The sequence below is a fragment of the Cervus elaphus genome, chromosome 4, assembly GCF_910594005.1.
Source record: "Cervus elaphus chromosome 4, mCerEla1.1, whole genome shotgun sequence".
NCBI classification, from domain to species: Eukaryota; Metazoa; Chordata; class Mammalia; order Artiodactyla; family Cervidae; genus Cervus; species Cervus elaphus.
This window is the reverse complement of record NC_057818.1, coordinates 49,345,168-49,416,106: the sequence shown is the minus strand read 5'-3', so window position 1 is coordinate 49,416,106 and position 70,939 is coordinate 49,345,168. Positions and strand designations below refer to the sequence as shown.

The 70,939-nt window shown below is 46.5% G+C and overlaps 3 protein-coding genes and 2 pseudogenes across 3 annotated transcripts; 3 read left to right on the top strand and 2 right to left on the bottom strand.

Moving 5' to 3' along the window:
- Window positions 1-32,292: 32,292 nt before the first annotated feature.
- Window positions 32,293-33,871, top strand: LOC122692007 (EP300-interacting inhibitor of differentiation 2). The gene has a single exon (XM_043899151.1). It carries the CDS (start codon window positions 32,460-32,462, stop codon window positions 33,117-33,119), a length of 660 nt encoding a protein of 219 aa, XP_043755086.1. The 5' UTR covers window positions 32,293-32,459; the 3' UTR covers window positions 33,120-33,871.
- A 5,525-nt stretch (window positions 33,872-39,396) lies between these two features.
- LOC122693014 lies at window positions 39,397-39,520 on the top strand (annotated as a pseudogene).
- A 9,891-nt stretch (window positions 39,521-49,411) lies between these two features.
- LOC122692005 lies at window positions 49,412-50,050 on the top strand (annotated as a pseudogene).
- A 3,113-nt stretch (window positions 50,051-53,163) lies between these two features.
- SELENOV (selenoprotein V) lies at window positions 53,164-57,874 on the bottom strand. Its single transcript, XM_043899145.1, has 6 exons — window positions 57,021-57,874; window positions 55,539-55,563; window positions 55,354-55,407; window positions 55,161-55,235; window positions 54,966-55,065; window positions 53,164-53,269 (listed from the first exon to the last, which is right to left on the bottom strand). Exons 1-5 carry the CDS (start codon window positions 57,872-57,874, stop codon window positions 54,976-54,978), a joined length of 1,098 nt encoding a protein of 365 aa, XP_043755080.1. The 3' UTR covers window positions 53,164-53,269; window positions 54,966-54,975.
- Window positions 57,875-61,122: 3,248 nt separating this feature from the next.
- DLL3 (delta like canonical Notch ligand 3) lies at window positions 61,123-70,631 on the bottom strand. Its single transcript, XM_043897831.1, has 9 exons — window positions 70,487-70,631; window positions 70,077-70,358; window positions 68,846-68,903; window positions 67,680-67,922; window positions 66,584-66,801; window positions 65,493-65,715; window positions 63,185-63,764; window positions 62,864-62,948; window positions 61,123-62,377 (listed from the first exon to the last, which is right to left on the bottom strand). Exons 1-9 carry the CDS (start codon window positions 70,553-70,555, stop codon window positions 62,372-62,374), a joined length of 1,764 nt encoding a protein of 587 aa, XP_043753766.1. The 5' UTR covers window positions 70,556-70,631; the 3' UTR covers window positions 61,123-62,371.
- Between the last annotated feature and the right edge of the window lie 308 nt (window positions 70,632-70,939).

Here is a 70,939-nt window from a genome sequence, read left to right as displayed (position 1 = left end):
TAATCCAAAGAAGTTATCACCAAGATCTTTTAGAAAGTGGAATATACAACCTCATTAATGGTAATGTTATTCTCCAAATACACTGTCCTTCTCTTATATTACTGTGGTGGGCTCTGCTAGTCTTTCATAAAGTCCTTGTCATTTTTGTCATAGAGATAAGCACACTTCCCAGCCTCCCTTGCAGTTAAGTATTTCTATGGCTGACTTGTAGCCAATGGAATATAAGTCGTGGCACATGCCCAAGCTTGTCCCACAAAAACCTCCTATGCAGGCACCATTTTCCCTTCTTCTTCAAGCTGACTGGAAGCAAATCTCCAAGGTGACCTGGGAACCCATGTGTGGGAACGGCAGGACTGAGACCAGCCTGGCTCCCTGAATGACAGCACAGAGCACTCCAATTAAAAGGCAGAGACTAGTAAAAATTATTTTTTATGATTCAAATATATGGTGGCTCAGATGGTAAAGAATCTGGCTGCAATGCACGAGACCCCGGTTCAATCCCTGGATCAGGAAGATCCCCTGGAGAAGGGAATGGCTACCCACTCCAGTATTCTTGCCTGAAGGATTCCATGGAGAGAGGGGCCTGGCGGGCCACAGTCCCTGGGGTCGAAAAGAGTCAGACACAACTGAGCGACTAACACTTTCATTTATATGCTATCTACAAGACACAAATCAGATTCAAAAACACAAATAGACTAAAAGTAAAAATATGGGAAGAGATCTACCAAGCAAACAGTAAACAAAAGAAAGCTAGAGTGGCTATGTGAACACTTTAAAATTAGACTTTAAGATAAAAATTATTACTACAGACAAAAAAAAAATTTTTTTTACTAGAGACAAAGAATGACATATTAAAAGAGATAATTTCATCAAGAAGATATAATAAACATATAAGCACCTAACAACAGAGCCCCTAAATACATGAAGCAAAAAACAGAATCAAATGGATAAACAAACAGTTCGACAATAATAGTTGGAAATTTCAGTACTCCACTTTCAATAATGGACAGAACAATTAGGCAGAAAGCCAAGGACACAGAAGACTTGCACAACTAGTCCTATCAGAAATCTATCATTCACCCAACAAAAGAATGCAGATTCTTCTTAAGTGTACATGAATCATTCTCCAGGGTAGACCATCAGTTCAGTTCAGTCACTCAGTCGTGTCTGACTCTTTGCTACCACATGGACTGCAGCATGCCAGGCCTCTCTGTCCATCACCAACTCCCAGAGTTTACTCAAACATATGTCCATTGAGTCCATTGAGTTGGATGGTGATTCCATCCAACCATCTCAACTTCTGTCGTCCCCTTCTCCTCCCACCTTCAATCTTGCCCAGCATCAGGGTCTTTTCATACAAGTCAGTTCTTCACATCAGGTGGCCAAAGAATTGGAGTTTCAGCTTCAACATCAGTCCTTCCGATGAATATTCAGGACTGATTTCCTTTAGGATGGACTAGTTGGATCTCCTTGCAGTCCAAGGGACTCTCAAGAATCTTCTCCAACACCACAGTTCAAAAGCATCAATTCTCCAGCACTCAGCTTGCTTTATAGTCCAACTCTCACATCCATACATGACCACTGGAAAAACCATAGCCTTGACTAGACAGACCTTTGTTGTCAAAGTAATGTCTCTGCTTTTTAATATGCTGTCTAGGTTGGTCGTAACTTTTCTCCCAAGGAGTAAGCATCTTTTAATTTCATGGCTGCAGTTACCATCTGCACTGATTTTGGAGCCCCAAAAAATAAAGTCTGACACTTTTTCCACTGTTTCCCCATCTACTTGCCATGAAGTGATGGGACCAGATGCCATGATCTTAGTTATCTGAATGTTGAACTTTAAGCCAACTTTTTCACTCTCCTCTTTCACTTTCATCAAGAGGCTCTTTAGTTCTTCTTCGCTTTCTACCATAAGGGTGGTGTCATCTGCATATCTGAGGTTATTGATATTGCTCCCAGCAATCTTGATTCCAGCTTGTGCTTCATCCAATCCGGCATTTCTCATGACATACTCTGCATATAAGTTAAATAAGCAGGATGACAACATACAGCCTTGACATACTCCTTTCCCGATTTGGAACCAGTCTGTTGTTCCATGTCCAGTTCTAACTGTTGCTTCTTGATCTGCATACAGATTTCTCAGGAGGCAAGTCAGATGGTCTGGTATTCCCATCTCTTTAAGAATTTTCCAGTTTGTTGTGATCCACACAAAGGCTTTGGCGTAGTCAATAAAGCAGAAGTAGATGTTTTTCTGGAACTCTCTTGCTTTTTCGATGATCCAATGGATGTTGGCAATTTGATCTCTGGTTCCTCTGCCTTTTTCAAATCCAACTTGAACATCTAGAAATTCAAGTGTTTTAAGTTGTTTCAAATTAGTTTATTTAGGGTTTCCATTTTCACTCCTCAATAAAGCAAGAAAGAAAGCGAAGTCACTCAGTCATGTCCAACTCTTTGCAACCCCATGGAGTGTAGGCTGCCAGGATCCTCTGTCCATGCGATTTTCCAGGCAAGAATACTGGAGTGGGTTGCCATTTCCTTCTTCAGGAGATCTTCCCAACCCAGGGACTGAACCTAGGTCTCCCGCATTGTAGGCAGACACTTTACCATCTGAGCCACCAGGGTGCTTCTTCACTAGTTCATCTAGTTCTGAAGGGTTACTGAATGTCATCAGCCAACCATCTTCATAACAAGATTTGTTGACAAGTCCTGGATTTTCTGCTAGAGTTTTATTAATTTCAGTTACTTCTCCTGATGAAGAATAGAGTTCACTAGGAGCTTTCACACTTTCCAAGCACCAGACTCCTCCTGTTAGTTCAATTTTGTCCCAACTTCAGGCAGACTACAGTAAACATCACCCAAAGCTTCCTGTGCAAAATTGCTGATTCCCACTGTTTCAACACCGTTTTCTGTTGTAACCCATTCGTGTTTTTCTGTGAATTTCCGCACCGACAGCAGAGCGAGGCCGGTGCGTAGCGCCCAGACAGCACCCGCCCGCAGTCCCCAGGGCCGAGGCGAGCAGGGCGCGTTGGGTGCCGAGATGGCACGCAGGCTGCCGACCGCGGCCCGCACGCTCCGCACCGCTCTCAGCGCTGTGTTCACGGGTGTGCAGAGGGTCTCTGCGCTGCACTAACAGCACCTAGGCCCGCGGGGGCGGGGCGGCCCCGCCAATTCAACATTTTTTAAAGGACTGAAATCGTACACAGTATGTTGAGTACAACGGAACTAAATTAAAATCAATAATGGAAAAAATTTGGGAAATTCACAAACGTGTGGAAATTAAACAATACTCTCCTGAAGAATCAACTGGTCAAAGAAAAAAATCACAAGAGAAATTTAAAATATTTTGAGATAAATGAAAACAAAAATACACAACTTATGAGGTGCAGCACAAGCACTGTTTGCAGGGAAATTTAGAGTTGTAAATATATTAACAAAAAAGAAAATTTTCAAATAAATAATTTAACCTTCCACTTTAAGAAACTAGAAGAGCAAACTAAATCCAAAACAAGCAGAAAGAAATCATAAAGATTAAAACAGAAATGAAACAGAGAGGCGAAACAGACAAAATCAAGAATCAAAAGTTGGTTCCCTGAGAAGATTAATAAAACTGACAACCGTTAGGGAGACTGACCAAGAAAAAAGAGAGAAAGCTCAAATTATTTGCAATTGTCAAAGAAACTATTTTTAGTGTCTATTAGAACTTATAAACATTCAGCAAAGTTACTGGACAAGACAATATGGGAACCATTGGCATTCTTATACACCAGCCTAAGAGTCCCACTGCAATAAAGAGCCCATTCACAACAGGAAACAAATGCTTAACATTTCTAAAATTCAAAAACAATAAAAGGCATGCGAAGTTTAAGATGCAAAATGTATCATGCACATAAACCTTATATAACAAATTAGAGCAATTAAAATGAAATTTTTAAAAAGTCATGTTCCCACCAAGCTTCAAAAATAAAAACATTTGTATCTGTGAGATGAGCTCGAACCTGGGACCCTTTGCTGCAGTGGTTGCACCTGGACAAGGGCCTCCCAGAGCAATAAAATATAAAGAAACTATAAGGAACTAAAGATAACTGCGTGCTGCAGAGTTGAGGCAAATTATGTGCAAGATACAATGCCGGGGTCCAGCCTTGGCAGGATCCAGGGGGTACCCTCAGGATGAATGGCGTCGGCGAGAGAGAGAGAAAGAGAGAGAGAGAAGACACGTGAGACCAGCCTTGATAGGGCCAAGTCTGTGTTTTACTTTTTGACAACCGGTTTTATACCCTTTCACAGAACGTTTTCAAGGTACAAGATGCTTACTCATGATTACACAGGATTAGTATTACATCATTTTGTTTTTTAGGAAAAGCAGGATGTTTTTTGCTTTCTAATTCTATAGTAATTCTTAGCACATGATCTTCTGGCCTTGGGGCCATTAACATTTTATGCAGGTCAGGTGAATGTAAACCTGTTTTCCGTTTTTATGGTGACCTTAACTGAAAGGTAGCAGTCTCATAGGGAAATAGTACAGAGTAGAATTATATCCTTGTTAATACAAAAATTAATCCTTCTGCAAAAGCTGTCAGTTGCGTTTATCTAAGAAGCTTACCACATACTGACTCTACGACTTTGGTGAGGCAGCTTCTGCCTAGCACTCCTGGCTGACAATTAACAACCATCTCATTGTTAACCACACTAGGGCTAAGTCCTTATTTCTCTAGATCTTTAACTATATTAACAATGGTTTCTATAACACAACCTTAGCACATTAAAAGCAAAAACACAGCAAGCAAAACACAGCAAGCAAATCTCAACCCAATAACCACCTATAGAATAATTTTTCTTATGTTTTCTAATAGGACTCCTTTACCCCTTAAAAAGGCTCTATGTCTATTAGGGCTTTTATATAATCAGGTTCTTTATGCTATTTTATGACTAGGATATTATAAGCAATCATGCATATTAGTACTAAGGGCATAAAAGCATTTGGCTAACTACCAGCAAAGCAGTTTAAATTAAAACACTCCTTTCACCCTGGATAATATAAAATACCACCACCTGGGAAACTTATTGATTAAAGTTCTAAATTGATTCCTGTGTCACAGAAATTAGGGAGTAGTCCATTGAGGCAGGCATCAGAAAGACAGATATCATCTTTAACGTGAGCACTGGGGGCAGCTTTTCGAAATCCCTGAAAACCTGATCTGCCTTGCCTGTCAGGCTTTCTCCTCGTGACCTTGTCATGGGTGGGATCCCGTGAGCTGGCCTTTTCGAAACCCCTGAAAACCTGATCCGCTTTGCCCGTCAGGTTTTCTCCCTCATGGCCTTGTCATGGGTAGGGTCTCGTGTGTTGGCTCCCGGCAATATAAAAAGATCAAAAACCCAAACAGCACCACCAAGGGGATGGGCAGATCGACTAAGCCATCCCTCCATCCACCCCTGCCCCTACCCTCACCCTCACTCCCATATAGGAAACCAGCTCATCACTCCTTCAGAGAGCAGAGCAAGGGAACCTGTTACTTGTTTTCACTCACTCCTACAGCAGCAGGAGTCCCAGTAAAGCCTCACCTGAATGTCCCTGGCCTCTGATCAATGTCCATTGGTTAAAGAGGCTAAGAACCCTGGTTGGTAACACCTGTGAATCTCCCTAGTCGTCCCTCCCCGCTGTTCCGACTTGCTCACTGCCTCAAGTAAACTCCATTTTGAATTTCTTTCACATTTGTTTTTAGCTAGTTTTACGAGCTACATCTAAAAACAACTAGAAGGAAAAAAAAACTGTAAAACTTATGTAACTTAAAGAAAACTGACACATACATCACATTAATACAGGAGAAAAATTTTAAAGATTTAGTTCTTTAAATTTAAACTAAAATTTAAAACTAGATTTTAAAGATTCCAGTTCTTCCCTAATTTAATCTAAGAATTTATGAATTCTTTTATGAAGCAAAATCCCAATAGGCTTTTAGAGAAATTCTCAACTGACTCAAAACTTCACAGACACTGTAAAGTCCGCGGAGAACTGAGACAATCTCGAAGGACTAGCAGGGAGGATTCAGCCTCATGCACTGTCAATAAATCACATATTAAAGTGTTTGATATAGTAAGAAAATATGCACTGGTGCAGATAAGCAGATCAGTTAATACGAAAGAACAGTGATGGGACTTAGCTGGCGATCCAGTGGTTAAGAATCCTCACTTCCACTGCAGAGGCCACGGATTCCATCCGTGGTCAGAAAACTAGGATACAGTGGGAAGGGAGGGAGGACAGTCCAAATACAGACCCAAGCAGAGAGGTGGCATTACAAGAGTGTCTGGAAGACAGTTCCCCTATCAGTTAGAAGCGGTCTGGGATGAAAGTTTGGGGAGTTACAAGTGTAGGGTAGGCAGGGAAGCCTGCCAAAGCCTTAGATTTAAGACGAAGGGCAAGGGGTCGGTGGTGTGGAGAAAGAAATGTGAAGGTGGTGGGAGGCTGGGAGAAAGAAGATGAAAGAGCGGAAGAAGGAGAAAGGTGAAGTGGACGTGGGGAATGGAAGGAGAAGACAGCAGGGGAAGAGACCAAGGAGAGGGGAGAGAGGGGAAAGGGGGGGGGGGGGGAAGCAGGTGGGAAACGCAAAGAGGAGCAAAAGTATACGAGGTAACAGCAGACACGGCAGGGCCGTTTCATATGTTTCCAACACCAAAAGTCGCAGTTTTCCAAAACAAAATAGGGTCTGAGACACTGATACTGTGTGTCTTACCAAGAATTACTCGACTAAGATTCAAAGTGTGAAGCAGCCGTTCTCATTTGTTGGGTACTAAGACCAACTTCAGCCACACGGAAACAGCATAATAAACGTTCTCTCAGGCACGGTTTCCACACCCGTGAGTGTGTGGCGCGTGCGCATATACGCTCACGTGCGCGCATGCGCAGAGTAATACGTATGCGCATGCGCTCACGTGGTCACACGCACTATAGCGGTGTCTTGTTGTTCCGCTGTTTCTGAGAAATGTGCAGTTGACCCTGCAGGTTCGAGATGCCCAAGCTGCCTACAGGCAGCAGTGTCCTGCCGACCCCGACATGGAGAAAAGCGACCGCAATGTCCTGCAGGTGGAGATAGGCTTCGAGAGGTCACCAGGAAGGCCTGCGGAGCCCCGCAGGGATGCTGAATGACAGTCAAGGATGGAGAAGGGCTCTGACCACAAGAGGACACGGGTCTCTGAGAAGTGCGCTGGCAGGAGAACGGCCCCCGGACCAGCTGCCTTCCCACCAGCAAGCCCAAGGGCTTCGGGCCTGACTTGAAGCAAGTGCAGCCTCTGTTTGGGGAATGGGTGCCCAGCACCCCGGGCAGCCGGTTAAGAGGGTATGGCAAACCCAGCTGGGCGTTTATGGATGCTGCTGCTGCTGCGGCTAAGTCGCTTCAGTCGTGTCCGACTCTGTGCGACCCCATAGACGGAAGCCCTCCAGGCTCCCCCATCCCCGGGAGTCTCCAGACAAGAACACTGGAGTGGGTTGCCATTTCCTTCTCCAATGCATGAAAATGAAAAGTCAAAGGGAAGTCGCTCAGTCGTGTCCGACCCTTAGCGACCCCATGGATTGCAGCCTACCAGGCTCCTCCGTCCCTGGGATTCTCCAGGCCAGAGTACTGGAGTGGGGTGCCATTGCCTTCTCCGTTTATGGATATGTGTACAGCAAAGGAAACAGCCCACGATGGCCTCTGGCAAACACGTTCCCAACGTCTTATCTGGAGATCATGAAAGATCTCTTTCCATCTGTGGTTCTCAGTTGCCTGGCTGCAGAACTCGACGATGATAGGCTGAAAGACATGCGATATCCTGCACATCAAAAGAGAAGGCTGCCTTCAGAGAACCCTGCCCTTCTTTTTTGGATTCATTTAAGAGAGTCTTTTGCCAGTCCTACAACTGAAACATTTTTATTGGGGCATGTGGTGTGGAGTGCAGCGGACTGTAAATAGGGGGAAAGAAAGCAGTTCTTTCAGTTTGGAGAAAATGGAAGAGTATCATCAGGAAACAACAGAAAAGAGGTAGTATTAATGTTGGATCTTCTGAAGCCAGTTTTTAGAAAAATCTTTAGAAAAATCTTGATTGATGCAGACTCTTTTGTCTGCATTGTGGAAAGTATCTTTTATCTTTGCCTCACTACAAAGATTGGTTTTACAAGAATAAAGCTTGACTCAGCAACTTGAAAATAGCAAAGCCCATGGATATTAAGCAAGTTGAGAAAAGAAAGAACCCTAAGATCCAAGTTTCTAAATTTAACACCTGGAAGGAAAATTGGTGTCCCCGAGTCTTTACTGGGGCTCCGTGGTTCACTGCCCACATGATTTTTATTAGATCTGTTCCTCTGCTAAATTAACAGAATTTCCTAACCTTGCTTGGTTCAAGAACTGAGCCAATCTGATCAAGATGCATTATTCTTTTAGTGTTCTACTGATACTATTTACGAATAGTCTGTTTAGGATTTTTCCATCAATATTCATAAGTGAGATTGCTATATGTGCTGTTGTGTAGTCTTTCTTAGCTTTTAAAATAGGTATACTCACTTTATACAAAGAATTTAAAAGCTCCATTAATTTGTGTGTGTGTATGCTCTGAAATACTTTAAAATGCATTGGGGAGGTAAATGATGTTATTGGTTCCAACAAAAGCAGAGACCTCCCACCCATTGATACCATGCTTTGCCATTTGACTTAACCTGGCCAGTGAAATGTGAGCCGTAGTGATGAGTGTCACTTCTGGACAGAAATTTGGAGAGCATAGTTCCATCATTTCTATGTTTCTATGTGTAGTTCCATCATTTCTATGTTCCATCTTGCCACAGGAATGGCATGTCCCAAGAAGGCAAGGTTTCTTCAGGCTGAATCTTGAATTGAGGAAGATACATGGAACAGAATCACTACCAACCCAGAGCAGATTGCAAGTAAAAAATAAATTCTGGGGACATCTGGTACAGGAAGATTCCACATGCCCTGGGGCAACTAAGCCCATAGGTCACAACTAGTGAGCCCGAGCGCATAGAGCTAGTGCTCTGCAACAGGAAAAGCCACTGCAGTGAGATGCCCGTGCACCGCCATGGAGAGTAGCCCCCACTCACCACAACTAGAGAAAGCCCACGCATAGCAATGAAGACCCAGTGCAACCAAAAAAAAATGTTTTTAAATAATCACAATAAACTCTGTTGTCATCAACCATTGAGATTTGGGTGATTTTTATTACCAAAGCAAATTACCACTTATTCCTGGTTCACAGGAGGAAGTGTGGGCTGGAGCACTTAGGCCAGCCAGCCTCGCTCCCAGGAGCAGTAGCCTCCGGTCATTTGGAGCCACATAAAACTTTCTTAGACTAAGGATGGAAAAAAATGGGGTACTTGTGGGAATTCCGTGGTGGTCCAGTGCTAAGACTCCATACTCCCAATGCAGAGACCCTGAGTTTGATCCCCAGTCAGGGAGCTAGATCCCACATGCCTCAACTAAGCGTTTGCATGCTGCACCTAAAGATCCTGCATGCCGAAACAAAGACCTGGCACAACCAAATAAATACTTCTTAGTGGAATGTCTGTCATGATCCAGCGTTGCAGCGTGGTTCCTGAGAAAGCCTTCAATCATGGAGAGACGAGGCTCTGAGATGGGGTTGGTGTGGAGGGGTGGCTTGAAGAATCCCCATCAGATGCCCCCCCCTTTTTTTTCCATTTATTTTTATTCGTTGGAGGCTAATTACTTTACCAGACGCCCCCTTAGAAAGGCTTCTCCTCAGCACTGCAAAACACAGGCAGGATCTTACTCAGACAATGCCTGCCAGCCTGGTGAGACGGGGGCTGGGGCTGGAACCCTCTCCCTATCCCTCCCCTTTCTCTGGGGGCCTTTAACCACAGCTCCAAGGAGAAGAGAGAAGATAAACGTGTGCCCCATTGTATGCCTCTTATTAATATATTGTCTTGTGACTGACCTGGGTATGGGCTGATGGTTGTTCCCTCTGCCTGAGTCAGAGGGAGGTGGGTTGGCGTGAATGTGCTTGTAGCCTCTCGTCCCTTCCACCTCAGCCTGGGTCAAACCAGATGCCCTTCACCCTCTGTTCCCTGTGGGAACATTCCAGCCTTCAGGAGAAAAGTGAGCAGCCTCATTCCCAGCACCAACATCTACTGCTCCCACACAACTGAGGGGGACTGAAGGTGGACAGCTGGCACCCAATTGATGGGCCAGATTAATAGTAATAAATACCCAACATTTTCATTGAGCTTAATAAGTTCTGTGCTGTTACAAGGACATGACATGAGTTAACAGACTTATTCCTACAACACCCCTATGGTAGGTACTGTGAATATTATGTCAGTTTCACAGCGGAGGAACCTGAGTCACGGAGCTATTAAGTCACCTGCAGGTGGTTACACAAATTAGCCACACCAACTCTCCAGCATAGTCACAGTGGGAAGGAGGAGCTGTACCCCAGCAGAAAGCCTGCACTTTGTAATTAGGAGAGAGGCATGGGTGAGAGAAAAGATTATCAGAACCACTTAAGTGGCACATTCAGACTTTTTTCTGCTTTCTCCACACCCTGGTGAATTCCTGCTCTCCAGATGCTTCATCATCACTTTTTATCCCCCACCTTGAGCTGAGTTTCATGAGTCCTCAAATAGGGGAGGGGCAGGAAGGGAAGGGAGAGTCCACAGATGCGCAGTCATTTGAGCAGGTCTTCCTGAGCTTGGAGTCATCACATAGCTAGGAGCTGTGGGATAGGGAGGCTGTGAGAACTGGGTGAGCTGTATCTGTCCCCAGGGCTGCCGTAGCTACCACAGACTGGGCAGATTATACAATAAGAAATTTATTTTCTCATATCTCTGGAGGCTGAAGCCCAAGATTAAGGGTGGTTCAATGGTAAGGAATGTGCCTACCAATGCAGGAGACACGGGTTCAATCCCTGGGTCAGGAAGATCCCCGGAGAAAGAAATGGCAACCCACCCCAGTATTCTTGTCTGGGAAATCCCATGGATAGAGGAGCCTGGCAAGCTACAGTTTATGGGGTTGAAAAGGAGTCAGACATGACTGAGTGACTAAACAATAATAACATAAGTACATAGTACATCCCTGGGACAGAGAAGGGTTTAAGTAACACACAGACCCATACACACACACATACCCTTTGTCATTACATGTAGCAACAGAAACCATCCACAGGGAGGTGCATCCAACCTGGGCTGGTGATCTGTTTCACCCTAGATAATATACATGTTTCGATGCTGTTCTCTTGAAACATCCCACCCTCACCTTCTCCCACAGAGTCCAAAAGTCTGTTCTGTACATCTGTGTCTCTTTTTCTGTTTTGCATATAGGGTTATCATTACCATCTTTCTAAATTCCATATATATGTGTTAGTATGCTGTAATGGTCTTTATCTTTCTGGCTTACTTCACTCCGTATAATGGGCTCCAGTTTCATCCATCTCATTAGAACTGATTTAAATGAATTCTTTTTAATGGCTGAGTAATATTCCATGGTGTATATGTACCACAGCTTCCTTATCCATTCATCTGCTGATGGGCATCTAGGTTGCTTCCATGTCCTGGCTATTATAAACAGTGCTGCGATGAACATTGGGGTGCACGTGTCTCTTTCAGATCTGGTTTCCTCGGTGTGTATGCCCAGAAGTGGTATTGCTGGGTCATATGGCAGTTCTATTTCCAGTTTTTAAAGAAATCTCCACACTGTTTTCCATAGTGGCTGTACTAGTTTGCATTCCCACCAACAGTGTAAGAGGGTTCCCTTTTCTCCACACCCTCTCCAGCATTTATTGCTTATAGACTTTTGGATAGCAGCCATCCTGACTGGCGTGTAATGGTACCTCATTGTGGTTTTGATTTGCATTTCTCTGATAATGAGTGATGTTGAACATCTTTTCATGTGTTTGTTAGCCATCTGTATGTCTTCTTTGGAGAAATGTCTGTTTAGTTCTTTGGCCCATTTTTTGATTGGGTCATTTATTTTTCTGGAGTTGAGCTTCAGGAGTTGCTTGTATATTTTTGAGATTAATCCTTTGTCTGTTGCTTCATTTGCTATTATTTTCTCCCAATCTGAGGGCTGTCTTTTCACCTTACTTATAGTTTCCTTTGTTGTGCAAAAGCTTTTAAGTTTCATTAGGTCCCATTTGTTTATTTTTGCTTTTGTTTCTAATATTCTGGGATGTGGGTCATAGAGGATCCTGCTGTGATTTATGTCAGAGAGTGTTTTGCCTATGTTCTCCTCTAGGAGTTTTATAGTTTCTGGTCTTACATTTAGATCTTTAATCCATTTTGAGTTTATTTTTGTGTATGGTGTTAGAAAGTGTTCTAGTTTCATTCTTTTACAGGTGGTTGACCAGTTTTCCCAGCACCACTTGTTAAAGAGGTTGTCTTTTTTCCATTGTATATCCTTGCCTCCTTTGTTGAAGATAAGGTGTCCATAGGTTCGTGGATTTATCTCTGGGCTTTCTATTCTGTTCCATTGATCTATATTTCTGTCTTTGTGCCAGTACCATACTGTCTTGATGACTGTGGCTTTGTAGTAGAGTCTGAAGCCAGGCAGGTTGATGCCTCCAGTTCCATTCTTCTTTCTCAAGATTACTTTGGCTATTCGAGGCTTTTTGTATTTCCATACAAATTGTGAAATTATTTGTTCTAGTTCTGTGAAAAATACCGTTGGTAGCTTGATAGGGATTGCATTGAATCTATAGATTGCTTTGGGTAGTATAGCCATTTTGACAATATTGATTCTTCCAATCCATGAACATGGTATATTTCTCCATCTGTTTGTGTCCTCTTTGATTTCTTTCATCAGTGTTTTATAGTTTTCTATGTATAGGTCTTCTGTTTCTTTAGGTAGATATACTCCTAAGTATTTTATTCTTTTTGTTGCAATGGTGAATGGTATTGTTGCCTTAATTTCTCTGTTTTCTCCTTGTTAGTGTATAGGAATGCAAGGGATTTCTGTGTGTTAATTTTATATCCTGCAACTTTACTATATTCGTTGATTAGCTCTAGTAATTTTCTGGTAGAGTCTTTAGGGTTTTCTATGTAGAGGATCATGTCAACTGCAAACAGAGAGAGTTTCACTTCTTTTCCTATCTGGATTCCTTTTACTTCTTTTTCTGCTCTGATTGCTGTGGCCAACACTTCCAAAACTATGTTGAATAGTAGTGGTGAGAGTGGGCACCCTTGTCTTGTTCCTGATTTTAGGGGAAATGCTTTCAATTTTTCACCATTGAGGGTGATGCTTGCTGTGGGTTTGTCATATATAGCTTTTACTATGTTGAGGTATGTTCCTTCTATTCCTGCTTTCCGGAGAGTTTTAATCATAAATGGATGTTGAATTTTGTAAAAGGCTTTTTCTGCATCTATTGAGATAATCATATGGTTTTTATCTTTCAATTTGTTAATGTGGTGTATTACATTGATTGATTTGCAGATATTAAAGAATCCTTGCATTCCTGGGATAAAGCCCACTTGGTCATGGTGTATGATTTTTTTAATATGTTGTTGGATTCTGTTTGCTAGAATTTTGTTAAGGATTTTTGCATCTATGTTCATCAGTGATATTGGCCTGTAGTTTTCTTTTTTTGTGGCATCTTTGTCTGGTTTTGGAATTAGGGTGATGGTGGCCTCATAGAATGAGTTTGGAAGTTTACCTTCTTCTGCAATTTTCTGGAAGAGTTTGAGTAAGATAGGTGTTAGCTCTTCTCTAAATTTTTGGTAGAATTCAGCTGTGAAGCCATCTGGTCCTGGGCTTTTGTTTGCTGGAAGATTTCTGATTACAGTTTCGATTTCCTTGCTTGTGATGGGTCTGTTAAGATATTCTATTTCTTCTTGGTTCAGTTGGAAAGTTATACTTTTCTAAGAACTTGTCCATTTCTTCCAAGTTGTCCATTTTATTGGCATAGAGCTGCTGGTAGTAGTCTCTTATGATCCTTTGTATTTCAGTGTTGTCTGTTGTGATCTCTCCATTTTCATTTCTAATTTTGTTAATTTGGTTCTTCTCCCTTTGTTTCTTTTTTTTTTTAATTTTTTCTCTGCTTCCCCCTTTTCCTCCCTTCCTTTGTTTCTTAATGAGTCTTGCTAATGGTTTGTCAATTTTGTTTATTTTTTCAAAAAACCAGCTTTAGCTTTGTTGATTTTTGCTATGGTCTCTTTAGTTTCTTTTGCATTTATTTCTGCCCTAATTTTTAAGATTTCTTTCCTTCTACTAACCCTGGGGTTCTTCATTTCTTCCTTCTCTAGTTGCTTTAGGTGTAGAGTTAGGTTATTTATTTGACTTTTTTCTTGTTTCTTGAGGTAGGCCTGTAATGCTATGAATCTTCCCCTTAGCACTGCGTTTACAGTGTCCCATAGGTTTTGGGTTGTTGTGTTTTCATTTTCATTCATTTCTATGCATATTTTGATTTCTTTTTTTATTTCTTCTGTGATTTGTTGGTTATTCAGAAGCGTGTTGTTTAGCCTCCATATGTTTGAATTTTTAATAATTTTTTTCCTGTAATTGAGATCTAATCTTACTGCACTGTGGTCAGAAAAGATGACTGGAATGATTTCAGTTTTTTTTTGAATTTACCAAGACTAAATTTATGGCCCAGGATGTGATCTATTCTGGAGAAGGTTCCGTGTGCACTTGAGAAAAAGGTGAAGTTGATTGTTTTGGGGTGAAACGTCCTATAGATGTCAATTAGGTCTAGCTGGTCCATTGTGTCATTTAAAGTTTGTGTTTCCTTGTTAATTTTCTGTTAGTTGATCTATCCATAGTTGTGAGTGGGGTATTAAAGTCTCCCACTATTATTGTGTTACTATTAATTTCCTCTTTCATACTCGTTAGCGTTTGCCTTACATATTGCGGTGCTCCTAAGTTGGGTGCATATATATTTATAATTTTTATATCTTCTTGGATTGATCCTTTGATCATTATGTAGTGTCCTTGTCTCTTTTCACAGCCTTTATTTGAAAGTCTATTTTATCTCATATGAGTATTGCGACTCCTGCTTTCTTTTGGTCTCTGTTTGCGTGAAATATTTTTTCCCAGCCCTTCACTTTTAGTCTGTTTGTGTCCCTTGTTTTGAGGTGGGTCTCTTGTAGACAGCATATATAGGGGTCTTGTTTTTGTATTGATTCAGCCAGTCTTTGTCTTTTGGTTGGGGCATTCAGCCCATTTACATTTAAGGTAATTATTGATAGGTATGGTCCCGTTGCCATTTACTTTGTTGTTTTGGGTTCATGTTTATACAACCTTTCTGTGTTTCCTGTCTAGAGAAGATCCTTTAGCATTTGTTGAAGGGCTGGTTTGGTGGTGCTGAATTCTCTCAGCTTTTGCTTGTCTGTAAAGCTTTTGAGTTCTCTTTCATATCTGAATGAGATCCTTGCTGGGTACAGTAATCTAGGTTGTAGGTTATTCTCTTTCATTACTCTAAGTATGTCCTGCCATTCCCTTCTGGCCTGAAGGGTTTCTATTGATAGATCAGCTGTTATCCTTATGGGAATCCCTTTGTGTGTTATTTGTTGTTTCTCCCTTGCTGCTTTTAATATTTGTTCTTTGTGTTTGATCTTTGTTAATTTGATTAATATGTGTCTTGGGGTGTTTTGCCTTGGGTTTATCCTGTTTGGGACTCTCTGGGTTTCTTGGACTTGGGTGGCTATTTCCTTCCTCATTTTAGGGAAGTTTTCAGCTATTATCTCCTCAAGTATCTTCTCATGGCCTTTGTTTTTGTCTTCTTTTTCTGGGACTCCTATGATTCGAATGTTGGGGCATTTCACATTGTCCCAGAGGTCCCTGAGGTTGTCCTCATTTCTTTTGATTCTTTTTTCTTTTTTCCTCTCTGCTTCATTTATTTCCACCATTTTATCTTCTACCTCACTTATCCTATCTTCTGTGTCTGTTACTCTACTCATGGTTCCCTCCAGAGTGTTTTTGATCTCATTTATTGCATTATTCATTTTTAATGGACTCTTTTTTACTTCTAGGTCCTAGTTAAACATTTCTTGCATCTTCTCAATCTCTGTCTCCAGGCTATTTATCTGTAACTCCATTTTGTTTTCAAGATTTTGGATCATTTTTATTATCATTATTCTAAATTCTTTTTCAGGTAGATTCCCTATCTCCTCCTCTTTTGTTTGACTTGGTGGGCATTTTTTATGTTCCTTTACCTGTTGGGTATTTCTTTGCCTTTTCATCTTGTTTAGATTGCTGTGTCTGGAGTGGGCTTTCTGCATTCTGGTGGTCTGTGGTTCCTTTTTATTGTGGAGGTTTCACCCAGTGGGTGGGGTTGGACGATTGGTTTGTCAAGGTTTCCTAGTTAGGGAAGCTTGTGTCAGTGTTCTGGTGCATGGAATTGGATTTCTTCTCTCTGGAGTGCAATGGAGTGTCCAGTAATGAGTTTTGAGATGGGTCTATGTGTTAGGTGTGACTTTGGGCAGTCTGTATGTTGACACTCAGGTCTATGTTCCTGCGTTGCTAAAGAATTTGCGTGGTATGTCTTGTTCTGGAGCTTATTGGCTCTTGGGTGGTGGTTGATTTCGGTGTAGGTATGGAGGCTTTTGGATGGTCTCTTATTACTTAATGTTCCATGTAGTCAGGAGTTTTCTGGTGTTCTCAGGTTTTGGGCTTAAGTCTCCTGCCCCTGGATTTCAGTTTTATTCTTCCAGTAGTCTCAAGACTTCTCCAACAATACAGCACTGATAATAAAACTTCTAGGTTAATGGTGAAAAGATTCTCCACCGTGAGGGACACCCAGAGAGGTTCAGAGAGTTACATGAAAAAGAGGAGAGGGAGGAGGGAGATAGAGATGAGCAGGAGGAGAAAAAGGGGGACTCAAGAGGAGAGAGACAGATCTATGCAGTTGTCTGTTCCCAAAGTGTTCTCCGTAGCCCAGACACCCACAAAGATTCACAGAATTGGATTGGGAAAAGAAGGGGAAAGGAGGAAATAGAGGTGTTCTGAGGTAGAAAACGGAGAGTCAATAGTGGGAGAGAGTAATCAACACACTCCTGAATAGAAATGGGAACTGAATATTGGATTCTTAAATGTCCAAAATTTATATCACATACTGAAAAACAAAGATTAAAAATCTATCATAGAGGTTAGACTCTTTAAAATACAATATTTAAAAACAAAAACAAACACACACACAAAAATTTAGAAATATATATATGAAGTTCGGTTTAAAAATAGGGCTTCTCTTTTTTTTTTTTTGCAAGATTATAGTGAAATGAAAATGAAAATTATGGAATAATAGAGGAGTATTAGAGGACTTTAAAAGGAAATAAGAGAGAAAAACAAGAAAAAGAAAAAAAAATTTTTCCCTAATTAAAAAAATCATAAATATATATATATATGAAAATGAAAGTTAAGGAGTAATGGGGGAGCAATAGGGAATTTTAAAAGAAAATAAGAGAAAAAATAAAAAAGGAAAGAAAAAAATTTTTTAATTAAAAAAAATATATATATATATACATATATAATATCTCTAGGAATTTCTCTGGAGCTGTTGCGGTCAGTGTGGGTTCAGTTCAGTTTCAGATAGCTCCTCATTCCAGCTTACACTTCTCAATATCTATAGGCCCCTTCCGGTGTAGTTGGTGTTACCTACAGGGATTTTAATCTGTTGCACCGGTCCTTTCTGCAGCGGTTCCCTTTGTTTATTTGGCTTCTGTTTGCCATCTCTTCGGTGTCTAATTTCCGCCCTGACACAGGCGGGCGGAGGTGGTCTCTTGTTCAGGTTCGCTATTTCAGTCCTGCTGTGGGGAGGGAGGGGCGCTGCAGGCAGATACTGCTGTGTGTGGGTAGCACTCACAGTGTTCCGGCCACACTGGGTTTGCCCCTGCTCACGGGTGTCTGTGCTTTCCCCGTCTACACTGCTCAGGCTCCCGGCTGCTCTATAGGGAGCGGGCCCTGCGTTGCATGCGGTTCCAGTTTTCGGGTACTCCACAAAAGCGCGGACTCGGTTGTGCCTGCGTTTTGTGCCTTCCCCGGCCTGAGCGGCTCAGGCAGCCAGGAGCTTGATGGGCGCACTCTCCCCGGGTGCGGCGCGCCCTCTCCCCTCCGCGGCCCCAGCCTCAGTTTCTGCGCGCAGGTAGGGTGCCAGCGGCTTGTGTTTGTTCTCAGGAGCTGGCCTCTAGCCACGACCCTCCCAGCGGATGTTGACCATCCAGAATCTCAGGAAGTCTTTGGTTAGAAACTGGAGGCCTGTTTGCAGTGCGCCTCCTACCTCTGGCAGGGATGGGCCGTCCGCCGCAGGCTAGCTCTTCTCTGGAGTTTCTCAGTCCCTTTGTTTTGCGAAGGGCCGGCAGTGTGTTCCGGCCGGTTAATTTTCTCTCTTGCTACCCCACAGTTTAAAAAGGCTCCCTCCGATTGCCCTCAGGGCCTTCGGGCCGTCCTTACCCTAAGCAATGCCGCCCGCTCCTCTCCAATCCGCCCCCACTTGCTGGTGGCGGATGCGGGTGTCTGGGGTACTTTTCTGCTGGGAGTTGCTTTTAGGCACGTAATCTGTGGGCCTTACTTAATTTTTCCTCCCAGTTAGGTTGCCCTCTGAGATTTGAAAACTTCCCCCAGACCCGCCAGTGCGAGGGTTTCCTGGTGTTTGGAAACTTCCTCTATTAAGACTCCCTTCCCCGGACCGGTCTCCATCCCTAGCTCTTTTGTCTCTCTTTTTATCTTTTATATTTTGTCCTACCTCCTTCCGAAGACAATGGGTTGCTTTTTTCTGGGTGCCTGATGTCCTCTGCTAGTGATCAGAAGTTGTTTTGTGAAATTTGCTCAGCGTTCAATTGTTCTTTCGATGAATTTGTAGGGGAGAAAGCGGTCTCCCCATCCTATTCCTCCACCATCTTGGCCCCTCCTTCCAACACAGTGTATTAAGTAACAATTTGCCAGGAAACACAATGTCCCTTACATTGTAAAAGTTGCATCAAAAGAGAATGGTTCTGGGAATATTGGAGGCCTCAGGTTTATGAAAGAATATGTCCAAAGAATGTTAGCTTCTTCATCCAATAATTATATACTGAATACACACTTTGTGTCAGAAACTGTTAAAGGTACCTGAATAAACAAGGGCTGGGGAACGAAGGTGTGACATAGTTCATAGTATATCAGTTGGCCAAAATTGTGTCTGGATTAGGAGCAATCAGAAAGGAAGGCAACAGGGGACTTCCCTGGTGGTTCAGTGGATGAGACTCTGAGCCCCCAGGGCAGGGCTGGATCCCGCATGCCACAACTAAAAAGAACCCACAGGCTGAAATTAAGACATGGCACAGCCAAATAAATAAATATTTTTTTAAAAAGAAATGAAGGTACATAACTGAATTAACAAATGAGTAGATATTCTCATTAGTTTTCAAACAAAAATTGCAGGCTGATTGCAAGAGTTTGGTTATTACCATGGTTCTAACTTTGGCTATGCATTAACATTGCCTAGAGAACTCTCAAAAACCCCAGTGCCAAGCTGCTTCTGACAATAATCAAGTCAGAATCTCGAGAAGAGGGATATGGGCACCAGTAAAGCTCCTGGCTACTCCAGTGTGCAGCCAAGACTGAGAACCAGTGGGTTAGAAGAAGAATTTGTCACAGGATTGATGTTATTACATGAGCATAGTCATAGCCTCCACAAAAGGTGTTGGGAAAGTTTGGGGAAACACTTATCTGAGTGAGTGTAGCCTGGGCTTCCCTCATGGCTCAGTCAGTAAAGAATCTGCCTGCAATGTGGGAGACCTGAGTTCAACCACTGGCTGGAGAAGATCCCCTGGAGAAAGGAATGGCAACCCACTTCCAGTATTCCTGCCTGGAGAAGTCTATGGACAGAGGAGCCTGGCAGGCTACAATCTGTGGGGTTGCAAAGAGTGTAGCCTAATTTGAACTGGCCCAGTAGAATGAATAAGACCAGCTTCCACTTCATTTTCCTCACTGAAACATAAAGGGGATAAAAGATTAAGAATGTTTCGCCTAATTTTTTTTGCCTATTTGAAGACAATGAGCAAGTAGATTCTGAATGGTAAGATCAGTTTCAGTTCAGGGGAGACTTCCAGAAATAGTGCATCTCAAAATACATACAAAATTTCAGAAAAGACTTCCCCTTGACAAGTTAATGAGAGAGGAAGCACTTGATCAACTACTCTGACATAATCCCCAAACAACCCTCATGGGAAGACATGAGCAGTGGTTGACAGCTTGCCTAGAATTTTCTCACAGGGTCAACAACTTCAGAAGCCCTCAGCAAATCTGAGAAGTCCCTCTTAACTCCTTTCAGCCCTTGTTTCTATCAAGAATTTGACTTGGCTGCCCTCTAGAGGGCAGAAGACTGACCCAAGGGGGACCAGTCCTGGGAAATAATGGCTGAACTACACCACCTAGTGGTCCTAACTGGAGTGTGGATTCTGGACAACCATTTCTAGGCTCCTCTGAGGACTGAACTCTATTTAGAGGTTTCTATTATTTATTTTTCGTTTATTTTTGCCCGTGCTGGGTCTTCACTGTGGCTTGGGCTTTTCTCTACTCGCGGTGTACGGGTTTGCCATTATGGAGGCTTCTCTTACTGTGGAGCATGGGCTCTAGGGCGCTCAGGCTTCAGGAGTTGCAGCTCACGGGTTCAGTAGTTGTGGTTCCCCGGCTTAGTAGCTCCTCGGCCTGTGAGATCTTCCCAGACCGGGGATTGAACCCGTGTCTTCTGCATTGGCAGGCAGATTCTTTACCACTGAGTCACCGGGGAAACTCTTTATTTCATTTTATTTCATTTCATGTCACACCGCATGGCTTGGGGAGTCATAGTTCCCTGACCGGGGACTGAACCCAGGTGCTTGGTTGGCCGTCAAAGCACAGAGTCCTAACCACTGGACCATCAGGGAATTCCCCCTGTTTAGTGGTTTATGTGCAAACTTATCTTTCCAAGGTTTATTCACAGTAGTGACTTGGGGAAAAGGATATCAAAAAAATCAAACTCGGACAGCAGAAGAATGTTACCAAAAATATGAGCTACCTTTGTAGCTCACCAGTGATTTCCCTGGTGGCTCAGTCAGTAAAGAGTCTGCCTGCAATGAGGGAGACCTGGGTTTGATCCCTGGGTCAGGAAGATCCCCTAGAGAAGGAAATGGCAACCCACTCCAGCATTCTTGCCTGGAGAATCCCATGGACAGAGGAACCTGGTGGGCTATAGTCCACGGGGTCACAAAGAGTAGGACATGACTGAGTGACTAACTTTCACTTTCACCCTTGTAGGCTAGAGATTAAAACAAAATGGCCATCTTTTTTTTTAATTTATCTTTTTTTTATTGACATATACTTGATGACCACCTCTTAAAAATATACCTTTTGTACTTGCCTGGTGGGCCAGTGGTTAAGAACCTATCTGCCATGTAGGGGAACACCGGTTCGATCCCTGGTCCCAGAGGATCCCACATGCCTCAGGGCAACTAAGCCCGGGGACCACAACTACTGAGCCCTCGAGCCTAGAGCCCACACTCTGCAGGAGAAGTCATTGTAATGAGAAGCCTGCACACCACAACAAAGAGTGGCCCCAAGTAGCCCCCATTTGCCAGAACTAGAGAAAGTCCAGAGAGCAGCCAAAAATAAATAAAATATATTCATTTTGAAGAAGAGTCAGGTCATCAATCCAATGATTATTGATTGGTCAGCAGATCAGTGTGACCTCAATAATATGTTTAGAATTGGGGTGAAGAACGACATTGTCATGCTATGCTGGAAAAATTTTTCTGTGGAAAGGAAGAACTTATTATGTCAGTCAGTAAATGAGAATTAAGCATTTCCTCTATACCAGACACCATTATCAGTGCTCAAGTAGGATTGCAACAGAAACTGCTTACCAAGTTAGTAAACTGGCCTCTATTGTGGGTGGGTTGGGAAGAAAGAGGGATGAAGATAATATAACTGAATTAACATCATGGGAATCTTGACTATGTCACTATTCATCAGATTAGCTATCAGACAGTATGACTGAACCTATCACAAGGATTTGGTTAGCAAATAACTTGTGGGCTTGCCCGGTGACTCAATGGTAAAGACTCTGCCTGCCAGTGCAGGAGACACGGGTTCAATCCCCGGTCCCAGAAGATCACACCCGCCATTGAGCAAAGGAGCCTGTGTGCCACAACTACTGAGCCTGTGCCCTAGAACCTGGGAGCTGCAACTACTGAAGCCTTAGCCCTAGAACCCGTATTCCACATCATTTTTAAGAAGAGAGAGGGAAGGAAGCAATGTGACCATGGCAGAGTGATGGAAGTGATAGAGCCACAAGGCAAGGAAGGTCAACAACCCCCAGAAACTGGAAGAGATAAGAGACTGCCTTCTCCCCTGAGGTCTCCAGAGCGGGTACAGCACTGCTAAACACCTTGATTTCAGACTCCTGGCCTCCAGAACTATGAGCAGATACACTGCTGTTGTGTTAAACCATCCAGTTTGTGCTCATCTGTTATGGCCACCTAGGGATATTAATACAATTACCAATCCCGGCTCACATCAATTAGGTGAGGAGACTGCCCTGGCGGTCCATGGTTAGGACTCTGAGCTTTTATTGCCAAGTACTCGGGTTTGGGGAACTAAGTTCCTATGAGCCACAGCTCAGCCATAAGAAAAAAAAATCAACCACGTGGTATCAGAGAGCAAGCTCTATGATGGTTTCTGGCCACTGCACTGTTAATACTAAATGTTCTGACTTAGCCATTGAGCCCCTATGTGTAAAGCAAATAAGTCTCATGCTCAAGTACTGGATAAGGGCTTCCCTGGTAGCTCGGTGGTAAAGAACTTGGGTTCCGTAGTTGTGTCTCCAATGTAGGAGACACAGGTTTGATCCCTGGTCAGGAAAGATCCCACATGCTGTGGAGCAAAACTAAGCCGGAGCACTGCAACTATTGAGCCTGTGCCCTAAGGCCTGGGAGCCACAACTACTTAAGCCTTAGAGCCTGGAGCCTGTGCTCGGCAACAAGAGAAGCCCGAGCACCACAACTAGACCCAGCACGGCCAAAACTAAAACAAATAAACTTATTTTTTATAAAAAAGACTGAGTAAGATGGAAGTTCTTTATAAATGATGGGCCTTTTACTGTGTCTATATTCTTTCTCTGATAACAACAGCGGATATGGAAACAAGACAAGGAAATGAAACAGAAATTTCTGCATTTAGAAGAAAACCGCAGTAGGTTATGGAAGATGTTTGTCACTGCAGTTTTGTATCAGTATTTCCAGTATAATGTCACTATTTTGAAGGTAAAAGAAAGTAACTTTGATATAATTAGAAAGAATTCATTATTGGGCTCAAGGGCTTCCCAGGCAGCACTAGTGGTAAAGAACCCGCTTGCCAATGCAGGAGACCTAAGAGACATGGGTTCGATCCCTGGGTCGGGAAGATCCCCTGGAGGAGGGCATGGCAACCCATCCAGTATTCCTGCCTCAAGAATCCCATGGACAGAAGAGCCTCGGGAGGGGGTCGGACTACAATTCATAGGGTCACACAGAGTCGGTCACAACTGAAGCAACTTAGCACACACGCGCATGACAGATCAATGTCCTAATTCCATTGTTGGCAATAGCAAGTCACAAATATGAAGAGACGAATTTGTGAAACTCAGAACAAGCGAGTCTCTCTAGGTCCTGAGAACAGCTGTCCTAGTTACTGGGCCGTCACATGTCCTGCAGAAATATTGTGTCCCAGGCAGTAGATGAATGGTGTGGGTTATTTTCTTTGGTAGCTTCAGAGCTTTTATAAGAAACAGATGAAAGGAAACCAAAAATGATACAGATAAAAGTCAAGCAAGATAGTTATTTTCTTTGCACACCCGTTGGATAAGATATTTTAAACCTATTGAACGAATTTTTGTGAGTTCCATATCATTCATTTAGTTTCGGGGATTTGGGAGGCTTCAAAGGAGCTTCAGGATTATCGGACACCTTGGTATGTGAAAGTCAGTGGGGGGGAAGAGGGAGCTTAACTTCACTCTGATTCAACACATATTTTTTGAGTGCCCACTACATAAAAAATTAAAAAAAAAACACTGTGTGGGGTGCTAAAATAGACAGAAGATGAAAATAGACCCCAATTTTATACCATTCACAAAAATTAACTTGCAATGGGGACTCCCTGGTGGTCCAATGGCTAAGACTGTGAACTCCCAATGCAGGGGGCCTGGGTTCGATCCCTGGTCAGGGAACTAGATCCCACATGCCACAACTAAGGGTTCACATGCTGCAGTGAAATATCCCACGTGTCACAACTAAAAGAGTCTGCATCCCGCTACTAAAGAGGCCACATGCCCCAATGAAGATTCTGCATGCCACAACTAAGACCCAGCACAGTCAAATAAATAAATAAAATTTTAAAAATTAATTTGCGATGGATTAAAGACTTAAACATAAAACATGAAACCACAGAACTCCTAGAAGGAAGCATAGGGAAAGAGCACCTTGACATAGATCTTGGCAATAATTTTTTTGGATATGATACCAAAAGCAAAGAAATATGAGTAAGTGGGATTACATAAAACTAGAAAGCTTCTGTATAGACTCACAGACACAGAGAACAAGCAAGTGATTACCAGTGGGGGCGTGGAGGAAGAGTGGGGGATACAAACCATTAGGAATAAGATAAGCTCAAGGATGTGCTGTACAACATGGGGGATATAGTCAATGTTTTGTAATAACTGTAAATGAGAAGTAAGCCTTAAAATTGTATAAAAATTAAAATTTTAAATAAATAAGTAGCTCCCACAGAGCAAAAGTAACACTCAACAAAATGAAAAGGCAATTCATGGAATGGAAGAACATATTTGCGAACCATCTATCTGATAAGGGGTTAATGTCCAAAATATATAAGGGACTCATACAACTCAATTGCAAAAAAAGACAACAAACTGATTTTTAAATGAGCAGAGCACTTGCATGAACATTTTTCTAAAGAAGAACTACAAATGGCCGAGAAGTACATGAAAAGATGCTCAGCATCACTTATCACTGGGGAAATGCAGAGCAAAACCACAGTGAGGTATCTCCTCACACTGTTAGAATGACTGTGATCAAGAAGACAAGAAATAGCGAGTGTTGGCAAGGATGTGGAGAAAAGGGAACCCTTGTTCACTCTTGGTGAGAATGTAAATTGGTATAGTCACAATGGAAAGCAGTATGAAAGTTTCTTAAAAAAAATAATAAAATAAAAATAGGTCTACCCTATGATCCAGCAATCCCACTTCTGTATATACATACAAAAGAAATGAAATCAAGATCTCAAAGAGGTGTCTGTACCCACCAGTGCTCATTGCAGCATTATTCACAATAGCCAAGATATGGAAAAAACCTACATTTCTATCTATGGGTAAATGGATAAAGAAGATGAGATAGATAGATAGACAGATACCATATATATATACATATATTCTATATATATGTTTTATATATATATATATACATATAGAGAGATAGAGAGAAAGAAAGAGGAAAACAGTAGGATGGGAAAGACTAGAGATTTCTTCAAGAAAACTGGCACTATCAAGGGAACATCTCATGCAAGAATGGGCACGATAAAGGACAGAAATGGTAAGGACCTAACAGATGCAGAAGACTAAAAAGAGGTGGCAAGAATACACCAGAAGAACTATAACGAAAAAATGTCTTAATGACCCAGATAACCACGATGGTGTGGTCACTCACCTGGAGTTTGCCATTCTGGAATCTGAAGTCAAGTGGGCCTTAGGAAGCCTAACTACAAACAAGGCTAGTGGAGGTAATAGAATTCCAGCTGAGCTATTTAAAATCCTAAAAGATGACAGTGATAAAGTGCTGCACTCAATATGTCAGCAAATTTGGAAAACTCAGCAGTGGCCACAGGACTGGAAAAGGTCAGTTTTCATTCCAATCCCAAAGTAGAGCAATGCCAAAGAATGTTCAAACTACCGTACAACTGCTCTCACTTCACATGCTAGTAAGGTTGTGCTCCAAATCCTTCAAACTAGGCTTCAGCAGTATGTGAACCGAGAACTTCCAGATGTACAAGCTAGGTTTAGAAAAGACAGAGGAACCAGAGGTCAAATTGCCAACATTCATTGGATCATAGAGAAAACAAGGGAATTCTAGAAAAACATCTATTTCTGCTTCATTGACTATGCTGAAGCCTTTGACTGTGGATCACAACAAACTGGAAAATTCTTACAGAGAAAGGAATACCAGGCCACCTTACCTGTCTCCTGAGAAACCTGTATGCCAGTCAAGAAGCAAGAGTTAGAACCTTACATGGAACAACCTACTGGTTCAGAATTGGGAAAGGAGTACGACAGCCTATATACTGTCACCCTGTTTATTTAACTTATATGCAGACTGCGTGCATGCTAAGTCACTTCAGTCATGTTCAACTCTGTGCGACCCTATGGACTATAGCCTGCAGGGCTCCTCTATCCATGGGATTCTCCAGGCAAGAATACTGGAGTGGGTTGCCATGCCTTTCCCCAGGGATCTTCTCAACCTAGGGATCGAATCTGCATCTCTTGCATCTCCTCTATTGGCAGATAGGTTCTTTACCACTAGTGCCATATAGGAACCCCAGGTATGTAGAGTACATCATGCAAAATGCCAGGCTGGAATCAAGATTGCTAGGAGAAATATCAACAACCTCAGATATGCAGATGACACCACTCTAATGGCAGAAAATGAAGAGGAACCGAAGAGCCTCTTGAAGAGGGTGAAAGAGTAGAGTGAAAAGGCTGGCTTAAAACTTAACATTCAAAAAACTAAGATCATGGCATCAGGTCCAATCACTTCATGGCAAATAGATAGGGAAACAATGGAAGCAGTGGCAGATTTTCTTTTCTTGGACAGTGACTGCAGCCATGAAATTAAAAGACGCTTGTTCCTCAGAAGGAAAGCTATGACACACCTAGACAGTGTATTAAAAAGGAGAGCTATCACTTTGCCGGCCAAAGGTCTGTATACTATGGTTTTTCCAGTAGTCATGTACGGATTTGAGAGTTGGATCATAAAGAAGGCTGAGCACCAAAGAATTAATGCTTTGGAATTGTGGTGCTAGAGAAGACTCTTGAGAGTCTCTTGGATACCAAGATCAAACCAGTCAATCCTAAAGGAAATCAACCCTGAATATTCATTGAAAGGACTGATGCTGAAGTTGAAGGTCCAATACTTTGGCCACCTGATGCTAGAGCCGACTTATTGGAAAAGACCCTGATGCTGGGAAAGACTGAAGGCAAAACGAGAAGAGAGGGCAGAGGATGAGATGATTAGATAGCATCACTGACTCATTGGACATGAATCTGAGCAAACTCCAGGAGACAGTAAAGGAGAGGGAAGCCTGGCGTGCCACAGTCCATGGGGTTGCAAAGAGTCGAGCAAAACTCAATGACTGAACGACAACAAATTGTTCCACTGTGAGAAAAAAGAAAATCGTGCCACTTGTGACAGCCTGGATGGACCTAGAGGGCATTATGCTAAATGAGATAAGTCAGGCAGAGAAAGACAAATACTGTGTGGTATCACATATGTGGAAACTAAAAAATCCATATTCACAGAAGCAGAGAGTAGATTGGTGGTTGTTAGGGACTGGGAGGTGGGGGAAGTGGGGAGAATTGGTCACTCAGTCATGTCTGACTCCTTGCGACCCCACGGACTGTAGCCCCCCAGGCTCCTCTGTTCATGAAAATTTTCCAGGCCAGAATACTGGAGTCGGTTAGCCATTCCTTTCTCCAGAGAATCTTCTCGACCCAAGAATCGAACCCAGATCTCCTGCATTGCAGACAGATTCTTTACCATCTGAGCCACCTGGGAGGCCCAAAACTTAAACAATATTACATGTCACTTCATCTCAAAAAGCTGGGGGCACCTTGCTCTCTTGACTTCTTCCTGTATGAAGATCATTTTTCTACAGGACCATGCCCATAAACTTTCTAGAAATCCTTTTGTCTTACTGGGAGGCACTGCCTCATATTTTTGAGCTCTTAATAAAGGGTCATAAAGCCACACCTTTAATTTGATCAGTGCTCACAAGCTTTTTCACTTTGACCACCTTTTGTGACTGGAGAGACTGGATATGAGCAAAGCTTTTCCTTCCCAACCTAGCAAGTCATAGGCCTTCTGTAGTTCCTCTAAATTCTGGGAAATCAGTCAATTCCTTCTATAGGTCAGCCCTTTCTTGCTAACCCTTATGATACTCAGCAGTGAGTAACCAGCATTATGTATCAGTATTGCCTTAGCCAAATACTTTCCATTTTCTATTTCTGTTTCTATTTCTGGGTAATCACAGGCAACAGCTGGCCAATTATTTCACTACAATGTAACATGCGTCATCATTTTTTCTGCTCCACTAACAATTTCCTCACAGCTTTTGGTCTGTATTTTAGCCTTTTCTTAGGACATTACCTAACTCCTGATACCAATTTCTGGAACAGTTATCTGTCATGGTAATAATGTTGCATGGCAATTCACATTCATCATAACAACATAAAATAACAAGCATTTATTTAGCCCATGAGCCTAAGCCTAAGTCTAGCTCAGCTGGGGACTGATTTTTTTTTTTTTTTTTTTTTTGGTCTGCCCTGACCAGTGATTGAACCCAGGCCCCAACAGTGTAAGCCCAGAGTCCTAAGCACTGAACAGACAGAATTCCCAGGACCGAAAAAAAAAAAAAAAAAAAATCCAAGGACTGACTGGTCTTATATGCCTTGTCTGAGACCACTTTCCTCAGCCCCAAATTGTCTTCCACCATCCAGCAAGCTGGTCCAGGGTTGTTCTCATGGTCGAGACAGGAGTCCAAGAGAGAATGGAAGAAAGAAATGCTTCTTGAAGCTCAGTCTCGAGACTGACACACCATCATTTCTGCCTCATCCTACTGGTCAAAGCAAGTCACAAGGCCAGCTCAGATTCAAGGGATAGAGAAAAACAATCCACCTTCTGATGAGAAGAGCTGCAAACTCTTATCACAAAGGGTGTAGGAAACAGAGAGGATGGAGAACGTGGGCTACTTTACAATTAATCTAGCACAGTAAAAAAATCTTGAGAAAAGAGACAAGGCTTGTAACATCATGCTTAGGTCTCACGGCAGCATTAAGTAGCTCAGGAGAGAGAGGCAAATATGGAAAAGCCCTTTAGAGAAAGAGGCACCTATATCTACCATATCAGTTCAGTTCAGTCGCTCAGTCATGTTCCTCTCTGCGACCCCATGGACAGCAGCACACCAGCTCTTCCTGTCCATCACCAGCTCCCAGAGTTTACTCAAACTCATGTCCATTGAGTCAGTGATGCCATCCAACCATCTCATCCTCTGTCATCCCCTTCTCCTCCTGCCTTCAATCTTTCCCAACATCAGGGTCTTTTCCAATGAGTCAGTTCTTCACATCAGGTGGCCAAAGTATTGGAGTTTCAGCTTCAACATCAGTCCTTCCAATCAATATTGAGGACTGATTTCCTTTAGGATGGACTGGTTGGATCTCCTTGCTGTTTAAGAGACTCTCAAGAGTCTTCTCCAACACCACAGTTCAAAAGCATCAATTCTGCAGCATTCAGCTTTCTTTATAGTCAACTCTCACATCCATACATGACTACTGGAAAAACCATAGCTTTGACTAGATGGAACTTTGTTGTCAAAGTAATGTCTCTGCTTTTTAATATGCTGTCTAGGTTGGTCATATCTACCATTAAGTCAGTTCAAGCCCATCTAGTGAGCAGAAGATGTAAAGCCTAGGATAATCATGGGTAATAAGGATGCAAGAATGGGACTTCCTTGGAGGTCCAGTTGATAAGAGTGCCTGCCAATGCAGGAGACCTGGGTTGGATCCCTGGATGGGGAAGATCCCCTGGAGAAGGGAAAGGCTACCCACTCCAGTATTCTGGCCTGGAGAATTCCATGGACCGTATAGCTCATGGGGTCACAAAGAGTCGGACACAACTGAGCTACATTTTTCTTCTTTCTTTCTGTCAATGCAGAGGACACAGGTTCGATTCCTGGTCCAGGAAGATTCCATATGCCTTGGAGAGACTAAGCCCAAGTACTCCAACTACTGAAGTCCATGCACGTAGAGCCTGTGCTCCGCAACAAGAGAAGCCACCTCAATGAAAATCCTGCGCATTGCAACTAGAGAAAACCCACACACAGCAATGAAGACCCAGCGCAGCCACAAATAAATAAAATTGTAATTTTTAAAAAAATAGTCTTTGGGGGAAAAACAGATGCAAGTACGTTATGATTCCCCCAATTATTTAAGCCAAGTGCACATTCTGAGTTGTGGTTTCATCCCATATCCATAAAAGTACAGATTTAATTTTGAGGTTAACATGGGTATTTATCCTTTAAAGGATATCTTTGGTCAGAGGAAGGACAAATTTCCCACCAGTGCTGTTTATCACAGACTTTGCAGCCTTTGGGAAAAGCAGATCCTGTCTCTTTCCTTATAATCTATCTTATTTTTCCTGTAAAGAATATATCAGTGTGGAGCCCCTGGTATCAGCTCCCTTGATTGTTTAGTGCGCAGCATGACTCAAATTGTCCTCAAATGACTCTGAAACACTGGTAATGAGTCAGAGACAAGGATCCTGCAGCCACTACACAGGAAAAATATTGGGAGCAATAGCTAACCTGGAATCTATCTCAAACATTTGCTTTCATCTCCCCCACATGAGCATTTTTGTTCAACACATCAAAATTGGGGAGGGGGGTTTAGATTTTTTGGGGCCGCATCACACACCTATACCCTCGGCAGGGAGATCAGAGTCCTAACCACTGAACTGCCAAGGAATTCCCGAAACACCATAATTTTATTTATCTATTTGCCTGCCCCAGGCCTTTGTTGCTATGCACGGGCTTTCTGCGGTTGCATTGATCAGGTGTTACTCTTCATTGTAGTGCACAGGCTTCTCACTGCAGTGGCTTCTCTTGTTGCCGAGCACAGGCTTTAGGCTCACAGGCTTCAGTAGTTGTGGCTCTCAAGTTTAGTTGCTCTGTGGCATGAGGGATCTTCCAGGACCAGGGATCGCACCCGTGTCCTCTGCATTGGCAGGCGGATTCTTATCCGCTGTACCACCAGGGAAGACCCGGGTAAACCATGATTTTGTTTAGACCTATTCCTATCCCATCTAAGTCTGGAAATTCTTTTATTAAATATTTGTGATTTTCCAGGCAACCTGAGGGTGGCAGCAACGGACCTTAGGTCTCCAAACTAGCGTGGGCCTTAAAGGAGCCACACACTTAAGAGACTGCAGAGAGGCTGGGGGGAAGCTGTGTTTGAAGCAACACAGGCTGGATGTTGTGTTTTATCAATGTAGTGCTTAGGAAAATAAAAATTCAACTTTATGATCTGCAGATGAGACCTAATGCCTCAAAATAACTGCTCCTGACAGGGCAGAAAACAGTGAGTCACTATATTTGCTGATGCCCGTGAATCATGGCATCACAACGGGGGTTATTGAGAGCAACATTAAAGGGGGAATTTCTTTATAAGATATTTCTGATGTTAATTAGAATAAAGAAAAAATAATTGGAGAGTCAGTACTTAAGATGCATGTTGCAATATTATGAGACATAAAAATAATGGTAATGAACATGTAACTATCAAGAAAATGATCTATTTATAATTACAATGAAAAACATAGGTAAATCATAAAAATAATGTGTGAAAGAAACCATACATAAGAGTATATAAACTTGGAAAAAAAACAAGCAAAATTAAGGAATGCACCCCTAGGTAGTAAAACAGAAAGAAAAGCAAGAAAATGATCACCATTACCACTCCTATACCATCAGTATAGTAGTTACCCCCGGGTAGAAAGTGATAAGAAGGGAGGAAGGATTCTGGGATACTAGAAATAATTCCTTGACCCGAGTGGTGGTCATACGGACGTTCATTTTGCGATAAGTCATTCGGTTGTATATTTATATTTTGTATATTTTTTTCTGCATGGTATGTTGTACCAAAAAAAAAAAAGTTGAGAAGACTTTCCTGGCGGCGCACACCTTCATGGATCACAGTCTTGTCGTGGTGAAAAGACGTGCGAACTCAATGCAGCTATGAGCCATGCCGTGCAGGGCCACCCAAGACAGGTCATAGTGAAGAGTTCTGACAAAAGGTGGTCCACTGGAGGAGAGAATGGCAAACCACTTCGGTATCCTTGCCTGAAGAATCCCATGGACAGAGGAGCCTGGCGGGCTAAAGTCCGTAGGGTCGCAAAGAGTGGGACACACGACTGAAGCGGCCTAACACACCGCCCTCAGACGTTCCCGGGAAGATTTCAGGTGTGTTGGCTCTTCCAGCCGCTAGGTGGCACCTGGAAGACTGCAGGCGCGCGGGCAGGACGCATGCGCAGTGCTCAATTTCAGCCGCACACCCTCCGCTCGGGCACCTGAGTTTGCACACACAGCGTGGAGCAGTGTGCACAGCGCTCACGCACGCGCAGTTACGTGCACGTACGTGCACATCGCTAACCGCGCTGTGCCCTTATCCCAGTATTTGTGGGAGCGGCCGAGCTGACCCCGCGACCCGGGATGTCCGAGCTGCCCGCGGACAAAGGTGTCCCGCCGGCGGGCGCAGTAAATGACAACGGCGACGTCCGGCAGGCGGAGGTAGGCGGCCGGAGGCCGGAGCCGGCCCCCGCGCAGCCTGTGGAGGCCAGGGACCGTCCGATGGCGGCGGCCGGAGAAGGTCCAATGGCTTCACCCGGGGAAGGTCCGGTGCCGGAGGCCAGGGAAGGTCCGATGGCGGCGTCCAGAGAAGGCCTGGGGGCAGCGGCCAGGGAAGCCCGGATGGCAGAGGTCGCCCGATTGTTGGCGGAGCCAGCGGAGGAAGAGGGTCCCGAGGGCAGACCCCGGTCCAGGCCCGGGAACGGCCCAGGCCTTGCTGCGTTGCCATATCTCCGCCTCCGTCACCCACTTGGCGTTTTAGGAATTAATTACCAGCAGTTCCTCCGCCACTATCTGGAACACTACCCGATTGCTCCTGGCCGAATCCAGGAGCTTGAAGGACGCCGCAGGAGATTTGTGGAAGCCTGCAGAGCCAGGGAAGCGGCGTTTGACGCCGAGTATCAGCGGAATCCTCAGAGGATGGATTTTGATATTTTAACATTTAGTATAACTCTGACTGCATCTGAAATTATCAATCCTCTGATAGAAGAACTTGGTTGTGATAAGTTTATCAGTAGAGAATAGTTTAATGATGCAAATACTTTCAGAACCTCTGCCTTCAAGACAGTATTATACACCACTCCTGTAACTTGATTTTACAAAGTACGTGAGAATAAGGCAAAGCACAGTTGGGGAAAAAAAGGAAGCTTATCAAGAAAAACTCAGAAGAAATGGAAAAAAAGGTCAAAACCTTATGACTCTTCTGACGTCCTTTGAGTTTGTGATTGACCCAGATTCTTTTCCCAGCATTGTGGAGATGGCTTTTCAAATTGCTTCACTGAAGTGAAGAATGGTTTTCTAAAATTGAGACTTGATGAAGAAAAACTGCCAATAGAGCCCATGGTGACGAAAGAAATCATCAAATAGCAGTGATAGGAACAGGAATTCCTGTAGGACTGGAAGGCCATGGAGAGAACTGGAAATTGTCAGTTCTGATGATTCTTCTTGAGTTTTCTTCACGTCAGTTTCAATAGAAGTTTTTAGTGTAAGATTGGTTTTGTGTTTTATGAGGCATTTCAAAGGACAAGCAAAGTCAATGCTGTATATATTATACGATAAATTGTGTATTCAAGAATATCTGAAATTTCTGGATTTTTTTCTTTTTTAATACCGTTTTGGTAAATATTTATAAGCCCCCCAGATATAAAATGCACAATGAAAATTCTTCTATCTCTGTCCCCCCTCCACCCAGTGCTTAGTACAATTCCCATCTGTAACCACAGTACTTCTGTCTTTCCAGTTTCCCTATATATACACAAGTAAATGCAAAGCTGGGTGGTTTTTTGGTTTTGCTTTCTTCATTACAGAAGTTGGCAAATTATATTTATCGATTTATGCATTGCATTTTCAGTAAGAACCAAAGGAGGTACATTTCATTCCATTCTGTGATTATGTTGTAATTTACATAACCAGGAACATACTGGTGGGCATTGAGGTTTTTTCCCATCATTTTCTATTGGCCCCAAAATAAAAAGCTATAATAATCTTGCCTGCATATCTCATAGCATGGGCACAAATATAGTATTACTCTGATTCTAAATGCAGTTTTCATATACTGACATCTCTGAAATTGAGGTCTATCTTACATTTGATGATGAATACAGCATTTTCATAAAATAATGGCACATCTTAGATTCTTTATTATATAGAATATCTGTAGTATGTGCGTGCATGCTAAGTCGCTTCAATCATGTCCAACTCTGTGCAACCCTATGGACTGTAGCCTGCCAGGCTCCTCTGTCCATGGGATTCTCAGGCAAGAATACTGGAGTGGGTTGCCATGCCCTCCTCCAGAAGATCTTCCCGACCCAGGGATTGAACCTGCATCGAACCTGCATCTCTTACATCTCCTGCATTGGCAGGCGGGTTCTTCACCACTAGCGCCACCTGGGAAGCTCTCTGTAGTACGTAAGTTTGTAGGATTTCCAGAAGTGAGAATTCTGAGCTGAATGCACCTATTTGAAAGTGTATAGATATTGCTATGTTGCCTTCCATCCTTGTTGTACCACTTTGCACTCCCACGAGCAATTGCTGGTGGTCGGCATTTCCCCTATAGCCTCACCAACAGTGTTATCAAATGTCTGAATTTTGCCAATCTAGAAAGGTGAAAAATGGCATAAGAGTTTTAATTTGCTTTTCTCTCCTTATGAGTGAAGTTAAATATCTCTTCATTTGACTCACATGTATTCCCTTTTCCATGAACTATCTGTTCATCTCTTTTGTATGTATGTAATTTTATTTATTACTTTATTTTTGGCTGTGCTGGGTCTTCGTTTGCTGTGTGGGCCTTCCCTAGTTGCAGACAGCAGGGGCTACTCTCTGGTTGCAGTGCGTGGTCTTCTCATTGTGGTGGCTTCTCTTGTTGAGGAGCTTGGGCTCTAGGGCTTGCAGGCTTCAGTAGTTGTGGCGTGTAGGAAATTCCCGGGCTCTAGAGCACAGGCTGAATAGTTGAGGCGCACAGACTTGGCTGCTCCAAGACCTTTGGGATCTTCCCAGATCAGGGATTGAGCCCACGCTTCCTGTATTGGCAGGTAGATTCTTTACCACTGAGCCACCAGGGAAGCCCCTATTCATATCTTTTCTCTCTTTCTCTCCTGAATCATTTTGTCCTTTCTTTATTGACTGTGGTAACTACTAATGACATAGTGAGATGAGACATGATAATAGATTATAATGTGAGTTATGGATATTTTTTCCTGTTTTGTCATTTGTCTTTCATTTTCCTGAAAGCCTTTTGGCATGGAGATTTTTGCTTTTGTTTCCTCTTTTCTTTTAAACCTGCCAGATTTGGGGAATTTCTTACCAGTCCAGTGCTGGGCCGTGGGTTTGATCCCTGGTGGGGAAATGAAGATTCTGCAAGCTTCCAGGCATGGCCATAAAAAAGAGAGAGAGAGAAACCTGCAAGATTTTGAATCTCAAGGTTTTCTTGGTATGTATGTATGTGTATGGTTTCATTATTCATATGTGAATCTTTGAACCATATGGAATTTATCCTGATCTACATACAGTATAAAGTAACGATCTAATTTTCTTTTTTAGATGGCTACCTGGCTGCCCCAACACCAGTTACTAACCAGCCCAGCTTTTCCCTCCTAACTTTGTTTAAAGATGCTTCTTCATCATATACTAAACTGTAGCTTAAATTTTCTAATTAATTTTACATGTAATGGCAATGGTCTTTGTCGCTAAGTTGTGTCCCACTCTCTGCAACCCCAGGGTTTGTAGCCCACCAGGTTTCCCTGTCCATGAAGTTTCCCAGGCAAGAATGCTGGAGTGGGTTGCCATTTCCTTCTCCAGGGGATCTTCCCAATCCAAAGATCAAACCCGCGTCTCCTGCATCTCCTGCACTGGCAGGCGGATACTTTGCTGCTGAACCACTAGGGAAGCCCATCTCATTATACTCCATTTTCAGAGTGTTCTGGCCCTTTTTGTTTCTGTTTATTACTATATCAACCTTAAAGTCAGCTTACCTTATTTCGAACAAAGTTCTTTATTAGACTCACATTACATTTAATATTTAATAAATCTGGAATAACTGTTATTTCTAACATACCCAAATGATTCGTTTTTCCATTTTTTAAAAATTGAACTTTATTTACTTATTTATTTTTGACTGCGGTGGGTCTCCGTGGCTTTGGGCAGGCTTTTCTCTAGTTACAGCGAGCGGGGATCACCCCACTTCGGTGCGGTGTGCACCCCGCTTCTCATTGCGGTGGCTTCTCTTGTGGGGCACAGGCTCTGGGCGCACAAGCTCAGTAGTTGTGGCTCACGGGCTTAGTTGCTCTGCTATATGTGGAATTCGCCCCATCGTGTCTCTTGCATTGGCAGGCAGATTTTTATCCACGGCACCACCAGGGAAGGAAGTCCTGTTTTTCCATTTGTTAAAAACTTCCTTTGTATCCTCCAGAAGAGTATTCATGTTTGTCCTTAAATGAAAGTTCCTAAAGTAGGTCTTTCATGGATCTAATCGTTTATTTGTCGGTATTTTATCTTTTATGGTTTTTCTATAGTAAATGAGGATTATCTGTGTTATATTTCCTTCCTTTTTTAAATATTTATTTATTTGGCTGTGCCGGGTCTTATTTGCAGCAGGCAGCATCTTTAGTTGCGGCATGCGGGCTCTTAGTTGTAGCATGTGGGATCTAGTTCCCTGACCAGGGCTCGAACCCGGGCCCCGTGCATCGGGAACTCAGAGTCTTAGCCACTGGAGTACCAGGGAAGTCCCTGTGTTATATTTCCTAAAAGCTTGCCCCCGTATATTTGAAAATAATTCATTGCTGCATATTTATTTGATAGCCTGTTAACATCCTGAATTCTCTGTTTTACCATAGTTTTTCATTTGAATCTCCTAGGTTGGGGAACATGTCATATGCAAACAGTGACAGTATGGCCCTTTTATAATCTTCATACCTCTGACTTCTTTCTCTTTGTTAGTTCCTTGGCTAGTACTTTCTAAGGTAAAATAATATGAATGATAGTGTGTCAGGAAGCGTTTAACAAGAGGCTTCCTGTGTGCTGTTTTGGATCTGTCAGGAACCCTCTGGCCCTTATTGATTATTCAGGAATTAAGAGGAGAGGCACGCCTTTCCCAGTGCTGAGGAATCCAGGCATTTCTCATTACAGTGATAAGTACCCTCTTCCTTCTTATGAAAAGGTGATTGTTTGCAACTCTCTCTTTGATAGCAAGTCTGGAATTTTAATCTTTATCTTTGCTGAGAATAACTACAGTATATATGCCCATGCCATGTTGATTAAAACACCTTTGCTCCATCAGAGCTTTGGTCCCCGTGTCTGTCTGTCTTTCTTTCTTTCTTTCTATTCTTCCTGTCTTTCTCTCTCTCTCTCTCTCTCTTTCTGGCTAATTCCTTGGAGCGTGGAGGCCCGCTGAGCTCACTTTCTTGCCCGGGCTTCTAAGCCCCTCTCGAGAAGGCACGCCGCGCCTTCACCCACTCGAGAGGGCGCCCGGTGCCTACGTGCAGCAGCGAGCGCCCTAAGAACAGGACTCTATCGGCTTTCCGCGTAAACCAGGGGATGTCAGCCTCTTTCTCTCTCTTAACTCTCCGGACCACTAGGTTCCGGTCCATTAAAGGACCAACAAGCGCTATCAGCCTCTTTCTCTCGCTTACTTTCTTATCGTCGACTCCGGACCAGCAGGTTCCGGTCCATTAAAGGACCAACAATAGTGAAACGTCCCAAATTTTGTCAGAAGCCTTTTTTTTTTTTTTGACTGTGCCCAGTCTTCACTGCCATGTTGCAGAGAGTGGGGGCTACTCTCCAGTTGTGGTGCTCAGGCTTCTCATTGTAGCGACTTCTCTTATTGCAGATCCCAGGTCCTAGAGCTTGGCTCAGTAGTTGTGGTTCAGGGGCTTAGTTGCCCCTAGGCGTACGGGATTTGGGGATTTTCCTATATTAGGGATCTAACCCATGTCTCCTGCACTGGCAGGCGAATTCTTTACCACTGAGCCACCAGGGAAGCTCTCAAAGGCCTTTTCATAATCTATGAGGGTATTATATTTCTATCTACCACCATGATTGTATTCTTGCAATTCTTGCATTCTTCAATGATCCTATGAGGTATAATCCACCCCCCTTTCTTTGGCCCTGCCAAGCGGTTGGCAGGATCTTAGTTCTCCAAACAGGGGAACAGTTCCCCAAACAGGGCTCAGCAGTGAAAGCGCCAAGTGCTAACCACTAGACTACCAGGGGATTCCCCTGGCCACTTCTTAGATTCCATTTCTATGAGACCTGCATGCACAGAAACTAAATTTTGTTTCTTTTTCTCCTGTTAATCTGTCTTGTGTTAATTTTACTATTAGTCCAGCCACGAGACCTCAGGACGGATGCAGGGCGAAATTTCCCCTTCCCTACCAGTTCCTTCATACCTTTCCAATCAAGTCCACTCTCACAACAGACCCTTTCACTTTGGTAGCCTTGACTGAAGATCTGGAGCGGGGTGGGGTGGGGGGACGGTCACAGGGTCACCCCATGGAGGACAGTCCTCCCCACCTGGCTGGCTCCTTTCAACTTCTCTGTACCTCAACCCTTTTTCCCCTCTCCCCTCTTCCCCTTTCATCTCAGGAGCAAAATCAAGTCCTCTTTTTGTCTCTCAAAGCACTTTAAGGAGCCTTTGCTTTTGCCCGGACAATTTAAGCAGCAGTGTCACCATGTAGTGACTTCATACCAACTCCCCAGGTCAAGGACACAGCACTCAGTTACAGACACCTGCTGTAAGTTCAGGGGTCCCGGCCTCGCCCACTTCTGACTGGCTGGTTTCAAGTTCAAGGATTCTCACTCCCCATGCAGTTTCAATAATGTGCTAAGATGACTCACAGAACTCAAGAAAGCACCATAGTTATGATTATAGTTTCATGATAGCCAAAGATACAAATGATAACCCCAGCTCAGAGAAACAGACAAGTAGGACCAGATCTGGGAGGGTTTCCCAAATGTGACATTATTGCCATCCTCAGGGACGCATCATCCTGCCAACACATCCATGTATGAAAACATGCAGTGAAAGCAAAAGTCACTTAGTCATGTCTGACTCTTTGTGAGCCCATGGACTATACAGTGCATGGAATTCTCCAGGCCAGAATACTGGAGTAGGTAGCCTTTCCCTTCTCCAGGGGATTTTCCCAACCCAGGGATCGAACCCAGGTCTCCCACATTGCAGGTGGAATCTTTACCAGCTAAGCCACAAGGGAAGCCCAAGAATACTGGAGTGGGTAGCCTATCCCTTCTCCAGGGGATCTTCCTGACCCAGAAATCGAACCGGGGTCTCCTGAATTGCAGGCGGATTCTTAGCTTTGCGCAGTGGCAGTATCGTAGCCAATGAGGTTTATCCGAGGCACGATTATTGCTAATTGAAAACTGAATTGCAGGCGGATTCTTTACCAACTAAGATATGAGGGAAGCCTGAAAACATGCAGCGTATTTACCAACCAGGGAAGCTCACCGAGCCCTGAACACGTTAGTCACTCAGCACATCCGACTTTTTCCATCTCCATGGACTGTAGCCCCCCAGGCTCCTCTGTCCATGGAATTCTCTAGGCAAGAAAACTGGAATGGGTAGCCATTCTCTTCTCCAGGGGATCTTCCTGACCCAGGGATTGAACCCAGGTCTCCTGTATTGTAGGCAGATTCTTTACCGTCTGGGTCACCAGGCTCAGACTTAAATTGCAAGGTTCAAAGTCCCTAAAACCCCCGGGGTGGCCCAAACCTCTCCCAACCTGAGTAACAAAGACACTCCTATTATAACAGGGACAGCTGCTAGCAGGCACAGATTACCGTTACCAGGCAACCTTTATCGCCATTCCACTTGCTAGCTCAGAGGTTAGAGGCCTCCTTTGGCCAGTGATCCTGCGGTTGGTGGTTCTCCTGTGGAGACTGAGGTAAGAGGTGGATCACAACCTTCTCCCAGGGGCCCTCCAGACTCTCCAGCCTCGGGCTGGTGGGTGAGCTAAGAGGCCCAGGGAACAGGCTTGGGCTGTGTCCAACAGGACGCCAGGGTCCTCACCAAGGCCACCCTGGCAGGGCCCAGGCCTTGAGGCAGTGGTGAGCGGCTTCTGTCCCTGCCACCATGGCCTAACGGCAGTGGCAGCCAGCATGGGTCACAGTCTGCGGGACCCAGCCCCTGTTTGGACAGCCTGAAGTCTGAGGGCCTGTTAAATCCTGGGCACCCAGCCCCTCAGACATGGCAGCTGGGCAGGGCATGGGGACCTGGCCTGGAGGGTACCGCCATCTGAGATCTGCCTCTTCAGCCAGACCTGGGCACTGTGGGAGGACCCAGACTGGGTGCTGTGCTGGATAAACGCTCCCCGGCGGGGTAACGACCCCTGCAGGGAACCCCCCCCCCCCCTTAGCCAGGACCCGGATTCAGAGGGTGAAAGTTGTACCTTGGGACATTGCCCTTTCTTTAGAGAGTAACGTGTTAGGAGATTTACAGGAACATCATTACCTGACCTTTGACCTAACTTCAAGCACAAAGGATCTGACACCAGGAAGCTTACAACAACCAACCATGTCTCTCCCTCACCTTGCCAGTAAAAGGGCTTTGCTGAAAGCTTTCGAGTTTGGGATTTTTAAGGCACGAGCCACATCTCCTTGAGCGGCCCTGTAATAAACATTTCTCTGTTCCAAACCCCGACGTCTTGGTGTTATTTGACCTCACTGTGCATTGGACTTACATTCAGAAACACTGTCGCTGGAAATTCCAAAGACTTACATGACACCTTCTGGGAACCAGGGACAAAGTCCAGGCAAATTAACATGATAGTTCTTCCAAACTAATACTGGCCTCTCTTTATGAACTCTGGGGGAAGAGAGTCTCTGCCCCCAAGATTGATGTTCCAGTTATCTCTCTGTGCAACAAAGCACCCTAAAATTTAGTGGCTTTAAGCAACAACTATCTTTTCACTGTTCACTCTTCTGGAGGTTGACGGGCTCAGCTCAGCAGTTCTGCTCCTGGGATGTTGGCCGGAAGCTCAGTTAGGCTGGAATGTCCAGGACATGTCACTCACCCGTCTGTCATCCTGGTCGGGGCAGGCTGGAAGGCTGGGCCTCTCCCTTCATGGAGTTCCAAACCCTCTTCCTCTCCAACACTGTAGCCAAATTTCTTTCTTTCATTTTTTCTTCTTCGTTGCAGTGGGTCTTCATCACTACTCTTGGGCTTTCTCTAGTTGTGAAGAGCAGGGGCTACTCTCCATTTAGGTGCACCAACTCCTCATTGCGTTGGCTTCTCTTGTTGCAGAGCACAGGCTCTAGGCACACGGGCTTTAGTAGCTGCAGCATGCGGGCTCAGTAGTTGGGGCACACAGGCTTAGTTAGTTGCCCCACAGCATATGTGATCTTCCCGGACCACGGATCGAACCCGTGTCCCCTGCATTGGCAGGCAGATTCTTATCCACTGCACCACCAGGGAAGTCCTGCCAGATTTCTTATGTGGCTGCCTCCAAAAGTGGGCTTCCAAAAGTGCAAAAGTGGGAAGCTGCCAGGCCCTCCGATAGCTCACGCCCCAAGCTAGCACATTTCTGCCTCATTCTATGGGTTATAAAGTCCCAGCTCATTTCAGGGGAGGGGAGGCCATACCCAAGGAGGCGAATCCTGAGCGCTGTGGTTCATGAGGGGCCATCTTTGGAAACCAGTCACATAGATGATATACCCACCATGGTCATTCATTAAGAGTGCTTTATATATGGCATCTCATGGAATTTTCACAGTTGTAAAGACTATTAGCGTTAGCATATGTATTTTACAGATAAGAAAACTGAGGCTCACTAGCTGTCTCAATAGGGGTCCTCCTGAGAAATAGCACTAATAGGAAAAACTTCTGTCATTTATGTTTGTGTGTATGTGCGTATAATGTACATTATACATGTATACATATATACTGTATACGGGCTTCCCAGGTGGCACTTGTGGTAAAGAACCCACCTGCCAATAAAGGAGACATAAGAGACATGGGTTCGATCCCTGGGTCGGGAGGATCCCCTGGAGGAGGGCATGGCAACTCACTCCAGTATTCTTTGCCCGAAGAATCCCACACAGAGGAGCCTGGCGGGCTACAATCCATAGGGTTTCAAAGAGTCGGACATGACTGAAACAACTGAACATGCATACTGTACAGACAAAGAGAAAAAGATTTTAAGGAACTGGCTCACAATTTGTGGAGGCTGGCAAGTCCAAAATTCAAAGGGGAAGCCAGCAGTCTGGTAACTTAGGTAAAGCTCATGTTGTGGTCTTGAATGTGAAGGCTAGAAACTCAGGCAGAATATCTATGTTGCAATCTGAAGAAAAATTCCACTTTTTAAAAAACCTTTTGGCTGCTCAGCATGTGTGGGATCTTAGTTCCCTGCCCAGGGATCAAACCCAAGCTCCCTGCATTGGCAGTGAGGAGTCTTAACCACTGAATTGCCAGGGAAGTCCACTATTTCAAGAAACTTGAGTTTTTGCTCTTAAGGCCTTCAAGTGATTGGATGAGGCCCACCCACATTATGAAAAGACATTCGCTTCGATTAGAGCCAACTATGTATAATCACATGTAAGAAATGCCTTTGCAGCAGCACCTAGACTAGAATTTGACCAAACAACTGGTTACCACAGTCTAGCCAAGTGGACACAAAATTAACCATCACACTTGCCCAAGTTCATGCAGCTAAGAAGCAGTACAATTAGGACTCAAACCCTAGTCTGACTTCCAAAACTGATACTCATAATCAATTCATCAGTGATTGCCAAAATGCACCACCTTCAGAAAGGAACTGGAGTGCTGATGAGAAAACGTTTTTACCCAGGACTCCACTCTGACTTGAGAAGACACTTCTTGAGATGTCTACCCACTATGTCCTCCTTTCTCCAAGAATCTCATTCCACCCTCTTAATGATATTTGACCATTATGACTTTACTTCCCACGTGACGATAGTTGATTTGACCGATGGTGGCACTTCAACTAGGCAGAGGCAATGAAATACTCCAATACTGGACCTGGACTGTCACGGTTCAAATCCCTGCTCTGCTTCTTACCAGCAGTGAGCATGAAGGGAACTACTCAACTTCTCAGTCTTTCATCTGTAAAATGGGAGTGATGTTAATGGTCTTGACCTCATGGAGTTACATTATGAAAAATTATCCACAGTCTGCAAGTAAGACAATTGATGACTGCACGCCCTTTCAATGTCACATTGAGACTTGCTTAACCGGCTCAGCTAAGTATTACTGAATTCTCAAGGACAATGTTTCTGAAATTTTTTGGTCTCAAAAAATTTAACCTCTTTAGCCTCATAAAAATTATTGACAACACCAAAGAGCTCTTGTTTATGTGCATTATGTCTGTCAATATTTACTGTATCAGAAATTAAGACTGTTTCTAAAATATGTATTTGCTTCATTTTTTAAATGTTTTTAAAATCATTAGGGAATTCCCTGGTGGTCCAGTGGTTAGAGGGCTTCCCTGGTGACTCAGTGGTCAAGAATCCACCCGCCATCCACCCACCCATCCATGCAGGAGATGCAGTTTCCATCCCTGGGTTGGCAAGAACCCCGGAGAAGGAAATGGCAACCCACTCCAGTATCCTTGCCTCGGAAATCCCATGACAGAGGAGCCTAGCAGGCTACAGTCCACCAGGTTGCAAAAAAGTCAGACCTCACTTAGCAATTAAACAACAACAACCGGTAGTTATGGCTCTTGGAGTTCACTGCCAAGGGCCCAGGTTCAATCCCTGGTCAGGGAACTAAGATCCCACAAGCCAGGCAGCACAGCCACCATAAATAAAGAAATTAAATTACATGTTAACTATTTAATGAAAAATAGCTGGGCTTCCCAGGTGTGTCAGTGGGTAAAGAATGCAGGAGATGCAGGAGACTCAGGCTGGATCCCTGGGTCGGGAAGATCCCCTGGAGGAGAAACGGCAACCCACTCTAATATTCTTGCCTGGAGAATCCCATGGACAGAGGAGCCTGACAGGCTACAGTCCGCCCATAGGGTCGCAAAGCGTTGGACACAACTGAAACAACTGAAGCAGGCACGAAAAATAACTGTTTCAGAAGATAACATCAGCAACTTGGCAGATGAAAAACTCTTTCCTCTTCAATCTACAACCACTAAAACATTCACAACACAATAAAGGCACCTCGGTCCACCAGACCAGGTGTCCAGAGAATTCCACACATCTGTACACGTAGAGGGGGTTGGACAGGGACAAACCTTACAACCCTGGACCCAGCTCCCCGCCACCCTCGCCCTCCCCTCGGGGGCGGAGTCTGCAAGAAGCGCGGATCCCGAAAGTAAGCGAAGAGCCCACCGTCTCCGAGCCCCAGACGGCGATACCAGCAATACTGGCAGAAACAAGGCATCGGTGACCCCAGAGGCACAAGGAGCAATAAGGAGGGTTTGGAGCAACCGTAAAAGCCATGGAGGGTGGCAAGGGCCAGTGTAACCAGAGGCGGCGCCGAAAAGAGAAATCCAAACCTTCTGCTATAGCACCACCTACTGGAAAATGGGAGAAACGCCTCAACTTTTTCTTGCGGGTCTCCCCTCGCTCGCGGTACTTTAGTTCCCCAACCAGGGTTTGAACACTGGCCCTTGACAATGAGCATTCAGAGTCCTAACCACTGGACCGCCAGGGAACTCTCTGGAACGCCTCAATTTCTAACCTGTTAAATCGTTAGCACCAAGCAGAAAAGGGTCCCCTACTTCAGATACAACGGCAGAGGAGCAACGCGTCAAGAACCATGAAGAACCACGGAAACACTGTGACCCAAAAGAAAATGACAATCCTCCAGAAATTAAACTTGAAGTTGCAGAGTGTTGAGATCTCACTGGTAGAGAATTCAAAATAGTTCTATGAAGAAAATCAAAGAGCTACAAGAAAATTCAGAAAGGTAGTTCAGTGAACTCGGGATTAAAATTAATGAACAGATGAAATACTTTACCAAAGAAATTGAAACTCTAAAGAGAAATTAGAAATTCTGGAGCAGGAGAATTCAGTAGATGAGATGAAGAATACACCAGAAAGCATTGGAAATAGAGCACGCAATGTTTGGAAAAGACAATTAACAAGCTTGAAGATAGAAATCTATAAGTAATACAAGTAGAAGAGAAAATAGCAATAAGATTTTTTAAATGAGGAAATTTTAGGAGGGCTATCTGTTTTAGCAATGGCAACATTAGGGGAGTGGGTGTCTCAGGAGAAGAGAGGAGAGGGCTGAGAATTTATTTAAAGAAATAATAGGGTGGGAGGGGGGTTCAGGGTGGGGAACACATGTACCCGTGGGGGACTCATGTCAATGTATGTCAAAACCACTACAATTTTGTAAAGTAATTAGCCTCCAATTAAAATAAATTTATATTAAAAAAAAGAAATAATAGGAAGGAATTCCCTGGAAGTTCAGTGGTTAGGACCTTGCGCTCTCACTGCCAAGGGCCAGGGTTCGATCCTTGGTTGGGGAGCTAAGATCTCACAAGCCAAGCAGCGTGGGGGAAAAAGAAAAGCCAGCGCTGGCTCAGCCAGGAAGAGAAAGGACAGGCTTCCGGAGGAGGCCTGAATACCAGGCCACCAACCCAGCTGCCAAGGAGCTACATGAAGCCTCTTTAGCCTTATGACTCTGATGGACCATGACCCCATCATGTAGATTTGGACATTGTTCCGTCAAGTAGAACAGAGCATCAAAACCAAAATAACAAAAATGGGCTTGGGAGGGGGCACTGTTGTAACCCTGGGTCTACTCCAACTCAAAATAAGAAAGAAAAAGAAATAATAGAAAAGCAGCCAAGGCAGCAGAGTGAAGAGGCCCTGGGCTCACCTCCTCTCACCAGCGCGCTCAGGTCACGGCTGTGGGCAGAACAGCCATCAATGAAAAGGAGTTGGAGCCTACCAAATGGGAGCTTCCCTAGTGGTCCAGTGGTTAAGAATCCGTGCTTCCATTGCATAGGGCACGGGTTCAATCCCTGGTGAAGGAACTAAGATTCCGCATGCCTCGCAGTGGGACCAAAAAAAAAAAGACCTAGGGAGGGGAACTTCCCTGGTGGTTCAGGGGCTGCAACTCCAGGGCCCAGGTTCAATCCCTGGTCAGGGAACTAGATCCCACATGCACCAATTAAAGAGCCTACCTGCCTCAACTAAGACCTGGTGCAGCCACGCAAGTAGGAAAAAACCACATACTTTCAAAAAGACTCAGGGAGGGAACCATGGTGCGACAGGTGGGAGGGCAGACTCGTGATACAACCAAATCCCATACCCCAGGGTGGGCAACCCACAAGCTGGAGAACAGATGTCCTGTGGAGGCTCTCCCTCAGGAGAGAGAGTTCTGAGCACCACATCGGGGTCCCCAGCCCCTGACCCCAGCACCAGGAAGATGAGCCCCCAGAGCATTTGGCTTTAAAGTTCAGCAGGGCTTCCCTCGTGGCTCAAACGGTTATGAATCTGCCTGCAATGCAGGAGACCTAGGTTCAATCCCTGGGTCAGGAAGATTCCCTGGAGAAGGGAATGGCAATTCACTCCAGTATTCGTGCCTGGAGAATCCCATGGACAGAGGAGCCTGGTGGGTTATAGTTTATGGGGTCACAAAGAGTCAGGCAGGATGAAGCAACTAACACTTCACTTCAGTGCCGGATTGCCGAAGCCCCACAGGACTCGGGGAGGTGGAGACGACCCTTTAAAAAGGCACTTTGCACTAGACCCAGGGCAAAAGCGGCGATTTGGTGGGAGCCTGGGCCAGACCTACCTGCTGGTCTTGGAGAGCCTCCTGCGGAGGTGGGGGTGACTGTGGCTCCCGGTGGAAACTCGGACATCAGTAGCAGACACGTTGAGGAGCATTTGGCCTAGAGAGCGCGGCGGCTGCCATGTTGGCTCGTGGGTGCGGGAACCGGGCCCCGCCCAGCCGCCTGCGGGGCGTGGGTTCTGGATGCCTCCGGCCGGGCCACTAGAAGGGCAGGGGCATGGTCCCTCCTGTCTTGGTCCGAACTCGGGTTGGAAAAGAATTTCCAGACACAAGGCAGAATGAGAGGAGAGTAGAATTTATTGAACAGGAGATGCTGTTAAAACGGCGGGCTTAGCTCAAGGGAGAGGTGAAGCATTTCCTGGGCTACTAGCCAACTTTCATAGCCTCCAGACAAAGAAAATTTCTGCTGGAAGGTTGCGTTAGGTGATTGGGTGGTGCGCCATAGGGTGTTTACTGGAGTGGGCATCTTTGCCTAATTGGGAGTCAGGCAGCTTGTTAGTGATGATCAGGGGGCTTTTGGAAAGGTTACAAAGGGGGTCAGTCAGCTTCGGAGGTGACCTTGGTTCTGGGTCCTGCTTCTGTGGCCTTGGTGCAAAGCTTCGAACCTGTAGCCTGGGGCAGGACTCAACAGCAACTACTGAGCGATGAAGCACAACTACTGAAGCCAGTGCACCCCAGAGCCTGTGCTCCACAAGAGAAGCCACCGCAATGAGACGCCTACACACTGCAACTAGAGAGCAGCCCCTGCTCTCCACGGCTAGAGAAAGCCTGCATGCAGCAGTAAAAACCCAGTGCAGCCAAAAAAAGAGAGAAAAAGCTATGATCTCCCAGTGCAGGCCAGAACCCTACCCTGGCCCCAGAAGCCACTAGCAGGCCAATGAACCTTTGGCACACGCCAGAGCTCATATCCAATGGTGTCAGGAACCAACTCCCACCCCTACTGCACCATCAATGATCTGAAATGAGCTCTGGGATCCTTGAGCACTGCAACCAGATGCCAGGAGCCAGTTGTACCAGCCAGTAGTCTGGCACTAACCCCAAGACTTAGCTTCACCTGCCAGTGGGTGGGCAACAGCCCCAGAGTCCTCGGGACTCTGACTCCATCCACCAGTGAGCCAGTGCTAGCCCTGGGGCGCCTAGTATTCTGCAACCAGTCACCTCATGACCAGACCCCACTCCCCCCCAAACAACAGCCAGCAGCACTCACACAAGTCAGGGCCTGGCAACCAACCTGAGTAGGGGCCAACCAAGCCTATCAGATTACCCACACGGGGAGCCCTCCGTTACAGAAAGACCCACAGAGCCCACTTAGGGGGAACCCCTAGAGCATATAACTTGGTTGACGAGAGGGGAGTGCACTGCTAGAACACATAGGCTGCCTCCTACAGAGGGTCACTGCTCCAAGGTCAAGAAATGTAACTACAGTGCTCTGGGACAACCCAGAGGGATGGGATGTGGAGGGAGGTGGGAGGGGGGTTGAGGATGGGGGGACACGTGCACCCATGGCTGATTCATGTCGATGTATGGCAAAAACCACCACAATATTAAAGTAATTATCCTCCAATTAAAATAAATTAATTAAAAATAAATAAATAAAATTTTTAAAAAGAAAAATACCCCTGTGATGAGAAACCTGCTCACCACAGCTAGACGGCAGCCCCCGGTCTCCACTCACTGCAACTAAGAGAAAAGCCCTCATGTAGAAATGGAGATCCAGCAGAACCAAAACTACAGAAGTAAATAAATAAAATTTTTTAAAAAGAAAAAGAAAAATAACTCAACATTCAAAAAACTAAAAAAAGAAAAAGAAAAAAATGTTAACTGCCCTGCCACATACATAAAAAGACAAACGGCAACTTACACAAGATGAGATGGTAGAGGACTATGTCCCAGATGGTGGAACAAGATAAAACCCCAGAAGAACTAGGTGGAGACAGGCAATCTACCTGAGAAAGTTTTCAGAGTAATTATCACAAAGATGATAAAGAACTTAGGAGGAGAACAGATATACAGAGTGAGAAATTAGACTTTTTTTTTCAAACAAAAGAGCTAAAAAACATAAAGAACCACCAGAAATGAAGGATACAGTAACTGAACCCAGGACTTCCCCAGTGGTCCTGTGGTTAAGACGCTCCACTCCCAATGCAGGGGGCCTGGGTTCAATCCCTGTTTAGGGAATTAGATTCCACATGCCGAAATTAAAAAAAAAAAAAAAAGATTCCACATGCTACTGCAACTAAAGATGCCACAGGCAGCAATGAAGATCCTTTGTGCTACAACTAAGACCAGGCACAGCCAAATAAATAAACATGTTTGTTTGTTAGTAAAAAAGGAATGGGGGTTATATGAAGGTGTAGTTCTTTGAGGATCACCTTAGAATTCTGCTTACAATAAAAACCTTTATTAAATTACTACCTTATGGTTCCTTATATTTATCTTAGGACATGTTGGGCTTCCCTGTTGGCTCAGACGGTAAAAGCGTCTGCCTGCAATGTGGGAGACCCGGGTTCAATCCCTGGGTCAGGGCCCCCAGCCGCCCAGGACTCCTGTTATAACTGCGGCTCGCCAGCGCCCCAGAAGTTGCCCCTTCTCAGGGGTCATGGTGGGCAGCAAGATGGCGTCTGCCAGCAGGTTCGTTTAGGTAGTCAAGCCACAGACTCCGTTAATAAGGTTCCCTGACAGAAGAGTCATCCTAAACCAAATGTATCAGAAGTTCTAAGATCAGCGGGACTACCATCTCATACTTCTTCAACTTCACAGCATTCTGCTGCTGCTGCTAAGTCACTTCAGTCGTGTCTGACTCTGTGCGACCCCATAGACGGCAGCCCACCAGGCTCCCCCGTCCCTGGGATTCTCCAGGCAAGAACACTGGAGTGGGGTGCCATTTCCTTCTCCAGTGCATGAAAGTGAAAAGTGAAAGGGAAGTCGCTCAGTCGTGTCCGACTCTTAGCGACCCCATGGACTGCAGCCTACCAGGCTCCTCCGTCCGTGGGATTTTCCAGGCAAGAGTACTGGAGTGGGGTGCCATTGCCTTCTCCCTCACAGCATTCTAAGGGAAGTAAATCGCCAGACTGGCTGATGCATCAAGGTCCACCAGACACCGCAGAGATAAGACAAACTTTACCCCAGAAATACAGAAGGAATCTTGTGTCTCAAGAAGAAATTGAATTTATCCAATGTGGAGGTCCAGAATAATCACTGACAATGTGGCTGTTGTTTGTCATCAGACAAAGAAGAGGCTTTCTAAAAAAGGACTTCCAAAATGACAAATGAGAAATTGTATATTAAACAACTTTAATAAATATTCTGTAAAACGGAAAAAAAAGATGAATAGAAAATTTAGATAGACACTTATATCTCCTAATTTATTTATCTTGGTCAGCTTCTCTATAAGCTTACCTGATTGTTTATATACTTTATACCTTAATTAAAGTATACATTTTAAAATGTTAGCCTATTAATTTACTCTTGATTATCAAGCATAACAGTGTTGAACTACTTAAAGCACACAATGTCTAGTGAACCATCAAAGGCTTCCAGTAATTTCACTTTTCAGTTTCCATTTAAACATAGAATATAATTGGCAGAATTGCAGCTTTCTGGAAGTAATTTTCCTGAACTTGAATGAAGATCTGTGAAATAATAACTCCATTATTTGTTCTTACTTCTCAATGTTTTTGCATTCACAAAGTTACTTAAGTGTAACTGGCTTATTAACAAGCATATCCTACTCTAAATGATAAAAATATACCCATGGTAAAACAGGTGACTTTGTGGTATTAGGACTAGGGAGTTAACACAAAATATTATATGTAACCTGTATTCAGAAAAGAAATGCCAGAGTATAAAATGGAAAATGAGATCAAAATGAATATAGCATAGGAATAACATTTGACCAGAAATTGTAATTTATTATGTTTTCAGGGGGGTTAAAAAAGTCCTGTTCTTTGGTTTATCTCTTTGTTTTGTGATCATGTATACAAATCCTGATAATCATAAACTTTCTCAAACTTAAAAAAAAAAAAATCCCTGGGCCAGGAAGATCCCTTGGAGAAGGAAACAGCAACCCACTCCAGTACTCTTGCCTGGAAAATTCCATGGATGGAGGAGCCTGGTGGGCTACAGTCCATGGGGTCGCAAAGAGTCGGACACGACTGAGCAGCTTCACTTTCACTTTATGACATATTAAGGACTCGAGAGTCAAACCCTTTGATTCACCCACTGCCCTCTTGCTCAGATGCTCCCAGTGCTAGTGTATACATAAGGATGGGGGCTTCATGGCGTCCCCAGCTGTTGCTTCCCATCCCTACTCAACCTCTGTTGAATAACTCCCTGTTCTCATAATCCAGACAGCTTTGTGGATGAGGCCAGGATGCAGAAAATTTGTACGCATTATTAACGAGATCAGGAAAAGGTAGTAGGCAGCTGGTGAACTGGAGGTGCGGTGAGGGAGGGGCGTGGGGAGGGGTGAAGGCTGGGCTGTGGGTGGATGGGTGGGCAGGGGGCAGGGCACTGTCTTGGAGTCACAACAGAAGACTGAGTGGGGCTTCTGGGAAAGTTTTACTCTCCTAATAAAGTGATCCAGGGGGCATGTCCTTGCCTTCTTCTACCCTCTTCTGCCTGGAAAACAGACATAACCGGTAGGGGCGCAATGAAGTAATCACATGCATGAACTCCAAAGCCAACACATCGTCATACACTGATGATGCCAGAAAAGAAGTGGAGAAAAACTCCGGGCTTCGCATGGCAGAGCTGGACAGCTGACTGAACTCAGCCCTCTCCCACCAGTTTGAAATCAAAATCATTTGCTGTTTCTGTTGTCTGAGGTGGCGCTAAGTGGTGAAGAACCTGATTGCTAATGCAAGAGGCATAAGAGACCTGAGTTCAATCCCTGGGTCAGGAAGATCCCCTGAAGTAGGAAACAGCAACCCACTCAAGGGTTCTTGCCTGAAGAATCCCAGAGGAACCTGGCGGGCTACAGTCCATCGGGTTGCAGAGTCAGACACGACTAAAGCGACTGAGCACATCTTTTGTGAGCCACTGACGGTCCAGCTTGCTGTTACTCGAAGGCAAGAGCCATCCTAACCAATGTCTACTTTTTAAATTTTATTTATTTATTTTGGCTGCCCTGGGTCTTTGTTGCTACATGTGGGCTTCCTCTAGTTGTGGTGTGCGGTCACTGCAGTGGATTCTCTTGTTGCAGAGCAAGGGCTCTAGGGCACGCAGGCTTCAGTAGTTGTGGCTCATGGGCTTAGTTGCCCCTCAGCAGGTGGAATCTTAGTTCCCAGACCAGGGATCAAACCCATGTTCCCTGCATTGGTAGGCAGATTCTTAACATTGGACCAACAGTGCTGTACTTAGTCGCTCAGTCGTGTCGGACTCTCTGCGACCCCATGGACGGTAGCCCCCCAGGCTCCTCTGTCCATGGGGATTCTCCAGGCAAGAATATTGGAGTGGGTTGCCACACGCTCCTCCAGGCGATCTTTCCAACCCAGGGATTGGACCCAGGTCTCCTGCATTGCAGGTGAATTCTCTACCCTCTGAGCCACCAGGGAAGCCCAAGAATACTGGAGTGGGTAGCCTATCCCTTCTCCAGGGGATCTTCCCGACCCAGCTGTCGAACTGGGGTCTCCTGCATGGCAGGCGGATTCTTTACCAGCTGAACTACCAGGAAAGTCCCCCCAAATCTACTTCTAACTGAAACCTATGTATCCTGTATCAAACTTTGGAAATTTCATAATTAAGCAGTATGACGGTCATTTTGCAGGAGAAATTGAGAATCAGAGAGGTAGTGTCCCCTGTTGGAAGTCAGACAGCAGCTCCGTGGTAAAGGTCTGATTCCCACGGCTTGCACTGGGCCTTCTGGCACGTGCCTATTGACCCCACGGAGCCAGATGGTGAGCAGGGGGCTCATCAACGCCTGCTGAATGCACAAATGGTCTTCTCCCAGGTACTTGAGACCCCTCTCAGCACTGACATTCTAAGATCTGTGGGTTTCGAAAGTGAACACTGACATGTATTGAAGTTTGGAATGTCTTTTGAGGCTTGCCACCATTCCTATTTCTGACTCAGCCCCTACAAATGCCAATGAAATGGGAGGTTTTCAAATTCCAAACCAGGCCATGGGAAATAAAGATCCCACAAAAGAAATAAATTGACTTTGACAGTGTGAGAACGTTGAGGCTACACCAGGTGGGGAGCAACAGGAGTTAGCCTTCTGTTCCAAGCTGGCCTCCCCGTCCCCGCCCACCTGGTCCAGGAGATGCTGGGAGCACGGCAGCAGGCAACTTCCCCAGACGTCAGAAGTGAGTGCGGTGACAGTAGCAATCAGACGAGAACACAGGCAGGCAGACTCTGTATTTCCCTCTTCACCTCTCCCTGACCTTGTCCCAGCCACCATCAGAAAAGGACCTGACTTGACATCATTTCAGCCCTTCTCACCATCCTGCTGAGGCTCCTGAAATGGGGAAACAAGAAAGAAAAAAAATTAATAATAATGACAACAGTAACTCTAAAAAAATAAATAATAGCATTTGTAGGGCTTACTATGTTCAGGCACCTTTCTAAGATTTTCCATTTCCAGGGCTTATAATGCCTGCCAGAGTCTACTTGACATTTTTGAAACAGCCCAGACACACTCCTACCACAGGGCCCTTGCATTTTCTGTCCCTTCTGCCCAGAATACTTTCCCCTAGATAACCACATGCTTCAGTCCCTTACATCCTTCAAGTGTTTAAATATCACTTTCCCAATGAGATTGTCTCTGACCACTCAACTTAGAGTTGCAAAAATTCCCCAGCAGCCTCCAAAGCCTTTTCCCTACTTTATTTTTCTTCTTATCACTTATCTCCTAAAGTGCCTTCTAGGGACTTCACTAGAAGCACAGGTTTGATCCCTGGTAGAGAAAGTAAGAGAGGAGGGCAGGGCAACCCACTCCAGTATTCTTGCCTGGAGAATCCCCATAGACAGAGGAGCCTGGGGGGCTATAGTCCATGGGGTTGCAAAGAGTCAGACACAACTGAGCACAGCATGGAGGAACTGAGATTGGACATGCTGAACGGTGCGGCCAAAAAAAGAAATAAAAGGTAATGAAAGGCCTTCTCTTCTCCTAGGGTCTTGTTCACTGTCTTCCGTTAACTGTCAGCTCCACTAGGCCAAGGGCTTGTGTCTATTTGGTTCACCACTGCATCATCCCCAGGACCTAGAACCATACCTCGTAGGTACTTAGGAAATACTTGACTATAATGAAACCCAGTGAGGTTAAAGACACGTGACTCAAGACGGGCCAATGATAGCAGTGTAGTGACATTCCCTTGGCTCTGAGTGATTCATTCAGAGATGGACATGTAACTTGATCCATGCCAATGGGAATCTTTGCCGGGATAATGGTATACTTATGAAGAGTATATCAAAACTCAACAACTTGTGTGCTTTAAACATGTACTGGTTCTTATGCATCACTTACACTTCAATAAAGTTGGAAACAATTGTAAAGTAGATACACAATAGACAAAGTATTAAATCAGTAGCAGCTTACAAATATCTACGAAGTGAGTGGTTTTAAAAATCCAGTATTGGTGGAAAACAAATGGTTGTGTCTATGCTTTAAAACATTAAGACAACATTAGCAATAGGACTTTCTGCAATTGTTGATTCCATGTTCTGTATCTGCACTGTCCAAAACAGCTGCTACATGTGGCTGTGAACATTTGAAATGTGGCTAGTGGGACTAATAACTGAATTTTTAATGTATTAATTTAATTAACTCCATTAAGGTGAAAAGTCACATGCTGTTATTGTCACATACTGCCACAGCACAGCTTTACAACTAAAAGTTTTAAAAAAAAAAAGTTATTTGAAAAAAAAACTGTATAGTTGATATACGCTGAGCATACTCTGACATACGCTGAGCCGTGCACCCTTTATTACCTTATAAGATGCATTTTATGGAATTAACAACCCCATTTTACTGATGAGGAAACTGAGGCTCAGAAAAGGATATAGATAACTTAACCTGATTTTAACAGTGAGGACTGGTTGAGCTAGGATTGGGGCTAAGGTGTCTTTGACTCCAAGACAGGGCCCTGCCTTCTGCCTGCCCACCCACCCATAGTCCAACCTCCACCCCTCCCACCTCACTGCCCTCACCTCACCTCCAGCCCACTAGTTGCCTGCTACCCTTTTCTTGAACTCCTCATTGAGCAGGTTCACAATTGTCTGTAGCTTGGCCTCATCCACAAAGCCATCTCCATTCTGGGCACAGAAGGGAAAGAGCACAGACATGTAGGTCTCTCACCCCCTGGGAGCTCCAGCCTCCCTCCCTGTCCAGGAACCTTGCTCAGAGTCACCTTCTTTGAATGTACCAGTTTCCCATCCACAAACACTTCAAACTCCCCTGTAGCCTGGGCAGATATTTCCTCCTCCTGGGGAGGGAATGTTGGAGGTTAGTGGAGGCAAAGAACTCCCCTCCAAGTCCCTTGGGGGGTCTTGGAGCCCTGATTGCCCCCCCCCCCCACTCTCCCAAGCTACCAGCACACTCACGAAGATTAGAGAGTTTGGAAATTGCTGCTCCAGACTCTTTCTCAGTAGGATGTACTGTGGGGAGGAGACAGGATTATGTGGTTATGGGATCACAGGGTCATAGGTCTTGAGGGGAGGGAAAACAGGAACCCCTTCCAGACATCATGGCCCAAACTCCCCCCACCTCCAAAGCCAAAACTACTTACCCGCAGGCTGTAGCTTCAGAGGCCACTGGAGGCCGAGGGCAGAGAGGAGGGAGGCAGAGAGAGGTGGAAGGAAGATACATCATTAGAATCTCCTGAAGTCCAGAGAGACACTATGAAGAGCTAAGTCAGATCTTGTCCTTCCCCTGCTCAGAAGCATCTGAACACAAAAAGAACACAGTCCTCCCCATGGTCCACAAGCCCCGACAGGATCCATCCCCATCACCTCTCTGCTTCATCTCTTCCCTCTGTCCCTCTGGCTCCAGCCACAGGGACCTCCTAGCCCTTCTTCCAACACTCCAGGCATGCCTTGCCTCAGGATCTTTGTACTGGCTGTTGTCTCTGCAGAATACTCTTTCCCTGGTAGCTCAAAGGCTCCTTCTCACCCCTCTTTCAGATCTTTGGCCAAGTATTGCCTCCTTGAGGATACTCCAGCTAACCTGTGACACCCCCCCCCCAAGATGCCTTTTGTCCATAGCGCTGGTCACCTTCTAAGATACTAGATAACTTGCCGTGTGCTGTGTTTATTGCCCATTCCTGCCCCTCCACATCAGAATGTCAGTGCCACGGGCATCTTTGTCTTATTCACTGCTGTGTCTCTTATGCTGAGAATAGGGTCAGCACATGGCAGGTGCTGAATAAATGGTTGTTCAGTGAATAAAATAATGAATGAATCCATGGAGTCAGAGAAAGAGAAAGAAGATGGGGAATTCCCTGGTGGTCCAGTGGTTAAAATTTCACACTTCCACTGACGGGTGCGCGGGTTTGATCTTTGATCCTTGGTCAGGGAAGCTTTGCATGAAGCACAGGTTTGACCAAAAAAAGGAGGAGGAGGAGGAGATGGGCAGAGAAAAAGAGGTGGGGGAGAGGGGGGAAGAGAGAGAGAAGGAGAAAGAGCTACACATCACAAGGGGAAAGGAAAAGAGACAGTGAGTTGGAGAGAGAGCTAGAGAAAGACCATCACATGGTGGGGGGGCAGGGCTGGGGGGGACTGGAGGGGAAGACAAAGCCTCACCTCCGGCCACATTCAGTCCTGGGTCTCAAGGAAGTCAAGGAAGGTCACTGCTGTTTACTCTTGTCATTGACACAAAGATTCTGCTCTGGGATCACAAATGTGGACCCCTCTGGCCTTTGTATTGGATATTCCCCCTTTCCCTTGCTACCCGGGTCCCCCTAGTTCTATCTGACCCTCCCCACCCCACTTGGTAGCCTCATCACTGAGAAGTTGCAGCCTAAGACCCACCTCCCAAGAAAGGCTGCTTCTAAGCCCTCAGCCTCTGAAGTTCTCCCATTCCTCCTCTTCCCTTTTCCTGCCCCCATCTCCTGCCCCGACCCCAGTAAAACATGGCTTGGCTCAGCCCTCTATCTCCTGAAGGCCTGGCCGGCAGCAGCAGGAGAGTGAATGAATGAACCCAGAGCTCTCCCGTCCCAAAGAGAATAGCAGGCCCAGAGGCAGAAGCAGGTGTGGCAGGGACAGCTCCTTACCAGTAGACCACTCGAATCATGATCTTGTTTTCCGCTTTGAGGCTCCCACTGATGGAGGCTAATGCAGGAACCGGTAAGATGGCCTGGATGGCCCCTAGGATGGGCGTCCCTGGGACATGTCCAGAAGAAGCAGCTATCAACTTGGTGGCCGATGGGTCTGTCCTCAGAGGGGACCCGCGGGATGGGGACCGCAAGTCGGTGGCCAGTGGAGTAAGAGCAGGAAGGGGCTCTTGGATGGGAGGAAATCCATTGGCGGCTGATGAAACCTGCTTCACCCTCGGGGTTGGCTCAAGGTTCTTGGCAGGTGACACAGTGAGCGTGGGTTCAAGTTCCAGGGGCGGGCCCGAAGGCAGAGTCGAGTCGGGGAGGGATTCCAAGGCAGAAATCAGGACCCGAGATGGGATCAGGGTTGGGATGGGGTCCGGAGTTGGGATCTGGACCGGAGTCGGAAACCGGATCAGTGTTGGGGTCCCGATCGGTGTCGGGGGCCGGACGGGAGTCGGGAGCCGGACAGGAGTCGGGGGCCGGAGCGGAGTCGAGGGTGGGACAGGAGTTGGGGTCCGGGCCGGAGTTGGGGTCCGGACCGGAGTTGAGGGCGGGATCGGAGTTTGGGTCCGGACCGGAGTTGAGGGCGGGACCGGAGTTGGGGTCCGGGCCGGAGTTGGGGTCCGGATGGGGGTCAGGGTCCGGATGAGAGCCGGCGTCCGGACCAGAGTCGTGATCCGGGTCGGGCCCGAGTTCGGGCCCGGAGTCGGAGTCCGAACCTGGATGGAGGTCTTGCGCAGGGTCGAACCCCGGACCGGAGTCGAGGCCCGGACCGGGGTAGGGGCTGGGGTCCGCGGCTGGTTGTTCATGGGGTCTCGGGGCGCACCCCCGGTAGCCGGGGTGGGGATCCCACCCGACCCTCCTGCCTTGGGGCGGGAAGAGCCTCATCCGCACGGGATTCTAGCAACCACAATGGGGCGCTGTTGCGCGGGGTTCCATTGGGCGCGCGGATTCTACCGCCCTGAGCCGGGGAGGCGGCAGGGATCTCTGGATCTCACCTGATAACTCCCATCCCCTGAATCCCTACCTCCAGTTACCAACGTCCTTAATGTTCAGGCATTCACTACATGTTTATCGAAAGCCTGCAATGTGCACCCTCCTGAGCTGGGCGACTCTTCGGACACAGCAGTCAGGAAAGACCGGGTCCGGAGATCAGGCTCCCTGTCCAGTAGGGGAGACGTGAGTGTGGCCGACTCTATGATCCCAGGGACTGTAGCCCGCCAGGCTCCTCTATCCATGGGATTCTCCAGGCAAGAATACTGGAGTGGGCTGCCATTTCCTCTTCCAGGGGTTCTTCCTGACCCAGGAATGGAGCCTGTGTCTCTTGGACTGGCAGGCGGATTCTTTACCAGGGAGCCACCTGCAAAGCCCAGGGGAGACACACCCCTTACCAAACAATGACATTCCAGTGAGGTCAGAGTGAGCGTGGTGGAGGCAGAGGCAGAGGAGTTAGAGATATGGTGAGGAAACATGGGGACTCGGGGGACCCCAGCAGAGGTGCTAGAGTAAGTCTGAGGCAATCAGAGAAGGCTTCCTAGAAGAGGTGACCTGGAGAAGAACAACAGATCTCACACTCACATAGCACTAAATGCTATACACATGCCCATAGCTGGGACGTGGCAGAACCAGGATTCAAACCACAGCTCTCAGACTCCAGGGTCCGGACACAGAACCCTGGGTACAGGGCTCTTATCACACTGTGAGCTCCTCCATGGTGGGAACTTGTCTGACTCACTGCTGAATCCCCAGCTCCTACAACAAGGCCTGGCATACAGTAGGCACTCAATAAATCTGTCTTTTTATTTTGAAACAGTTTTTTTTAATATAATTTTATTTATTTTTGACTGTGCTGGGTCTTCGTTGTTGCTCAGGCTTTCCTCTAGTTGCAGTGAACGGGGACTATTCTCTAGTTGTGCTCAGGCTTCTCACTGCAGTGACTTCTCTTGTTAAGGAGCACGGGCTCTAGGATGTGCAGAGGCTTCAGGAATTACAGTTCCCAGGCTCTAGAGCATGGGCTCAGAAGTTGTGGCACATGGGCTTACTTGCTCCATGGCATGTAGGATCTTCCCAGACCAGGGATCGAACCCATGCCTCCTGCATTGGCAAATGGCAGGTTCTTTACCACTGAGCCACCAGGGAAGCCCCTGCAACAGCTGTAACACTTACCAGAAACTGGGAAAATAGTACAGAGAATCCCAGAGTCACTTTCACTCAGCTTTCCTCAATAACAACATCTTAAGTAACCACAGTAAGTTATCAAAACCAACTAGTCCAATACTATTAGGTCAGGTACAGACCTTATTCAGATTCATGGAAGAGTTTCAAGCAGAAGCCTACTGTGCTTCTCAACCTCTGAGAGTCCTTCCTGTGGTAAATTTTGGGCCTGGGTTCCCAAAACCAGGAGGATCAAGAAAGACTGAACTTTCTGTGTGATGCTGGGTAAGCCTCTACCACATCTTTGGGCTTCAGTTTGCCCCTCTGTGAAATGAACTTGAAACAGGCTTTCCTCTTATAGCATAATACTGAGAACTAACATTTACTGAGCAGCTATCATATGCCAGCCTCTGTTATAAAATGCTTGTAGTTATTAACTCACTACTCACAACCTTCTGAAGCAGATTCTATTACTAGTCTCATTTTACAGAAGAGAGAGGTAAAGTGACTTGTTTGAATAAGTGGCAGAACCAAGATCTGAACCAAAGCAGTCGGATTTCTGTGTGTTTGTAAGCTTTGGGGTTTTGTTTGTTTTGACTGCATCGGATCTTAGTTTCGGCATGCTGGATCTTTCCTTGTGGCCCATGAACTCTAGTTGTGGCACACAGGCTCAGTAAGCTTGTGGTGTACAGGCTTTAGTTGCCCTGAGGCATATGGGATCTTAGTTCCCACTAGGGATCGAACTCCTATATTGCAAGGCAGATTCTTAACCACTGGACCACCAGGGAAATCCCTGGCTAGGTGAGGTTGTGGGGAACTGTCTTTGTTTTTGCTTTTTTTTGGAGTGGTCATCTAGGTTACTTTATTTACTATCGCCATTGTGCTAAATGCAGTAAGTGTGCACCTGAAAGGTTTAAAGCTTTGCCAAAAGAGAAAAAAAGGACCAGATTCTCCTTGGTGTGGAATACCTTACCCTTTAGTCCTCTGGGGTTCTCCCTCCTTTCACCTTTAAAGTGAAGGATTGGGTATGGGACTCTTCCCTTATGGTGGTGAATCAGAACTCTGGCCATCGCTCTTTGATAATCCCGCCAGCACTGTTCCTGTGATGACTCAGAGATATGTACAGTGATGGTACCAAGATTCTGAGACAGGTAAGCATCCTTAACACAAGGAACTACATCAAAGAGAGAGCCCATGGGATTCAGCTGCCTGCTTTCAGATTTTACGCAGTCGTTGATCAAAAACACATGATGAGGGTAACGTTATCTTTCCATCTTTGCTTTTAAACTGAGTTCTTATTGTAGTGGTTTTTGTCATACATTTAAAAAAAAGAAAAAAGTTTAAAAAGAAATAAACTGAATTCTGCACTCTGGGCAGATGGCATAATTTGTTCAAGGCAGCAAAGACTTGGGCTCTGAATAGCAACTTGTCTTGAAGGAATAATGGCGCTGGTGTTAATGTCTGCCTTTAATCTCAACTTAAATAGTATTTAATGATAGGCTTTTGCTTCCATGTCCATATTCCCCCCTTTTTTTCCTTTAATTTTTACTTTTTGGCTGTTCCATGAGGAATGTGGGATTCGAGCGCCCCACCAGGAATCAAACCTGAGCCTCACGTGTTGGATGCGTGGAGTCCTAAACACTGGATCACCAGGGAAGTCCCTCAATGTCCACATTCCTTAATGGTACAGATAATCCTCATGACACAGAAATTCAATATGGTGAAACGTGAAAGAGGAGTTTGTACATATAGGGATGTATTCAACATGATATCTATCAACTAAATTAAAAGAAAAGAATATATAAATTAAAAGAATTAATACATAAATTAAAATAATTTATAATAAATTAAATCAACTATACTTCAATAAAAAAATTTTTATTAAAGAATATGTGGATCCCTTGGCTGATGTCCTTCATAGAAGGACTCCTTCATTTGTTGTTACTTTTGTCACTGTTCTCTTTTCTTTCACCCCTATGATTCTGCTCATTTCCAAAGGTGTTTGGGCACTGTCCCCGCCATTAGAAAATACAGGGAAGGGGGAATGGCAGAAATTGGCTGATGTGGGCTTTTTAAAATTTTTATTTATTTATTTATTTGGCTGCACCACACCACACAGAGAAGTGTGGACTCTTAACCACTGGACAGCCAGAGAGGTCCTGAGGCATACTTTTTATAGCTTCAGTGGTCGAAGTAGTATTAGATGTATAAAGCAGTTTTAGGATAGTCCTCAAATTTAGGAAGGTATCCCCCTCTCTACTAGATCTTAGATTTGCTCCATCTCATTAGAAAGGAGCTGCAACAATTACCCTACTCTCTGAGCCTCCCACTCCTCTGTAGAATAGGTTTTCTGTTCTCACCAACTGGTTCTGTTTGTTTGCCTGCCAGGTACAGTACTTACATCTAGTATTAATAACAAACCAGGACTTTTGGTAGAGAAAGGGACACTCTTTTGCCCACATATTCCATGTGATTTGAACAGGCTAATCTTAATCTAGTATTAATAACAAACCAGGACTTTTGGTAGAGAAAGGGACACTCTTTTGCCCACATATTGCATGTGATTTGAACAGGCTAACCTTAATCCCCGCCACACACCAGACAAATGGCCAAACCTGGCCAATAAAAATATGTCACACTTGCCTGGCCACTAGTTCAAGTAAGGCCATGTGACAAGCCAGGGGCAGTGAAAGCCCATCCATCCTACATATGAAGTCCTCCCAGAGACAACTGGAGAAAAACATTGAGCCTCTGAACTCAGTCCTGCTGAAGCGACACCTGCCACGGGGCTTTCAGTTTTATGAACTAATACGTTCTCTTGTTTATTTAAACAACTTTGAGTTATTTCCGACCCTCTGCAAGAGTCCTGTCTATTCTTCTTCTCAGGAGACACAAATCTCTTCCCTCAGCCCCAACACCACATACAAAGCACTCAACTTGATGAGTCAACGCTGATCAAACTAAGAGCTTTTATAGATATCTCTGGAGGCATGGGAGAGAAAGAGAGACAGGATATAAATAACCACTATGTACAACTTCCAATGGCAAAATTCTCTCTGTCACCCCTTCCAGCTTGAACTCCAAAGTGTCTGAAGCAGAGAACACAAAAATATTCAGGTTCTGTCTCCACGTGCTGATGGAGAGGGGCCAGGTCAAGCCTAGAAACAGAATAAGTAGGAAGCATTAGAAAGGGTTGCCTCTGGGACTTCCCTGGATGTCCAGTGGTTAAGAATCCAGGCTTTCAATGCCGGAGATCTGGGTTCCATCCATGAACCGGAACTAAGATCCCCCAAGCCAATGGGTAGGGCCAAAATAAGGGGGAGAGCGGCTGTCCTTCTGCCGCTCTTCCCTTTCTCCAGTGAGTGGAAATCAGTGGAGAAGCTCTAGCCTGAAGCTCCCCACCTCTTGAGGCCCAAAGGTCATCTAAAGAGAAGATGCCAAGGAGCTCAAAAGGACAGCAAAAGGGATGCAAACAGAAGTAAATCAAGTCAAAACTGAGAAGTGGCCTTTAGAATCTTCCAGAGACTCTACCCACCCCCACCCAACCCCCATTTTACAGAGAAAGGGGATCTACAGCTAAAGCAGGGGCTGCCTCTGTCCACTCTGCCTAAAGTGCGCTGAGGGGGGAGAGGCGGGTTAACTACCTCCCGAGCATAGATGGAAGGAGCAGATATGACGTAAATCGAACGAGCGTCTCCATCTTCAGGGTGATTCCAGTCTGAGGACGGGCTACGGGGGAGAAAAGTAAGATCTAGACCCTTTAAATTCTCATATCCTGTTTTCCCACCCACCACAGAGAGGAACCCAAAGCCAACTAAGGGACTTGTGAAACCACCCAACCAGAAAAAGGCTGGACAGAAATGGACCAATCAGGAAGGCCCATCAAGGACTCAGGCCAATTGCACCACAGATTGACGAAAGCAGCCAAGGAGCACAAGGCTTACGTCTGCGATCGAGCCCCTCACCTCGGGCCGTCCCCGGGACCTTCCTGCGTCCTCACGTTGTTGAGTGCATCAGGGAGCGCGTGGACCGACGGCTCCGGGGTCCCCGCCAACAAGCGAGGCCCAGTATCCCGGCTTGGGCCACGGCGTCGCACGTGGACCAGCAAGAGCGCAGCGCCGGCCAAGCCCGCGGCCACCAGCAGTCCTAAAGCCGGCGGCAAAAGGAAGCGCTGTGGGTCCCCCTGTCTCAGGCCGGGCTGGGCCGCGGGCAATGCGCCCGCGCCGTCGGGGTGAACCGGGAACTCGCACCGCGCGCCCATGTAGCCCGGCGCGCAGGCGCAGACGAGGCCGGAGAAGTGCGCGTAGCAGCGGCCGCCGTGGGCGCAGGGGCGCGCGGCACACGGGTCGGCGCGCTCCCGACAGTCGCGGCCGCCGAAGCCCAGCGCGCAGGAGCAGCGGCGCGCGCCGCCGCCCTCCAGGCAGGTGCCGCCGTTGGCGCAGGTGTGGCCGGTGCAGTCTTCCAGGTCGTGCTCGCAGCGCGGCCCCGCGAAGCCGGCGCGGCAGCGGCAGCGGAGGGCGTGGCCCAGATCCAAGCAGAGTCCGCCTGTGGGGAAGGGAGCGTCGGGGTAGCGGCTCCCCCAACCCGCCCGCGCTTCTTTTTCTCAGCCCGGAAATCCCCGCCCCCACCTCTTCTCTGGGCCCCTCTATCTCGTTTAATTCAAGGGCTCTGGGAGTTTGCCTGGAAAGCCGGCCCGCCTCCTTTCCCCCCGAGTGGTCTTGGATTGACTGAGCCTCACACCTCTTTAGTTCTGTGTTTCTTGTCTTTTGTCTCGGCTTTACCGTACTGAAATAGTTAACAGTTCCAGAACGACGGGTCTGGACCACCTTGTCTTTGCCCACGCTTCCTCCTCCCCTTTCTCTTCTTTTCTCCCATTCTTTTCCCCTTTTCTCTTCTCAGGTGCACTCAGGCGCCCCCTCCTCCAGGAAGTCATCCCTGATTCTTCCTCCATCCCAGCCCTGCGCTCCCTCAGCCACTGTTGGCTCTGTCTGAGGACGACTCTTGTCTTCCCCTCTGGACTGACACCCCTCTGAGGACAGAGCCCAGAGCTGTCCTGGCCACTACTGTGTCCCCAGTACCACTCAGCCCAGAGTAAACACACTCAATGAGTGTTTTGGAGAGCAGTAGGCTTCTAATAGGCTTCCCTGGTGGCTCAGTTCGGGAAGATCCTCTGGAGAAGGAAATGGCAACCCACTCCAGTATTCTTGCCTGGGGAATCCCACGGACAGAGGAGCCTAGCGGGCTACAGACCATGGGGTCACAGAAAGTCCGACACGATTTAGCGACTAAACAAGTATTATAAGAAGAAGAGCTCACTGAGCCCTTCACATTCGTGATCTCCTTTAATGTTGTAATATCTATATCAAATCAGGTCTCTCCACTGTTCAGTACCCTCTTGTGGCTCCGTCTCCCTCTGGGTAACACCAAAATCCTCCCCGTAACCCATGAAGCCCTACAGGCTCTGTCCCCATCACCTCCCTGACCTCACTCTCCCGTCACTCACTCTGCTCCAACCACACTCGCTTCCCCGCAGTCCTCAGCACACCAGGCGCATTCCTGCCTCAGGGCCTTTGCTCACCCCTCCTCCTGGAATATACTCTTCCCTCAGACCCCCACATGACTCCCTCCCTCCCTTCAGCATGGCTTTCCCTACCCATTCTAGCTAAAATGTCAATCTGCCACCCATACACACTCCCCCTCTGGCTTTTTCTTCTTAGGTTTTTATCACTGTCTAACCTTTATTTACTCATTCTGTGTGTGTGTGAATGCAAAGTCGTTTCAGTCATGTGCGACCCCATGGACTGCAGCCTGCCAGGTTCCCCTGTCCATGGGATTCTCCAGGCAAGAATACTGGAGTGGGTTGCCATGCCCTCCTCCAGGGGATTTTCCTGACCCGGGGATCAAACCTGCGTCTCTTATGTCTACCTGCATTGACAGGTGGGTTCTTTACCACTAGCGCCAACTGGGAAGTTCCTCTATGAGGGTAGGGGTTTTTTCATCTCATTTCCTACTGCATTCCCAGAACAGGGCCTGACACACAGTGGATGGTCAACAAAGATTTCTGAGATAGGAATATCATCTCACCCGGTTCACAGAACAAACTGAGGCTGGGCAGCCAGGGGGAGGATCACTTCCTCAGGCCTCAGGGCAAAGTCAGGACCCCGCCCCCGCCCCCCACCGCCCAGGGACTGCGTGAGCCAAGCCCTTTTCTTGCCCACTGACCGTGCAGGGCCCCCACCTTCATCCCTCCCCGCTCTGCTCTCCCCGCCTCACCATTCCGACATGGCTGCAGGCTGCACCGGTCCACCCTCTTCTCACAGTTGGAGCCTTGGAACCCGGGCGGGCAGTGGCAGATATAGGCCGAGTCAGGGTCTGCGCCTCCCACACACAAGCCACCGTTGAAACAAGGTCCGTCCGCACATGTCACCCCGCTCACCTCACACCGCAACCCATAGAACCCTCGGGGACAGGTGCATTCGAAGGACCCCAGGGTCTCCTGGGCACAGGCAAGAAGACTTGGGGTCAGCATTTCCTTGGAGTGAAACCCTATCCCGCTCCTCACTCTGGGTCACTGGGGGGCTGCTCCCTGTCCAGTCCCACCTCCCAGGTCACAGAGGCCTCCTGGGCGAAGTCCCTGGGCCAAGACAACCCCTCTGTTCCGTGTTTCTGGGTCTGCCCATCCGGCCCCACAGAGGGGAGGCTCTGGAGGCCCAGAGAGATTCCATTCCCACCTCTATACCTTTGCCGATCAAATGCTGCCCGCCCTGTCTGCCCTCCCTGGTGCTGCCTGCATGGCCCAGGCCTAATTCCAGATCCTAGCTCTAAGCCTGCCTCCTCCGTGAAGCCTTCCCTGGGTCTCCCCTTCTCACACCCTGCCTCTAACTTGAACTCTGTCACTGTCCCCCTCACTGAGCTCTGCTTCATCCCAGGCTCACCCCCACCACCACCTTTGCTTCCCCCAGGCCACTCATCTGGTCTAGCTTCTCCAATCACCCCCCATCCACCAAACTGGACTTCAGAAGCCCAGCCCCAGCCCATCTCCAGGAAGTCTTCTCTGATGCTCGCCCATCCCGAATCCTCAACCCACCTGGTCCCACCACCCTTACCTGAGCCCTGAGTTGTTCCCTAGCCCACAGGATCCCTCAGCACTCCCACATCCACCCCATTGGGTGCCACCCACTGGGCCTGCTCTCCCCAAGCCCCATCACCTCATCCTACTTCAGGGCCCCAGATGCAGGCTGGAGACCTCCAGGAAGCCCTCCCTGATAGTTAGCCTCCCTGAGGCTGCTGAGGCATGGAGCCCCAAGCAGGGGACTCCCCGAGTACAGTATGGTCCAGGATGAGGTGGGAGGGTTGATACTGACGCTACAGCTGCCCCCATTGGCGCACGGGTTCCCATCACAGGGCCCAGGCCCAGGTACGAGGCATCCAGAGGTGGCAGATGATGGGCCCCTGGAGCTGATGCAGCTGCTGCTGGAGACAGGGATCGTGCAGAGGGGCCCAGTCCAGCCCTCCAGGCATCGACACTCATCCGGCTGCTCACAGAAGCCGTGCTCTGGGCTGCAGCCTGCTCGACACACCGCTGTGGGGGGAAGGAGAGGCAGAGGGGAGAGGAATATTGATGAAGAGCAGAGTCAGGAGGATAGGAAATCAGAGATGATTCTGAGCACTTTCCCTGCATCCCTCGTTTGACCACTGGGCTACATGGTATTGAGATCCCCAGTTTACAGACAGGGAAGCTGAGGCCCCAAGAGGTGGGGTGATTCACCCAGCAAGGAAGCAGTAGAGGGAGGATTTAAAACCCAGACCAATGAGTTCCAGAGTCTGTGCTCTTGGAAGGAGAATGGAGTGGGGGCTCCCAGGTCTGAGCCTGGAGAGAGAAGGAAGAAAGAAGATTGAGGAGGGACCCCCGGCCTTTCAGGGGAAATGGGAGGGCCTTGGATTAGGGCGGGTTTGGGAGGCTATGGCAAGCCTGGGAGTTCTAGGGGCTCAGACATTGGGGTATCCAGGTAGGTGGGGATCCCAAGCTTTAGAACACAGTGGGGTCTGGAGTGCAATCGCAGGGAGCGGGGATTGGTGGCGCAGGGCAGTGGGGGAATGGGAGGAGCTTCCCAAGTTCCTGAGTAGAAGTAGGAAAGCCCCAGAATTAGAAGAGCTTTGGGGTCCGAGCATCGGGAAAGGGGTGTGAGTATGGATTAGGGGAGGAACTGGGGGTACAAGATGGGAAATGGATGTGGGGTTCCAACTGGGGGAGACGAGTGCTGGAAGAGGGAACGGGGCTGGAGTGTCCAGGCAGGGCTTTCCCTGAAGGTGGTAGCTGGATCCTGGGAGCGGGCTGAAGACTCTGAATGGAACTGGGGAGGGGTTCTCGGGTCCCCAGTTCCCTGAAGCGGGTAACCAGGTTGTGAAAGGGGCCTGGGGGCCGTGATGGGATGGGGTGGGGTTGAACGCAGGACTCACGCGGTTCCTCGCACTCGTCCTCAACTGGCGCGCAGGGGCGCAGTTCCGGGTCACATTGCAAGGGGGCGCCACGCGAGCGGCAGAGGCGCGCGCACGCAGCTCCGACGGCCGGCGGCTCGCAGCGCGCACGGTAGGAGAAGCGCAGCTCCCAGGCGCCTGCGCGCTGCACGTCCCGGGTCCATGGGCCGCCGGCCGCCAGGCGACGCCGGCCCGCCACGCGCGCCAGCAGGCTCCAGGCGGGACCTTCGGGGAGAAGGGAGATGTGCTGGGGTGCAACCCGACTCAGTCTCAGTTTGGAGACGAAGGGCGCAGGCTCGCACTCTCCCTGCCCATCTCAAGGAGGTCAAAACACGCCTTTTGAGTCCTGAGGATGAGTTACTCAGCAAGGCTGCAAACTCCGCCAGTGCGCCCTGGGAATCTTTGATGACGCAATCCCGATGACCATCATGATGATAACGGTTCTCCCGAAGCTGAAATGCCCCTGTATTTTGCCCTAGGATCTTTATACGTTAAAGTAAAGAGACCTCTTAACCACCCTGGGACGTATGATACCCTTTTATGGCCAAGGGACAATGACAGTCTTTGAAGTGAGGTCAAAACACCTCCAAATTGTGTCTCAGGATCTTCTTATATGAAAATGGTGACAGAACCCCCACTGTGGGTCTTATATAGCACCAGAGATCCCCTCCAATTAAGGTTAAGATCAGCCATTGTCCCTCCCTGAAACCTGTCTGGTGAAATTGCAACGTCCCAAAGGGCTCCTGGGGCCCTCTATGTGGACAAGGTGACAGAGCTTTACACACAAGAACGAGAAAGTAACTCATATTGGACCCTGGGTTCTCAAAATCAGATGGTGACAGAACAGGACTGTTAAATATTATATCCTGGTCCACTGACTCAATTTCAAGAGAGTAAGAGAGCTTCCCCCGGCCCCCAACCCACTTTGTCTGATGTCAGGACATTTCTGTATTGACATGCCAAGAGTCCTGGGGCTGTCAACACCCTGCAGCACACTCCAGAACTGTGACGACACCATGGGGGCAGCAATTCTGTGAACACCCCACCCTATGGACAGCCCAATGTCACTCTCCTTGACCTCACATCATGCCCCAACTCCCTGGAGCCCCCACACTCTGCAGCAAAGACCCAGAACTGAAGACACTCACCTCCAATCTGTCCACCTAACTCCTCTCTCCAGGTTTCGATGATGAGAGAGAAGGTGCCCTGGGTGGGTGGAGGAAGGTGGGAGGAAAGAATGAAGACAGTGGTCAGGGCATGTACTGGTCAAGGCCAGACTTTAGGAGTAAAGAGTGATGACCGTGCTGGACGCAAGACTCAGACAGGACAATTCCCAGAGGGACTGGCCCAGGGAAGGAACGACTGTTTTGGCTGTCTTTATTGAGCATTGGAAGGACTGATGCTGAAGTTCCAATACTTTGGCCACCTGATACGAAGAGCTGACTCATTGGAAAAGACCCTGATGCTGGGAAAGATTGAAGGCAGGAGGAGAAGGGGATGACAGAGGACGAGATGGTTGGATGGCATCAACTCAATAGACATGAATTTGAGCAAACTCTGGGAGATGGTGAAGGACGGAAGCTTGGTGTGCTGCAGTCCATGGGGTTGCAAAGAGGTCGCACACAACTGAGTGAACAATAACAATTGAGCACTCACTATGTAGGAAGCACTATACTCAAGATACCTAGTTGAATCCCTCAAAAAGGACCGCTGTGATGTACCATGATGGTCCCCTGTTTAACAGATGAGGGAGCTGAGGCTGGAAAAGAGAAAGTCTCTTCCCTAAAAGGACAAGGGTCTAGAATTAAAAGAAAAAAAAAAACAAAACAAAACACCTGTGTTCGCCTCTATGCTTTGGGGGTTGTGGGATGGGAAATAGGATTTTGGAGGTGAAAAAGTCATGGATACAGGCCCCAACTGAAAGGTGTGAGATAAGGTGAGAAGATATTGGGGGTACCCAAGACAGAGTGTAGAAGGGTCCCCAGGTGCAAGGAAATTTGGGTATAAAAATTAGGATCCCAGTGTTTAGGGATCCCCAAGGAACATGGGGAGGGTTCTGTGAATTGAGAATTTCCAGAAGGAGAGCAGGGGGTTCTGGAAATTCGGGTTTCCAGATGTGGGTGGGGGGAGGGTGGATTTGGGATCCCTAGAGGGCAAGTTGGAGTCAGAAAATTGGGTCGCAAAGAGTCGGACACAACTTAGTAGCTACTGAGCATGCACGCATGGGCAGGGTTTCTGCGTGTGAGAATGTGGAATTCGAGATAGCGGTACTGGGAATTTGGAATCCCAGGAGGGCAGGGTGTTGGAAGTTGGAGGGCAGATGGCAGCCGAGGTTCTGGTGAGGCCCCCACACGGGAATGCCCCGGGGCTGGGTCTCACCGGCCAGGCGTCCCGGAAGGGCACGCGCAGGAGGCCGTCAGGCAGCCGCAGTTCGGGCGCTGGAGCTCCAGGTTGCGCAGTGTAGACCGGTCCGCGCGCACTCAGCGCCGCGCCCAGGGTGCACGGAGCCTCGGCGGTCTCCTCGGAGAGCCCTGGCTTCAGGCAGACCCTGAAGAAGAGATGGCAGGAGCCCCCGGCCTTGCAGGGGGACCGCGGGGCGCCCGGACCTGGTCCCGGCCCGAAAGAGTGGATCTGCAGCTCGAAGACGCCGGCCGGCTGTACCTGGGGCGGAGAGGGGAACCGCGTGAGGGGGACCGGGGGGAACCAGGCGTCTCATCCGCCCCGCGCCCCATCCCCAAGACCCCCGGGTCTCCTTCCCTCCCATCCCCCCTTTCCACTTCGGCTCTGACCTGGGGAAGGAAAAAGAGCGCCAGGATCACCGTCGAGGAGAGGAGCTGGGGCATCTGCAGGGCGACCATGGCCTTTCAGGGGGCCTTGGGAGCCGCAGCTGCGGGCTCCGGAGCCTTATATCTGAGAGGACGGCTCCGCCCCTTCGGGCAGCCGCGGGCTTCGGGGACCCCAGGGGAGGAGGTCGTAGGGGAAGGAGAGCAGCGCGCTGGAGCGACAGTGAGATCCTGTCCTGGCCACAATGTAGTGAGTGTGTGATCTTACATGCCGTTGTGGGCACAACCTTGTGTGACTGAGGACAGGGTGGGGTTGGGGGTTAAGCTCGTGTGTCAGGTTGGGTATGATTTTAAGGCTCAGTAAGTATGTGTGTGGTGTGAGAGCTACAGGAAGAAGAGGGTACACGTGCCTGTGTTTGGGTGTCTAGGTGAGATTGTGTAGCTCCACGTGTGCCTGAA

Coding starts and splice junctions, on each gene's coding strand:
- DLL3 (XM_043897831.1), bottom strand. CDS start 70,555: ATGGTCGCCCTGCAGATGCCCCAGCTCCTCTCCTCGACGGTGATCCTG. Junction 67,923..68,845: donor GTTAGGTGGACAGATTGGAG/GTGAGTGTCTTC, acceptor TTCTCCCCGAAG/GTCCCGCCTGGAGCCTGCTG. Junction 66,802..67,679: donor GGACGAGTGCGAGGAACCGC/GTGAGTCCTGCG, acceptor TTCCCCCCACAG/CGGTGTGTCGAGCAGGCTGC.
- LOC122692007 (XM_043899151.1), top strand. CDS start 32,460: ATGTCCGAGCTGCCCGCGGACAAAGGTGTCCCGCCGGCGGGCGCAGTA.